The following is a 72,089-nucleotide window of genomic DNA, read 5'->3' as shown; positions in this document are numbered from 1 at the left end:
AGGTTTTTTCCTTTGCTGGTCACATGACCTTGTTGGCCTATTTAATCCTGCTCCGCCCTTCTGTCTTTGCTGGACTTCATTGTATAACTACTTTCTAGCTAGCCTGTGCTCTGTATCCAACTCTGTTAGTTTGCTTGGTCTACGGACCTCTATGTTCTATATATTTTGTTTGTTCGTCTGTCTGCTACTATTTCTGTTAGGAGGTGTCCATTTTCCTCCCAGTCCTTAGTACTTGTAGGGATTCCTTCCCCACATCTATAGGTCTCCGTACAGACTAGCTTAGGACTTTAGCAGGTCTGATCGCAGGATCAGGTCCCCTGTTACATCGTAGGGATTCAGCTGAGTTCTATCGTAGGGACAGATCTCCTCTCTTTCCTTAGCTCTGGTAGCAGAACATAACAGTATCCAGCAAGGCGCTCATGGGGATACCGTCCAGCACCACGAGTAAAACCGGGCGCCCCCCAACGTACTTATCACGCCAATTATAAGGGCCTGGTGATCTTATGCCTGGGGGTTGGCCCTCTGCCCCAGGTTGAACCCGTTTAAATTACAGTACCTGGAAATGTGTCCGGGCTGGTTGCATCGACGGCAAATGGGCTGTCCATCCTCTGCGTAGCGGTCTGTGGGCCTCCCTCGGAACGACGGGATCCTCCTCTGTCGACGCCACGGGACATCCTTCGGACTTGAAGCCGGCTCGATGGGTCTTGACGGGTCCACTTGCAACGCCTGGACGGTCCTGGTCAACGCCGTGATGCTCCTGGTCAGCTCCTGGACTTGGTGGTGCAGGTCTTTCGACGGGGCTTGGTTCAGGGCTTGTGCATCAGCCCCCACGGGGTCCATAGAGGAGGGCGCCGCCTCCTGGTGGTAGGTGAGAGCAGGGCGCCGGGGGTTTATAGCGCCACTGGTTGCAGATTCACGAGCACCCTTATGGCCCTGTCCTTAAATTGGGCAAAGGTCAGGTCAGGGTTCTGAAAGAACATGAGGCGCAGTTGGGCCCTGTGGGCGCTAGACAGCAGACCTTCTATGAATTGTTCTGTTAGCAGCTTATCCGTTCCCTGCACACTGCCAGGGTCAGTTTGTTGAATAGCCCTCAAGGCTTCCTGCAGATTTAGGGCATAGTCTCTGATGCTGTCCTGTGCCCGCTGCTTACATCCATAGAACCTCATTTTAATCTCAGCGGAGGTACGTGTGTCAAAGGTACCCCGCAGCCGGGCCAGAATACCCTTCACAGTCCTTTTCTCCTCAGTGGGCCATGATTTTACCTCCCTTTGGGCTGCGCCAGTTAACTGCCCTGTTAATATGCTGACCTTCTGTTCCTCTGTCAGGGGGTAAACGTGGAACAAACTGTACAGCCTTTCCTTGAAGTCAGTTAGGACATGGGGCTCCCCTGAGTACTTGGGCAGCCAGGCCGCTCCAGGGATGTAGGGCAGGGAAAAGGGCATCACCGCTGCTGCAGCTGCGTTGGTGGTAGTGGGCGCCTCTGTATCCGACATCTTCCTCCCCCCTAGTCAAGCGTGGCTTACCTTCCGACGATCCTCTTCTGTAGGCCGCGGCTCCGCTGCTGCTGCTCTGGACGAGGACCTTGCGTCGCGTCCTGATGACGTCAGCGTCGCTCTCTCTCCCTTCCAGGACCTTGCGCAGCGTCGGTGCGTGGGGCGGAGCTTCGGATCTCGCGCGCTTTCGGCGTCCACGCCCCTCTTCTTCCCGTGCGGCGTCCCAAAGATGGCGTCCGATGGCGGGAAGCGGCTGCGGATGGCGGGAAGACGGCAGAAGATGGCGGGAAACGACCCAAGATGGCGTCCGATGGCGGGAAACGACTCCGGACGGCGGGAAACTTCGCCACAGGTAAGTACAAAAGTCTCTTTCAGGCACGCAGTACCCGGTGGTTGCGGGCACGAAATCCTGCCGACTACGCCAAAGCTGACTCGCCCCCTGGGCCGTGGGGCACTCGGATCCAGACAATAGGGGGAACGATGAGAGTAGTAGTGGCAACCCGGTTCCGTGGCTCAGGGTGGTCAGGCCAGTGGTAGTCCGTTATGTGCTGTTGATTATGTCCGACTACGCCACCTGTGGATTTGCGGTCATTGGGTACCGCCGCTGCAAGGCAGACCGCTGGGGCTGATGATGTGTGCAGCTGGGATGGTGTGACTCCCCACGGGAAGAGTGCGGCCCCAGGGCAGTGTAGTGGATGTTGGGAGACATGGTAGTGAGAGTCCCAGTGCTGATAGTGCTGGAGGAGCAAGGAGCACGCAGACAACAGGTTGCAGTCCAGGGTCTTTACTGAAACAGGTAAACTGACCCATAAACAGTCCCAGCTAGGAGGGGACCTGGATGTCTGAGAGCAACGGGGAAATTGGCCCTGGTCAGGGTGAGGGTGTAGGCATACCGTGCTTTCTGCGCTCCCTCTGGCTATCTCCTCGTTATAGGGTAACAGCCCACGTTTCCGAGCTTTCCGTGTATTCTCGCCTGTATGGCCTGTGACGTGGGTTCCTTTCTGCTCCCAGCCTTGTACGGCTTTACTGGTCCCTTCGGTTGTGGCAGGGCCTCCAGGCTTCTTAGGCCAAGGAATATACAGTCCCCTGCGAACTGGTTCTCTGCTGGGGGATGTAGAATCCTCCCAGCTTCAGGCACCAAAGTCTGGTAGATTAAGTCTTTTATCTGCCAAGACAGGCTCTCTTCGCCTCTTGTCTCTGGCTTGTGGCTCTCCTCCTGCCACACTTCCTCTTAGGTGCAATACAAAACTGTCTGTCCCTGCTCTGCTCTGGGACAAGTCTCAGTCCTGAGACAGGCCTTCAAGTTCTCTCTAACCCTGCCCCCAGCACCAGCTTTTATAGGGGCAGCCTGCTCCCCCTACTGGCCTGAGACAGGAGGCATTGCATGCTAATGTTCCCCTGACCAGAGAACCTCCCCCCTGCTCTCAGACACAGCTTTAATTACACTGTGGCATCCAGGCCAGGGTGACACACCTCCATACATTAAAAAAAAAATCAAATACTCACCTCACTCCTCCTCACCTGCTGCAGCTGCTCGGGTCCAGACTCCAGCATCGCCGGTATCTTCTCGCTCTGCTCTCCCTGTGATGGCTCAGGGGAGCTCGCGGTGGAAAGACGTCACCGCACCCTCTGACCTGAGACGTCACAGGGAGCGCAGAGCAGGAAGACAGCGGATCTGCGGAGGCACGGGGAGAGGTAAGTATCCGGCTGCCAGGGCCCTGAGCAAGCGGGGGAGAAGGGCGGGCGCTGACACCGCTCTCCTCCGCCCATAGCCCAGCGGGGTGCGCGACCGCCAGTGGGCCCCTCTGCCTGCTTAGGGCCCCGGCACTTGCCCGGGTGCGCCGGGTGTTGACGCCGGCCCTGGAGCCATACGTACCAGGATATGGAAATTTAACAGTAGCTGCTGCATTTCCCACCCTAGGCTTATACTCAAGTCAATACATTTTCCCAGTTTTTTGTTGTAAAATTAGGGGTCTCGGCTTATACTCGGGTAACCGCGCACAGGCAGCATGTGACCCCCGGCTGCAGCCGGCTCTTGCTTCCGCTTATGTCACGACTATTTGCGGCTGCAGCCAGGGAGTCTCCTGTTTTGTGTTCCACGGTGAGTGATGGGCTGTGGGCGGGGTTATCCCCCATCCTGTCACACCCGGCATCCACAGCATGCGCATTCATTGACAGAGCGCGCGGTGGATGCTGGGTGTGACACGATGGGGGAAAACCCCTCCCACACCCCGTCATTCACCGAGATACGTGGAACAGGAGACCCATGGCTGCAGCTGCAAATAGTCGTGATGTAAGCGGAAGCAAGAGCCAGCTGCAGCCGGGGGAATTACGTGCTGGCTGTGCGTGGTCAGCGATGTTGTCACAAGCAGTATTGACAACATGACGTAATTACAAAATTCATTAGGGGCCCCGGGGGGATACATTGGGGGGTCAATTTAAAGTAGTGCACAACCCATTTAAACACTGCTTCGCTGATTAGTCGCGCCCGGTCGGCCGCATACATATTCTAGAATACCCGATGCGTTGGAATCGGGCCACCATCTAGTATATATATATATATATATATACTAGCTATTGAACCCGTTCTACGCCCGGGTGGCGAGCATTTTTATTGGTATATGGTCTCCCATGCTGGTATGTGCTGCCCCCCTCCTTGTATTTGTGCTGCCCCCATCCTGTCCCCACCATCCAATCCTGGTATGCGTGGTACCCCTCACCCCCAATCCTGGTATGCGTGGAACCCCTCACCCCCAATCCTGGTATGCGTGGCACCCCTCACCCCCAATCCTGGTATGCATGGCACCCCTCACCCCCAATCCTGGTATGCGTGGCACCCCTCATCCCTATCCTGGTGTGTATGGTATCCCTCATCCTGGTATGCATGGCACCCTATCCCTCACTCCCAATCCCGGTATGCGTGGCACCCCTCACCCCCAATCCCGGTATGCGTGGCACCCCTCATCCCGGTATGCGTGGCACCCCTCATCCTTATCCTGGTGTGTATGGTATCCATCATCCTGGTATGCATGGTACCCCATCCCTCATCCCTATCCTGGTGTGTATGGTATCCCTCATCCTGGTATGCATGGCACCCCATCCCTCATTCCCAATCCCGGTATGCGTGGCACCCCTCACCCCCAATCCCGGTATGCATGGCACTCCTCATCCCCAATCCCAGTATGCCTGGCACCCCTCACACTTTTTTGTTAAGTATATAATTCCACATGTGTTAATTCATAGTTTTGATGCCTTCAGTGTGAATGTACAATTTTCATAGTCATGAAAATACAGAAAAATCTTTAAATGAGAAGGTGTGTCCAAACTTTTGGTCTGTACTGTATATATATATATATATATATATATATATATATATATAGTCGTGCTCAAAAGTTTACATAAAACAGCAGAATTTTTCCTTTCTTGGCCTTGTTTCAGAGAATATGAATGAGAACAAAAAAACTTTTTCTCCACTCATGGTTATTGGTTGGGTGAAGTCATTTATTGTCAAACTACTGTGTTTTCTCTTTTTAAATCTTAATGACAACCGAAAACATCCAAATGACCCTAATCAAAGGTTCACATACCCTGGTGATTTTGGCCTGATAACATGCACAGAATTTGACACAAATGGGTTTGAATGGCTGCTAAAGGTAACATGCTCACCTGTGACCTGTTTGCTTGTAATCAGTGTGTGCATAAAAGCTGAGAGAGTTTCTGGCATCCAGACAGACTCTTCCTCTTTCATCCAGCCACTGACGTTTCTGGATTGTGAGTCATGGGGAAAGCAAAAGAATTGTCGAGTGGAGAAAATTTTTTTTTGTTATCATTCATATTCTCGGAAACAAGGCCAAGAAAGGAACAATTCTGCCGAGGTATGTAAACTTTTGAGCAGAACAGTATATACATACATATATATACATACAGAGGCAGGTAAAAGTTTGGACACCTCTGGTCAAAATTACTGTTATTGTGAACAGTTAAGCAAGCGGAAGGTGAAATTATCTCTAAAAGACCTAAATTTAAAGATGACACATTTACTTTGAATTTTAGGCAAAAATATATACAGTACAGACCAAAAGTTTGGACACACCTTCTCATTTAAAGATTTTTCTGTATTTTCATAACTATGAAAATTGTACATTCACACTGAAGGCATCAAAACTATGAATTAACACATGTGGAATTATATACTTAACAAAAAAGTGTGAAACAACTGAAAATATGTCATATTCTAGGTTCTTAAAAATAGCCATCTTTTGCTTTGATGACTGCTTTGCACACTCTTGGCATTCTCTTGATGAGCTTCAAGAGGTAGTCACCGGAAATGGTTTTCACTTCACAGGTGTGCCCTGTCAGGTTTAATAAGTGGGATTTCTTGCCTTATAAATGGGGTTGGGACCATCAGTTGTGTTGTGCAGAAGTCTGGTGGATACACAACTTATAGTCCTACTGAATAGACTGTTAGAATTTGTATTATGGCAAGAAAAAAGCAGCTAAGAAAAACGAGTGACCATCATTACTTTAAGAAATGACAATCAGTCAGTGCGAAAAATTGGGCAAACTTTGAAAGTGTCCCCAAGTGCAGTTGCAAAAACCCTCAAGCGCTACAAAGAAACTGGCTCACATGAGGACCGCCCCAGGAAAGGAAGACCAAGAGTCACCTCTGCTTCTGAGGATAGGTTTATCCCAGTCACCAGCCTCAGAAATCGCAGGTTAACAGCAGCTCAGATTAGAGACCAGGTCAATGCCACTCAGAGTTCTAGCAGCAGACACATCTCTTCAACAACTGTTAAGAGAAGACTTTGTGCAGCAGGCCTTCATGGTAAAATAGCTGCTAGGAAACCACTGCTAAGGACAGGCAACAAGCAGAAGAGACTTGTTTGGGCTAAAGAACACAAGGAATGGACATTGGACCAGTGGAAATCTGTGCTTTGGTCTGATGAGTCCAAATTTGAGATCTTTGGTTCCAACAACCGTGTCTTTGTGCGACGCAGAAAAGGTGAACGGATGAACTCTACATGCATGGTTCCCACAGTGAAGCATGAAGGAGGAGGTGTGATGGTGTGGGGGTGCTTTTCTGGTGACACTGTTGGGGATTTATTCAAAATTGAAGGCATACTGAACCAGCATGGCTACCATAGCATCTTGCAGCGGCATCCTATTCCATCCAGTTTGTGTTTAGTTGGACCATCATTTATTTTTCAACAGGACAATGATCCTAAACACACCTCCAGGCTGTGTAAGGGCTATTGGACCAAGAAGGAGAGTGATGGGGTGCTACGCCAGATGACCTGGCCTCCACAGTCACCAGACCTGAACCCAATTGAGATGGTTTGGGGTGAGCTGCACCGCAGAGTGAAGGCAAAAGGGCCAATAAATGCTAAGCATCTCTGGGAACTCCTTCAAGATTTTTGGAAGACCATTTCCGGTGACTACCACTTGAAGCTCATCAAGAGAATGCCAAGAGTGTGCAAAGCAGTCATCAAAGCAAAAGGTGGCTACTTTGAAGAACCTAGAATATAAGACATATTTTCAGTTGTTTCACACTTTTTTGTTAAGTATATAATTCCACATGTGTTAATTCATAGTTTTGATGCCTTCAGTGTGAATGTACAATTTTCATAGTCATGAAAATACAGAAAAATCTTTAAATGAGAAGGTGTGTCCAAACTTTTGGTCTGTACTGTATATACTGTTGTTTTTTACATTTTAAAAATTATAAAAATGAAAATGGGCCAATGCAAAAGTTTGGGCATCCTTGGAGATTTGTGTGCTCAGATAACTTTGACCAAGGTTTCAGACCTTAATTAGCCCATTAGGGTTATGGCTTGTTCACTATCATCGTTAGGAAAGGCCAGGTGATGCAAATTTCCCAACTTTAGAAAAACCCAGCCTCGTCTAACCTTGTGCTAAAAAAACAGCAGCCATGGGTTCTTCTAAGCAGCTGCCTAGCACTCTGAAAATGAAAATGGTGGAGGCCCACAAAGCCTAAAAAGGCTATGAGCAGATAGAAAAGCGTTTTTAAATTGCCCTTTCCCCAGTTCGAAATGTAATTAAGAAATGGTAGTTAACATGAACTGTGGAGGTCAAGATAAGGTCTGGATGACCAAGCAAGATTTCAGTGAGAGCTGCTCATAGGATTGCTAGAGAGGCAAATCATAACCCCCACTTGACTGCATAAGATCTTCAGAGACACCTGCACAAATATGGCCTTCATGGAAGAGTCATCAGAATGAAACCTCTCCTGCATCCTCACCATAAAATTCAGTGTCAGAAGTATGCAAAAGAACAGCTAAACAAGCTTCATGCACTTTGGAACTGATGAGGTTAAAATAGAACTCTTTGGCCACAATGATCTAAGGTATGTGTGGAGAAAAAGGACACAGAATTTCAGGAAAAGAAAATCTCACCAAACATTAAGCATGGGGGTGGGTCAATCATGCTTTGGGGTTGTGTTGCAGCCAATGGCACGGGGAACATTTCACAGGTAGAGGGAAGAATGGATTCAATGAGATTTCAACAAATTCTTGATGCAAACATAACACCATCTGTAGAAAACCTGAATTTGAAAAGGGGATGGCTTATACAAATGGATAATGATCCTAAATACAAGTCAAAATCGGCAGTACCTCAAAATGCGCTAGTTGAAGGTTTTACAATGGCACTCACACTGCCGATCGGAACATCATTGAAAATCTGTGGCTAGACCTCAAAATAGCAGTGCATGCAAGACGACCAAGGAATCTCACAGAACTGTAAGAATTTTCCAAGGAAGAATGGATGAAAATCCCTCAAGCGAGAATTGAAAGATTCTTTTCTGGCTACAAAAAGCGTTTACAAGCTGTGATACGTTCAAAAGGGGGCGCTACTAGGTACTAACCATGCAGGGTGCACAAACTTTTGCATTGGCACATTTTCCTTTTTGTAATTTTTAAAATGTAAAAGATGAAAAAATATAGATTTGTTTTTGCGTAACATACAAATTAAATGTGTCATCTTTAACTTTAGGCCTTTTAGAGATCATTTCATCTTCAACTTGCTTAACTGTTCACAATAACAGTAATTTTGACCAGGGGTGTATACATACAGGGTGGTCCAAAAGTAGGTGGCCAGAAAATAATAACATTTATTTTGATTTATATATAAAATTATATTTACTAACACAAGCATAACATTGACAATTACATTTTATTCTGAACAATAATACAAAAGCCCTTAAATTTTATCAGCGCAGGGGCTCAAACTGTTTTCCATTACAATTTGCACAGCTTTGAAGTCGCCTCTTACGCTTCGACAAACTTTTTTGCACAAGTCTCTTTGGGTATTAATTTCTTGAAATGCATCTCTTATGTAATTTTTCAAATCACTGACACTTTTTGGTTTTCGACTATAAACTTTGTCCTTGAGTACTCCCCAAAAGAAAAAATCCATTGGGGTCAAGTCTGGTGAACGTGCCGGCCAATCAAGTGGGCCTCTTCGGCCAATCCATTTATTAGGAAATGTTTCATCGAGATACTCGCGGGCTACTCTTGAATAATGTGGAGGGGCCCCATCTTGTTGGAAAAAAGGTCATTTGAATTAGGCTGTTTCTGTAACTGGGGAACAACTTGATTCATTAGAATTTCGAGATACTTATCTCCTGTGACTGTTCCATCAAAAAATATTGGTCCTAAAACACCAAAACTTGAAATACCCCCCAAACATTGACACCAGGCTCATTTAGTTGTTGCTCTAATGTTAAATGCATGTTCTCATTATACCAGTAAATACAATTATGTCTGTTAATATGGCCGGAGAATGTGAAAGAAGCTTTATGTCTCCACATAATGTTATCTAAAATTACTGGATTTTCTTCAGTTTCGTTAAGCATAATCTCACTAAATTGCAGCCGCCTGTCTGGATCATCCTCCAATAAACCATGAATTAGACGTGGACGATAAGCTTTCCACCCAATAGATTTCAGGATTCGCATGATAGAAGCTCGTGAAATTCCCAATTCCAGAGAGGCTCTTCTGGTGGACTTTTTTGGACTCTGAACAAATGTTTCAGCAACAAGTTGTTTATTATCTTCTGTACAGACGGTTTTGGGTCGAGCAGTTTTTGGAGCATTAAGGATTGAGCCAGTGGCATTGAATTTGTCACAAATGCGGTAAATGGTTTGTCTCTTTGGGGCTTGAGTACCAAATGTTTCAACCCAATTTGCTCTAACGGTTTCAGCATTTTGAGATTTCCAATACTCTTTTAAAATCCATTTTCTTTGATCTGTATGTAAATTATTTGCCATTATGTGTTATCTGAATTATCTGAAAAGAAAACAGATTTGGGGGAGATCTATCTGTGAAAACTAGATCTGTGAAACTGGCTCAGTTGCCCTTAGCAACCAATCAGATTCCACCTTTCATTTTCCAAAGAGTCTGTAAGGAATGAAAAGTGGAATCTGATTGGTTGCTAAGGGCAACTGAGCCAATTTCACTTTACACCATGTTTGATAAATCTCCCCCTTCATAACCTTATTACACTTTCTGTCCACCTACTTTTGGACCACCCTGTATATACATACACAATGTCCGGCCCATTTTTTGGAGTTTTGTTTGAAATTATGACCAATTTTCCCTTTTTTCTCTGTTTTTTTTGTGTTGTTCCAATACACTCAAAGGAAGTAAACGTGTGTATAAGAAAACATGTGTAATTGCAATAATTTTCTGGGAGAAATACTTCATTTTCTGGAACAATTTCAAGGGTACCAACACTTTCAACGATGACTGTATACAGTATGTGTTTTTATATACAGCATGTTTGTATTTACAGTGTGAGTGTGAACAGGTGCATCTCACTAAATTAGAATATCATCAAAAAGTTAAGTTACATCAGTTCTTCAATACAAAAAGTGAAACTCATATATTATATAGAGTCATTACAAACAGTGATCTATTTCAAGTGTTTATTTCTGTTGATGATTATGGCTTACAGCCAATGAAAACGCAAAAGTCATTATCTTAGTAAATTAGAATACTTTATAACAACAGCTTGAAAAATGTTTTCACAATCCGAAATGTCCTCCTGAAATGTCTGTTCAGTAAATGCCCTCAATACTTGGTCGGGGATCCTTTTGCATCAATTACTGCAGCAATGCGGCAATGTGGCATGGAGGCGATCAGCCTGTGGCACTGCTGAGGTGTTATGGAAGCCCAGGTGGCTTTGATAGCAGCCTTCAGCTCGTCTGCTTTGTTGGGTTTGGTGTCTCTCATCTTCCTCTTGACAATACCCCATAGATTCTCTATAATAGATTCTCTATGGGGTTAAGGTCAGGCGAGTTTGCTGCCAATCAAGCACAGTGATACTGTTGTGTAAACCAGGTATTGGTACTTTTGGCCGTGTGGACAGGGGCCAAGTCCTGCTGGAGAATGACATTTACATCTCTAAAAAAAGAGGGAAGCATGAAGTGCTCTAAAATGTCCCGGTAGATGGCTGCACTGACTTTGGTCTTGATAAACCACAGTGGACCTACACCAGCAGATGACATGGCCCCCCAAACCATCACTGATTGTGGAAACATCACAGTAGACCTCCAGCAGCTTGGATTGTGGCCTCTCCACTCTTCCTCCAGAGTCTGGGACCTTGTGGAGTGTGTCAAACTAAGGGACCTTTTTAAATGCTTAGGAAGCCTTTGCAGGTGTTTTTTGTTAATTATTCTAATTTACTGAGATAATGACTTTTGTGTTTTCATTGGCGGTAAACCATAGTCATCAACATTAACAGAAATAAACACTTGAAATAGATCACTCTGATTGTAATGACTCTATATAATAGATCCCTCTGTGTGTAATGACTATATAATAGATCACTCTGTGTGTAATGACTCTATATAATAGATCCCTCTGTGTGTAATGACTCTATATAATAGATCACTCTGTGTGTAATGACTCTATATAATAGATCCCTCTGTGTGTAATGACTCTATATAATAGATCCCTCTGCGTGTAATGACTCTATGTAATAGATCCCTCTGTGTGTAATGACTCTATGTAATAGATCACTCTGTGTGTAATGACTCTATATAATAGATCCCTCTGTGTGTAATGACTCTATATAATATATGAGTTTCACTTTTTGTATTGAAGAACTGAAATAAATTCACTTTTTGATGATATTCTAATTTAGTGAGATGCACCTGTATGTGAATACAGTGTGTATATTACAGTATGTTTGCAGGGCTGCTACCAGGAATTTCAGGGCCCCATACTGGCAACATTTTTGGGCCCCTTGATACTCCGCCCAGACTCCACCCCAGCTCCGCCTCCATCTCTCAAATCTTTCATAGTGCCACAGCCCACTTCTGCACCACGTCCTTCCCAATCCCACATTAACAGTTCTCATGGAACACCATATTAGATACATTGTTTTTTTGTTTTGGCCAAAAGATTTTTTAAGCCTGCCACCACGACAAGGTAGACTCTTTTGGCAGGGCCCTACTCTACTCTAACATTAAAAATTAGTTAAAATATCCAATACTCTTTTTAGGTATATTTGTATTTATTTTTCTTTAAGGGAATGTGTCACATACATTTTTTAAACTAATTGAAATCAGATTGTGATAATGTTTTTATAATCTGTATTTCTGATTTCAGGGTATTGTATTCTGTTTCCTGTACATTTATGGAAGGTGCTCTCTTGCCTGTTTGGAGATATGGACATTGGACATATGTCACAAGATACTGTATTATAGAGGACTCTATTTCCTTGAGAGAGCTTTCTATACATGTTCTCATGTTTAGTGACATGCAGATGTTATTGTGCAGGAAGGGGGGAGAGGTGAGCTGTGACACTACCTACTGTGAATGGTGGATTCTGTTATCTCTCATTGTAATCCTGCTTGTTATGATAATGAGCTGACTGCTGAAAAGGGATCTCTTCTGGACTTGTTAGTCTATTAGAAAAGCGGTTCTGGTTATTTATTATTTTATGATATAAGGGGTGACAAACTTTAAAGTAAATTATTCCAAGACTTTAAACTATGATTAAAAGGATTGGCCATTTTTTGCTTATTGTTGACCAATGTGTTTGAGAAGAAGGTAAGGCAATTACTAATATGGCCTTTCTTGAATTTCAGCACTAAATATCAGATATGGGAAACACAAATCTCGGCTCTGCTGAATTTCTGCACTGAATGCCTTTTATCATCTACAAACACATTGGTTAACAATAACCAGAGAGTGGTCAATGCCCTTAACATAAAAACTTCCTAACACATTCCCAGTAAACATTTCACTAACTAAATGTATTTTTCATAAGAGTCATTTAGTTAAATCCTTTGGCCAATTAAACATCATAAAAATGAAGGCATTGGCTCTTCTATCATCTCTATAGAAACAGTGGAGGGAGTGTAAAGTGCTGTAGTGCTGTAGTCGTGACCGAGCTGCAGTCCCTTTGGCACTTTACAGACAAGGGGCGTCCCAGTCCCAGTGTGCTATAAAGTGTGGGGGGCATCACACCCACTGGTGGGCCGTAGGCCTCCGCTGCCTCCAGGCTTCCATCCTCAGGAGCCGCCGTACACAATGCATGGAACAACATTCAAACAGTCAAACTTTCACTAACAAGTACAAGTTCATCATGTGGGTACAAGTGGGATCGGGCCCAGCAATGCAGACTTCCTTCCTCCTTAGCACAACTCCTCTTCTCTTCTGCCACACGTTCATTCTGGACTACCCCCAAGTCTGCTGACTCCATCAGCCCCAGGGATTCATTGTCCACTCCAGCAGTGCCCCCGGGACCTGCCACCTGCTCCTCATGTAACTCCATGTCGCAATGTCAGAAGACCAGCCCGCTCCATGGTACCTGGCCTGAGCCATAGGCTCCAGGTGCTGTTGGAATGGCCATCACGGATCTCCATTTGGCCTCCCACTGTACAGAACATTTGGCCCATGCTGCCCCAACAACCCACCACCCCACCTGAACTTGAATTCTCTTCTACCCTTCACTGGCTGACACTGAATCCCCTCTAACCAGGAAGTGCCCCCCCTTCTAATCAGCACTAGTGCCCTCCCACTGGGCTAAACCTAACCTTAACCATTTCCTATCTCACATGCTAATCTATTATCCTTATGCTATATTCTATGCTATGCTAAACCACAATATTGCAATATGTAGTAAAAATCACACTCAGGCTGATCTTCAATGGAGCGCCGTCAGAACAGGCTCCAGGGCCTTCAACAGGCCAGTGGCAGCCATGACAACCCATCGGCACCCTGCATTACTGGAGGAAGGGGCAAGGTGTGCCCCCCAGACTGCGCTTTAAAAATTAGATTGACAGCAGCATTTAAGGGATTAACAGCAGTGAGTGGAGCTTAGCTCTGCCTGCTGCTGTTAGAGTCAGATGCTGGCTGTATTAGGCCACGTACACACATTGAGTATTTGGTGAGTTTTTTACCTCAGTATTTGTAAGCCAAAACCAGGAGTGGGTGATAAATCTAGAGGTGGTGACATGGTCCTATTATACTTTTCCTCTGATTGTTCCACTCCTGGTTTTGGCTTACATATACTGATGTAAAGAACTCACCAAATACTCAACGTGTGCCCGTGACATAGGGGTATGTGCATGTGCAGTCTTTTATACATCGGCGTATCCACTTATTTTTTTTCTATAGAAAGACGCTTCTGGAAAACCCTGGCTGTGTGGGTAGATAAAATAGTGGAAGCTTAAGATTGGTCATTTCTTTTAGTTGCTTTCGAAGCCTGAAGTGCTTAACAGAAGAGACAAGAAATGAAATATATGCACAGCAAGTCGTTTTAACATTACTGTGCATATATTCATTCTTTTTTATGTTTTTTAAGTGTTTTTTCAGGTGGGTTCATGGCAGAATATGCCTGAAAATGAGGCGGTGTGCACATACCCTAACAGTCAACATCTCTGGGAAATGATGCAGACTACTACTATTGTAGGTTAGAGGAAAAGGAATCACTGGTTACAAATGCCTATAACAGGTATTCTTGTACTCCCATTTACCCACAGTGCATCTGCAGTAGTGATGGACAGTCTGGCTCTTTTTGGCGATCTGTCTCTCCTGGCTCTGCTCACCAAAAACAGCCAGCTCTTTTGGATCCTAAACCGATCCCTATTAAATATGTGTTTACAATAGGTGAACACATATTTAAGATGATGTTAATGAGGCTGAAACTCTGCCTACTTGCAGTTGACCAATTAAATTGATGAGTGGGCGGAATTTGGTCTGGGTGGGAGTTACGACCCCTGAACACTGGAATTTAACACCCAGTTAGAGCCATTCAGAGAATATAGTGGCCCTCACTGGGGCGCTGACCCCCATCATTCACAGCAGGAAGCCGTCAGTTTGTTTCAGGTCGTTTGTGAACGACCCATCACTAATCTGCGGGCTCCTTCATCTTTCAGCATCCATCTTCATTCTTCCCAAAGTCGGGGGGCGGGGTGTGTGTGTTATCCAGTATGGTGGTATTAGTGGTATTAAAAAAAAAAAATCCGGCCTCCTTCCACCCCTTAATAGCCGGCCATCTCACACCTTATTCCTCACAGCCTGTGTCATTGCTGTCACGAATATGAGGAATGTAAATTACCGGTATATTTAAAAATTGTCATAGGCATTAAAAAAAAAAAAAGTCCGGCCTCCTTCCACCCCTTAATAGCCGGCCTGTCTCGCACCTTTTATTTCCTCTCAGCTCAGGACAGCACCATAATCTGCTGCTATGATGGGTGAGAGGAAATGCAGTCACCGGTTATAAATGCCTATGACTGAGGGGAAGTGCAGGTGTTATTGCACTTCTACTTACCAAGCATCTCTTGGCTCCTCCATCTTGCTGGTTGCATCTTCACTCCTCCCGAGGTTAAGTGCCTGATGGATATTGGAGACATCTTCTTACTCCACGTCGCCCTGTAGCCAGTGCCAATCCTGGGATCCATACTTCAATCTTCCTATATTCTGATGATCTTCATTTCCTTCTGTTCTTCTTCCAGGGACTCAAGAGGGCACTATCTCTGATGACACCTGAGTCTTCAAGGGTTTTCTAGCTGACAAATGAAAACCCTCTGAATGCAGCCTGTTTTTCTGGGGGGATCGATGACATTGTGGCCTCTGCTGCCTCCAACTTGCCTAGATGGAACCTTTTGCGGCGGTGATGAGGTTCAGATGTCTGGATGAAACACAACAGAAGATTAGTATTTAAGGATGATGACTTATCACATTAAATAAAGTCACAATCTTTGCTCTTCATTTGTGTAGATTTTATTCCCAAGTAATCCTACATATTGGTTTTCTGGTCAATGTACTGCAATCAGCATGAGAATCAATACAGCAATTGACTATATTTGGTTTATTACCTAATCATGGGAGGTTCCATCGGTAATATACTGTAATAATTTCTGTCATGTGAGATTGGTGATCTTCAGGGGAAACATTTATGCCAGGTTCATTGGTGGCTGGCAAATTACCACCTTTTAGGCTGCTCACCCACTAATCCAGTGTGCCGTCATACAAAGCTCATGCTAGCAAACATTAATGTATGCAGGATGACGTCAAAGATTGTTGGTGTATGAACATAAGAGCTGAAGCTAGATGCATCAAACCCGGGTGCTCTGTACAGACCCTGTGCACAATCAATGATGGAGGGGCATTAAATTCAGAATCCGATGGCGCTTGGCATCATTTTTTTTCTTTCAGATTCCTACTAATTCGGACAGCAGAAGCCTCTATATGCCTCCTCGAGGTATATGAAGATTGAGATGACTGCTCATGCTGATATATAGACTTTTCTGGGAGACCTATTACAGTTTTGTACAAATTCGAGCTGTAATTCGACCTTATCCATGAGCACTTTCTCTTATGTACAATGGTTAAAGAAGAATATATTGGGCGTTGCATTCACTAGTCTTACTCTTCTTAAACATTAGATGGCTGTACAATTTCAGACTGCCAATCCTTTTGTTCTTACTGAGATAAGTTGCCACCAGATATTTGGCCAGCTACCATGTCGGCCCTCGCTCAACCGAGCTCTCCGGTGTTCCCTATGTGAGAGCTGCTGCCAGACATGCCTATAGGTGGTTTATCTCAATGAGAACAAAAGGATTGGCAACCCTGAATTGGACATGTCAGATACTTAACTCCCGCAAAAATCAATTGTCCGGGGGTTCCTATACAGATTAGACTGTTGGTAGAATCTATCGTTATCGGTGGGTTTGGCCAACAATAGTTTAATGTGTATTGGAGTAAAATGCACCAAATTTATGACAAGGTGCATGGCCTTTAGAAAAATCTGGTGCTTGAATAGTTTTACGGAGATAAATACATCTATGCTACCCTTGTATCATTTTCTATAATATGTAACAGTAAATCTATTAAAGGCAATATATCACCAGGTTTTTGCTACCTTATCTGAGAGCAGCATGATGTAGATAAAGAGACCCTGAATCCAACAATGTATCACTTAGTTTACTTTGTGCAGTGGTTCTGATACAGAGTTCTTAGATTTAGCAATGTAGCAGAGTTGAGAAAGCTAACCCTGCCCACACTAGGCTGTGCATGTAAACAGTCCATTGACATTGAGCTGCTTAACACAGGAGGAGGCGGAGTCGGACTAGCAAGCATGTGCTGTTGTAGTCCTGGCAATGATAATCACCAGGTGATAAAACTTTCAGTGTAAGTAAACAACAGCACACAGCATTACAGGTGACATATCATTGAAATCTGTGATTTAACCTCTTCCTCATGCTGTCCGCAGATTACATAGTAAAAAGTTCACCCTGACCTGGATACAATTTCTGTCCATTTACTTACTACAGAGATGTGTGGTGGGGGCATCTGAAGGGCTTCCACAGTCAATATGCTGGAAAAAGGGATGATCTCTGATGTTTCTGTGGACTCCTAAGCGCTTGGCGGGATCTCTCTGGAGGAGCTGGAAATGAAAAATATGCTTACTAGTCAATCAGTGCAGGTAAAAAATCTTATAACAGAACAATTCTACAGGACTTCTGTAGTGCAACGTTAGACCCTATGGCTCTTTCACACGTCTGTGTGTCCGGTATGTGTGGTGACAGTTTCCACACGTACCGGAGACACTGACACACGTAGACCCATTCAAATGAATGGGTCTGCGCACATGTCAGTGTGTTTCCACGGACCGTGTGTCTGTGTGATCCACATAGACATGCCTGTTTTTGCCAGCCGGCAGCACGGATCACACGGACCCATTCAAGTCAATGGATCTGTGTAAACATGTACCGCACATGGATGCCATCCGTGTGACATGTTCCGGGCTTGGGAATCAGCGGTACAGTTAGAGCTAATCCCAAACGCCGGGTGCTGAATGCTGTCCTCATCATAGTTCCCTGCCGGCGCAGCGATCAGCACCAGCAGGGGATAGTGATGAGAGTACAATTCTGCTCCCGGTGTCTCCACCTGTAAAAATAAGAATAAAATTTAAAAAATCCTTATACTCACCTGTCCTAAGTGTCCCCCGCTGTAATCCACACGACCGCTCAGCAGAGGAGCTGTGCTCAGTGAGCGGTGTCCTGTCAGTCACTGAGCTCAGCGCAGCTCCGGGGCCTGCTCGCTGCAGGAGTCATTCTCCCCTGCTCCTCTGCTACTACTCTCATCATTATCTCCTGCTGGTGCCGATCGCAGTGTCAGCAGGGGACTATGATGAGGGCAGTGTTCAGCGCCCGGTGCTTGGAAACAGTACTAACTGTACCGCTGATTCCCAAATTCCGGTGCGTGTGCTCCTGATGCGCCACACGGGTGGCACATGAGCGTCACACGTGTGCCACACAGGTGCACAAGGACACGCATATCTCCGGTACCAGAAATATCAGGACGTGTGAAAGAGCCCTTAGGTCCAACTGACTGTAGACTGCCAGTAGATCCATGACAGCAAGGCTCAGTGACTAAACACTTCTACCCAGCAAAACAAGTACTCATGTAGATCCTCAAATGGATTCATTGCTGGTTAGAAAGGGAAAAATTAAGAGTACATTGGCCTATTCAGTGCGGCTTCAGTACATTTACCATGGCAGTACATTACTAAGTAGTAAATCCAATATCCGTATCGTTCTCACCTCTCTAATGATGTCTTCAGCGCCGGAGGAAGATGTATCAAATAGTGCAGGATGGTAAGTGCACTCACCGGTAACCATCTCATTTATGATGAGGCCAAGCGCGTACCAGTCCACTCCGGCGCCATACTCCTCCCTAGCCAGCATCTGTCACAGAGGAGAGAACAGTTACTACATAGGTGACATGTCAGCACATGAATGTATCAGGCTTTGTATCACGTTTGTGTACTTCTGTGGTAAAATGACACAGAGTCAGTTGAAGTAAGAAGCGTCATTGATGTTTGCTGAAAGAGGCTTTTAAGTTTCCTGGAAGAGATGTGCCGACTGCCGACTACTTCATTGTAGTTTAGTGCATTATTTTTTAACCTTGCATTTTAGGCTGTCGGCCAAAGTTTAGTTTACTCTAGGGTAATGCACATGATGTATTTTTTGGGAAGGAGGGGCAAGTCCACCGAGTTTTTCAAGAGGAAGACGCTTCAGGAAAAGTCTGAGTTATTTTTATCCTGAAGCATCTTTTTTTTTTTTACCCTTCTTCGTCATTTCCATGCCCCTGACGCCCATCCCCCTGCTCCCTCTCTCTGGAGCACTCTGGAATGCCTGCTCTGTCTGCAACAAGCTCCATTTTGTCCATGACCTCTTTACCTATCACAATCTCTCCTTCCTGGGCATCACAGAGACATGGTTGACACCCTCTGACACTGCCTCCCCTGCTGCGCTGTGTTACGGTGGCCTCCACTTCACCCACACTCCTCGCCCTGGTAACAGACATGGTGGAGGAGTGGGTCTACTCCATTCTACCAACTGCACCTTTAGCCCTATCCCACCTCTACCCTCTCTTATTCTACCTTCTTTTGATGTCCACTCTGTCCGCATTTACTCTCCCTCCAACCTCCAAGTGGCTGTCATATACCGACCTCCAGGCCCGGTCACTGCCTTTATTGACCAATTCTCCACCTAGCTTCTTTACTTTATCTCTGCTGACATTCCCACAATCATCATGGACGATTTCAACATCCCCACTGAAACTCACCAGCCAGCAGCATCCAAACTCCTGTGGCTTACTTCATCCTTTGGAATTACTCAGTGGTCCTCCTCAGCCACCCACACAGACGGACACACACTAGACCTCATCTTCACCCGACTCTGCTCCCTATATATCCTTACAACCTCCCCACTACCCTTATCTGACCACCATCTACTCATGTTGTCATCCCTGTCCTCCTCACCTGTCACCCATGTCCAGCAACTAGCACACCCCCGCAGAGACCTTGCACATCTAGACACTCACACACTCTCTGACTCTATTCTACCACTGACATCCATATCTTCACTCCACGACACAGACAGCGCCACTGCTTTCTACAATGCCACTCTTGCATCAGCTATTGACTCGGTCGCCCCTCTTATGCATGGCAGAGCACGACGAGTCAATAGGCAACCCTGGCACAACAACCTCACTATACAGCTTCGACAAGCATCCAGGGTTGCAGAAAACACATTCTCAAGATGACTACATTCAAACAAGCAACACTTGCATTCAAATCAGCCCTCACCTCTGCTAAACATGCCTACTTCACAACCCTCATATCTTGCTTATCCTACAACCCCAAACAGCTATTCAACACTTTTAAATCTCTCCTCCACCCCCCACTGCCCCCTCCGACCGCCGTCATCTCTGTTGAGGAGTTTGCCACACACTTCAAAAACAAAATTGACCAAACAAGGCAAGTCTATACTGCCCAACCACCACAACCCCTTTGTTTTCCAGACCATTGCCCTTCCCCCATAACCTACCTTCACAACATCACGGAAGGAGACCTTACTCGTCTCCTCTCCAAATCACACCTCACCACTTGTGCACTCGACCCCATCCCATCCCACCTCCTCCCCAACCTCACCCCACCATTCATCCCATCCCTTACTCATCTCTTCAACCTATCACTAACTTCTGGCACCTTCCCTGCTGCCTTCAAACATGCCTAAATCACGCCCATCCTCAAAAAGCCATCCCTCGAGCCAACCGCCTTGTCCAGCTACCGCCCCATATCGCTGCTCCCATTTGCCTCCAAACTCCTTGAGCAACATGTTCACACTGAACTTTCCTCTTACTTCTCATCTAACTCTCTCTTCGACAATCCGGCTTCCGCCCCCATCATTCCACTGAAACTGCCCTTACCAAAATCACCAATGACTTACTTACAGCCAAAGCTAACAGACAATTCTCTGTACTCCTTCTTCTTGACCTGTCCTCTGCTTTCGACACAGTTGACCACTGACTCCTACTACAGATCCTCTCTTGCTTTGGCGTCAAAAATCTTGCCCCATCCTGGATGTCCTCATACCTTTCTAACCGCACATTTAGCGTCTCCCACTCCCACACTACTTCCTCACCCCGGTAATCTCCGGTCCTCCCAAGAACTCCTTCTCTCCTCCACACTTATTCGCTCCTCGCCCAATGGCCTCCAAGATTTCTCCCGAATATCCCCCATCCTATGGAATTCTGTGCTTCACCACATCTGATTATCCTCCACACTTGGATCCTTCAGACGGAACCTGAAAACCCATCTCTTCAAACAAGCTTAGAGCCTGCCATGACCTTGCCTGCTGCCACCTCAACAACACTGGAGCCACCACAACAACCCAACCTACTGTCTCCTTCCCCATTTCTGTAGAATGTAAGCCCGCAAGGGCAGGGTCCTCTTCCCTCTGTACCAGTCTATCATTGTTAGTTTGTTTACTGTAAGTGATATCTGTATTTGGTATGTAACCCCTCCTTATGTACAGCACCATGTACATCCTTATGTACAGTATCAATGGCGCTATATAAATAAATAATAATAATAATAATATTTTCATGAGTGCTTTTTCAACATTTTTGACCATTGGCATTTTTTTAGCATTTCTCCAGCATTTTTGTGGTATTTTTTTACTGCTGTTTTCCATTCCTTTTTTGTAAAAAAAACTATGTTCAATAATGAAGAAACCGTTAGTGTTAGCAAAAACAATAGCACAACGCTCAAAAAGATACTTGGACGTTTGCTGGAAAACACTTTAAGAATGGTAAGGTCACTTCTTTTAACCACTTTGCGTCTTTGGAAGCCTGAAGTGATTAAAAGCCTCTCAAAAGACAACATATGAACGGCAAGTCGTTTTTACACTGAAATGCATATGTCTGTTCGTTTGAGCGTTTAGTTTGTGCTTTTTCAGCCAATTTTTCAAACCTCTCTAAATACGTCTTTTTGCCGTCTATTTGTCCAGTATATGTTACTATTCTGAAAAAAAAGTATGGGATAGCTAGTAGAACACGCTATTCCATCATTTAATACAGTCTAAACATATATTTTAAATTTACACTTTTTTACCATGTAGGTCTGTGAGTTATGGATACCACTGTTTGCCATCCATCACACGCATTTGTTACAGGGATACATCCTGAACTTTTCAATAGGTTATACTGATATACAAGTGCTTCGCGCTAAATTAGAATATCATCAAAAAGTTAATTCATTTCAGTTCTTCAATACAAAAAGTGAAACTCATATATTATATAGAGTCATTACACACAGAGTGATCTATTATATAGAGTCATTACACACAGAGTGATCTATTTCACGTGTTTATTTCTGTTAATGTTGATGATTATGGCTTACAGCCAATGAAAACACAAAAGTCATTATCTCAGTAAAGAATACTTAACAAAAAACACCTGCAATGGCTTCCTAAGCGTTTAAAAAGGTCCCTTAGTCTGTTTCAGTAGGCTCCACAATCATGGGGAAGACTGCTGACTTGACAGATGTCCAGAAGGCAGTCATTGACACACTCCATAATGAGGGTAAGCCACAAAAGGTCATTGCTAACGAAGCTGGCTGTTCACAGAGTGCTGTGTCCAAGCATATTAATGGAAAGTTGAGTAGAAGGAAAAAATGGGGTAGAAAAAGGTGCAGAAGCAACCAGGATTGAAAGGATTGTTAAGAAAAGGCCATTAGAAAATTTGGGGGAGATTCACAAGGAGTGGACTGCTGCTGGAGTCATTGTTACAAGAGCCACCACACACAGACGTATCAAGGACATGGGCTACAAGTGTCGCATTCCTTGTGTCAAGCCACTCATGACCAATAGACAGCGCCAGAAGCGTCTTACCTGGGCCAAGGAGAAAAAGACCTGAACTGTTCTCAGTGGTCCAAGGTGTTGTTTTCAGATGAAAGTAAATTTTGCATTTCATTTGGAAATCAAGGACCCAGAGTCTGGAGGAAGAGTGGAGAGGCCACAATCCAAGCTGCTGGAGGTCTAGTGTGAAGTCTCCACAATCAGTGATGGTTTGGGGGGCCATGTCATCTGCTGGTGTAAGTCCACTGTGTTTTATCAAGACCAAAGTCAGCTCAGCCGTCTACCAGGAAATTTTAGAGCACTTCATGCTTCCCTCTGCCAACAAGCTTTTTGGAGATGGAAAGGTCATTCTCCAGCAGGACTTGGCCCCTGTCCACACTGCCAAAAGTACCAATACCTGGTTTACACACAACAGTATCACTGTGCTTGATTGGCAGCAAACTCGCCTGACCTTAAGAGAATCTATGGGGTATTGTCAAGAGGAAGATGAGAGACACCAGACCCAACAATGCAGACGAGCTGAAGGCTTCTATCAAAGCAACTGGTCTTCCAGAACACCTCAGCAGTGCCACAGGCTGATCGCCTCCATGCCACATTGCCGCATTGATGCAGTAATTGATGCAAAAGGAGTGTTAGCAGAGGATTAATCCGCATGACATCCAGAGTTTAGAACACAGAATGTAGGTTTATTCATATCCAGCATAGGCACAGCATGGAGTCTGGTGTTACTGCAGCATGAGGAAATCAAATACATATATAACAACAACACAGGAAGAGAAGGAGGGGGCATCCTGTCTGTGGGAGTTTTTTTTTTTTTTTAACTAAACTTTGTTAATAACCTCACAATATGCACAACATATGAAACAGCACAGTAGTTGTTGCAATACACATACAGATTAATATGTATTATTCCAACACCCCCACTCAACAACTACTTATCCTCTTAGTCCCATTATGGTTCTCAATTCTTGGAACCTAGCTCATGGCAATGGCTTTGTCATAATGTCAGCTACCATCTTATCAGTTTCGCAATAGACAAACTGAATTATCCCACGATCTATCAAATCACGTAGATGATGATGTCTGACGTCAATGTGCTTGGTTCTAGCACTGATCTTTTCACTGCATGCAAGTTTAATGCATCCTTGGTTGTCCTCATAAATCACCGTCGGCTGAGTTGTCGGTTTGCCAAGATCGTCCATCAATTGTCTTAGCCAAACAACCTCCTGGCTTGCATAGGCTGCGGACACATACTCCGCTTCTGTAGATGACAAGGCAACAGACATTTGTTTCCTACTAGACCAGGAGATTGAACTTTCTCCAACTCTAAACAAGTATCCACTTGTGGATTTACGATCACGCGAATCACCAGCCCAATCCGCATCTACATAGCCGGTAAGCTCTAGATCTCCTGCTGCAGATAGTTTTAAATTTACATCTTGCGTTTCTTTCAAATATCGGAGAAGTCTCTTAACAGCATTCCAGTCTCTTTGGCGCGGTTCTTCCACATATCTGCAAAGGATTCCAACTGTTGTTGTGATATCCGGTCGAGTCATAGTTGATATGTATAGAAGTGCCCCCACTGCCTGACGAAATTTCTCATTGTTAGGCAACAGGTCATCTTCTCCTTCCAGCTTCAGGTAGGATGGTTCCATTGGGGTTGATATACCTTTGGCCTCTGACATTTTAAACTGATTCAGAATCAAATTAATTTTTGCACTTTGGTTTAGAAGAAAACTTCCATCTTCCTCTCTCTGGATTTGGATTCCTAGATAATATGTCACACTTCCAAGGTCTTTTGTTTCAAAGTGCTGATTCAGAATTTCAGTCATTTTTCCAATTTCTGCGTCGTCTTGATGAACAACAATCACGTCGTCCACATATAAGAGAATATACATCCACTTTCCATCTGTATATTTTGTGTATAAGCATGGATCTGCTTGACCTCTTTTAAATCCTTCTTCCAACAAGACTTTATTCATCTTGGTGTTCCATGCTCTTGCTGATTGCTTAAGACCAGAGAGATTTTTGTAGTTTGCAAACAAGATTCTCTTCACCTCTTTTTACATAACGTTCAGGTTGAGTCATGTATAAGTCCTCCTCAATGTCACCATTTAAAAAGGCAGTTTTTATATCCAAATGTCTGACATAGCATAGCATAGCATAGTTTTAAAGCCGAATAAAGACTTGCGTCCATCAAGTTCGACCTGTTAGTTCTGTAATTGCTAAAGTTGATCCAGAGGAGGGCAAAAACCCCAAATGATTTGGCCAATCTTCACCTGAGGAAAAATTCCCTCCCGACTCTGAAACCAGCAGTCAGAATAAATCCCTGTATCAACCTACTATTTTATTTTATATTTTAAGTATCCGCTGAAATCTGCCTGGTATCTAGAAATGCATCCAGTCCCCGCTTGAACTGGTGTAGTGAATCCGACATCACCGTCTCCTCACTCAGTGAATTCCATATTCTCACTGCTCTTACCGTCAAGAATCCCTTCCTATGCTGGTGCTGAAACCTTTTCTCTTCCAGTCTTAGTGAGTGCCCTCTTGTTACCGTAATATCCCTCCTTTTGAACAAATCCCGGGCAAGATCTCTATACTGTCCCCTAACATATTTGTACACATTTATTATGTCCCCCCTCAACCTTCTCTTTTCCAGGCTGAATAGTCCTAGTTTTGCCAACCTCTCTGGGTATTGCAGTCCCTCCATTCCCTTTATTAATTTTGTTGCCCTCCTTTGTACCTTTTCAAGCTCATTTATATCCTTTCTATATATTGGGGCCCATAACTGAGCACAGTATTCCAAGTGTGGTCTGACCAGTGCTTTGTACAGTGGAAGAACAATGTTCTCATCCTTTGCAGCTATACCTCTTCTGATACATCCCATTACCCTGTTTGCCCTTACAGCAGCCGCCTGACTTTGGGCACTCCAATTTAGTTTGCCATCAATCAAGATGCCCAAGTCCTTCTCCATCTCTGAATTCCCCAATGATTTCCCATTCAGTGAGTACTGGTGACTTCCATTTTTCCTTCCCATATGTATGACCTTACATTTCTCCTCGTTAAACCTCATTTGCCATTTAATGCTCCACCTACCCAGCTTATCCAAATCCCTCTGTAGGTCTGCACTGTCCTCTTTTGTATTAATTGTTTTACATAACTTTGTGTAATTGTAAAATAATACTCTTTTCTGTATTATTTTTCTCTACTGAGGACTTCTCAAAGTATCAATATCACGATATTCTTATAAAAAAATGTATCTATTTATTCTTGGATTGTCCATTAAAAAGAATCAGATTGCAGCAGGTACATACAATAATGAGTTATAAAGTAATTGTCCATTTGTCCATAATTAGCTTAATTGTTGAGATTCACCCATCTTTCCTTGGATCCTGGCTGGTAAATCATGTCTTTGTCCAGCACGTGTCCAGGCCTACATGTCAGATACGTCTCAGCATGAAGATTGTATCTGACACAGTCTATCATCACTCAGCATTCACACCTGTTACCTTCTGAGACTTCCGGATATCGGTTGCTTCTTCTTGTAACTTTTGAGAGTCTCTTTGATTTATAAAAATTAAAAGTCTTTATTAAGATAGAATTCATAATTGTGTTGTCTTGATTGAAGTCTTCATTCCCTAATCTGATACCAAATCTGGCAACTTTCCTAACCTATAATATCACAGCGTACCATAGCAATCAATAATATCCATCTAATTATTATCAAAATATTAAAATAAATTATGTTTGGAATAATAAACAATAATAGATAATAATTCATTAGTAATCAAGTTCTCCATATGATAGAACATTTTTATGTCATAGGTGTAATTACCTTTTCCAACCCATAGGTGTCAGTGTGTTTTGAAACAACAAGTGTTTATATCTTTATTAAACCAATAATACCAAAGAATGTATATTCCTGAACTAAAATGAATAAATATATGTGAATTTATAAATGAATGAATGAATGAATTGTTGTGTTTACTCAGAAAATGTAAACATTTTTCTTATATTAATATATATCATCATTATATTTGATGAAGCAATATTCTTGTACTTGACATTACCCCATTAAATATTAATGTGTTTTCTCAATTGAAATCTTGAACTGAATTAAAATCAAAAATTGAGAATTAAAAATGAAAAATGGAAAAATAAGAAAATAAGTAAGAATACAATTTTAAAAATGAAAAATAAAATTAAGAGTAAAAATAAGAATAAAAATAAAAATAAGGCCTTTAAATTTTAATGACAAATGCAGAGTAATTATATTCTCCATAAAAAATACCCTTATATCTCCATTATCTGGATGATTTCATATTTGTCATAACCTTGTATCACCAAAAAATATTAAATTATTAAACTATGCAACTTTACATGTAACACCCTTCTTAATTATATAATTGTACCTTATTATTGTTTCTTCTTTATTAAAATGTGTAAAAAATAAGTATTGATCAAAAGTGATTATGTAATCAGGATCAAAAACACATTTTCCCCCTTAATACCAAAAAATATTATTTTATAAAATTTATGTATATATCAGAACCAAATTAAAAATAATTATTCTTCTAGAAATATTGTGCATAAATTTCATATCGATGAGTAGCATAGAATTGTCTACAGAGAGGTGTGTACCTATTTAGGTAACCATTAAAAATAATATCTTAGTTATTCAAGAATATTATCATGTGGAAAAATTATTCTAAATATAAATTTGCTTTGTAAACCATTTTGATGTGTGGTTGCCCTTATCCACTATTAGTTAAATCAAGAAATAATAATTATTAAAGAAATATAGAAGTATATATATGTAGATAATACCTAATTATGTATTATAATTTTTCTCAGAATTAAATATATTTTTGTACCTTCACATAAATAAACATTTTTTTTTCCAAACATACAAACATACGAGGCCTCTGTCACATCAATCACACTTAGCAGCTGCTGATTTACTCATCCGTCACCTTCACTCTGACATTCACAGATCTGTTCAACTCAAACATTCCACATATGAAGTTTTATATATATATATATATATTTAACCCAAAATTGTTGTATCCCAATTTATTAATGCGCATTGCCATATCAATTAAATATCTTAATATTCTTTGAATATTCCCCAAGTACATATTATATAATATGAGAGTAAGTCACTGGAATTTCAGACACTCTCTTGACTTAGATTCTTTTTTCACTGGCTGCCCGGTCTTAAGTTACATCAGCTGAAAATAGAATGAATGGGATCTATACTATTAGCTCAAAGTTCAGAGGCCGCAGCTGTCACACGTCATGCTGGAAAGCTACAGGTTAAAACGAACACTTCATGCACAGAAAATATTAATTCATAAGTGCTACACATAATAATTAATAAGTATTACATATATATTATAGTCCAACTAGATATATTGTTATTATTTTAAAATGTTATACACATAAAATCATGCAATTTTTTTCCACTTCCTGTGTGAATAAAGAAATAAATCCATTTTAGAGTTGTTTGATCAAATCCTGCTTTGGAATGAAACCTCTAAGGAAATATAAGAAAGTAAAATTAAATATCAAATTCATACAGAAACAGAATTATTTAAATATGTTATACATATATTGGTTGGTTCTAATGTAATTCAAAATATTGTTACTTAAATTTATATATATGAAGTTCTAATTTATTAATTAATATATATATATTTTTTATAAATATATATATATATATAAATACAATTATACACAATCTCTACTTAAACAAGTGTATATATATATATATATATATATATATATACGAACTATTAGAAACTATGTAGCTACAATTTTACTGTATAAGATTATAAATAAATATTGAGACATTGTATAACATTTTGATACAACATCATAATTACAGTTTTTCCTTAGCCACTCCCTAAACCAAATCTTCTGTCTCTCTCAAATATCTCCAGGAACGCCCTATTTAGGAAAGACATTTTTCTATCCTTCAAACCCTCAGAGAACTGCCTGTCCTTCTGTTCACATTCCATGACGTCACTGTGAGCTGGTCGTCTCACCTGTCTCTGTTTATCAGTTTCGGCCATTTTCCTTTCTAGGGAAAAGTCACAGCTTTGCATTTTTAACTCTTTGTGTGGAGATATGGAGTTTTGAATTATCTGATATGGCTTATAACAGATAGGAAATCTCCTGCGTATTTGATAGAGTTCACTATGGGGATGACTCAGTCTAGGAGAGTTTGATATTGGCTTTTGATAAGATTTTACCTTTCCTGGTTTTATAAAATTAACTTGATTTATTTTCTTTTCACGATTCTCATGTTTTCTAACAGAATCCAGCAACTGCACACATTTGAATAGGGATTCTTTTTGTGACACTATAACTCTAGATACTGGATCTAGGAATTTGAATTTTTGTACAAAAGTTTTTATCATATGTTGTACTTTTCCATTTTTGATAAGAGCTTTGTACAACCGTTCAAATATGGATATGAATGTATATGTACATTCCTTCCTACCAATCCTTAGTTTCTGCAGATCTTCTATGTTGGGAAAATCCTTTGTGACACAATAAATCAAATATCTTAACCTGTCCGAATCATTTTCCCATCCATTAGGAGAGTAACATCTGGACAATGTCACAGGAATCCATATTTTAAATAATTGATTCCTCTCCTCATGGGATAAATCAAACTTATCAGAGAAGCTCTCAAATGTCTCTGAATTTCTACAGGCATGGATTTTGACATCATATTTTGGCATGATTTTGTATAATTTCAGCAAATTTTTCCTCATTTTAATTTGCAGTTGAGCCTGGGTAATTCCTGAATTCTCTGATATTTTTAGTGGCTCTTGTACGTCCATGCCTCCTACGTCACTCACGTCTACTCCCACATCACCTAGTATGTCGGTTTCTCGTATGTCAGTCATGTCTCCTCCCATGTCAGGTTTCTGTATGTCCGTCTCTTGGTCAGACCCAAGGTCACCTTCAGTTACAGACACGTGTCTCAAATCTTGTTCATTTTCCACATTACAGTCAGAATCATTGTCACTATCTGACACTATTTCTACACAATTTTCCTGCTTAGAACTTTCAAGTACAAAATCATGAAATACCTGTACAAGATGTAGAATATTCCGCAATTTGTGTTTCTCTCTATTTACCAATTTAGAAGTTAACTGTAAATTCTGCAATTCACATTCTTTGTATAAACTGAGCCACAAAACGTCTAAGTCATCTCCTACATTAACTTTGAAATTAATATTACTTTGTTTAGCAAAAGAAGAAATTATATCCATATTTTGCTTACCTTAAGATTCCTTAACTTTTCTTTATCAGCACGTCCTGTCTTCAGTTCGTCTGATTCTGTTCCTTGTTAGTACCTCTGCTTCCCGTTAGTCCTCAGTCTGTAGGCTTCTTTCTGCTTCTCGTGACAAATTAGTGAATTTACTGACACGTGAACAACAGCTGTTCAGCTCGTCAGGACTCCCCCCCCCTTGTTCACGGGAAGAAATTCACTTACTTAATTTAAAAAAAAATGAAAAAACAGGGCTGGCTGGCTCACCATTGTAAAATAATACTCTTCTCTGTATTATTTTTTCTACTGAGGACTTCGCAAAGTATCAATATCACGATATTCTTATAAAAAAATGTATCTATTTATTCTTGGATTGTCCATTAAAAAGAATCAGATTGCAGCAGGTACATACAATAATTAGTTATAAAGTAATTGTCCATTTGTCCATAATTAGCTTAATTGTTGAGATTCACCCATCTTTCCTTGGATCCTGGCTGGTAAATCATGTCTTTGTCCAGCACGTGTCCAGGCCTACATGTCAGATACGTCTCAGCATGAAGATTCTTCTTGTGGGGTGGGCAGAACAAGAAAGCCCCCCCTTTCTGTAGCATGGGCTTTTATAGCCAGTCGTATGGCACACCTACCTGTTCTACATATGGTAGTGAACCAAAAATACACACACAAATAGCGTATGTCAACTAGACACGATGGCTGTTGCAATCCTTGTATAGAACTCAAATTTAAGAAAAATGATTATCGATTAACATTCCAAATGAATTTCCATAATTAACCATTTAACATGGCAGCATCATGGTTTGGGCCTGCTTTTCTTCAGCAGGGACAGAGAAGATGGTTAAAATTGATGGGAAGATGGATGGAGCCAAATACAGGACCATTCTGGAAGAAAACCTGTTGGAGTCTGCAAAAGACCTGAGACTGGGACGGAAATTTATCTTCCAACAAGACAATGATCCCAAACATAAAGCAAACTCTACAATGGAATGGTTCAAAAATAAACATATCCAGGTGTTAGAATGGCCAAGTCAAAGTCCAGACCTGAATCCAAACGAGAATCTTGGAAAGAGCTGAAAACTGCTGTTCACAAACGCCCTCCATCCAACCTCAATGAGCTCGAGCTGTTTTGCAAGGAAGTATGGGCAAGAATTTCAGCCACTCGATGTGCAAAACTGATAGAGACATACCCCAAGCGACTTGCAGCTGTAATCGCAGCAAAAGGTGGCGCTACAAAGTATTAACTCAAGGGGGCCGAATAATATTGCACGCCCCACTTTTCAGTTTTTAATTTGTTAAAAAAGTTTAAAATAGCAAATAAATTTCATTCCACTTCACGATTGTGTCCCACTTGTTGTTGATTCTTCCCCCAAAAAATAGAATTTTATATCTTTATGTTTAAAGCCAGAAATGTGGCAAAAGGTAGAAAAGTTCAAGGGGGCCAAATCCTTTCACAATGCAGTGTATAGGCGACGGCAGTGCTGTGTATCTGCAGGATTCCAGGCCAGTATCTGCCACCCGCTGTATTTCCCATGGGAGAAGCTCTGGGATTTTATTACAGGGAAACTGTCATCAGGTTTTTGCTATGTAATTTAAAAGCAACAAGTCGGGGCAGAGGACCTTATCCCAGCGATGTGTCACTTGCTGGTCTGCATGATGGCATTTTGATATAATCCCTCTTTTATCTGCCGCAGATCTAGCAGTTCCCTGAATTCACAGATTATGTAGAGACCAATGCGGGAAAGTTACCCCAAATGTTCTAGAAGTCAGCGTTGGATTTTCTGCTTTCAGATCACCTCACAGACCAATCTAAGTTAAGGGACAAGTTCAGATGACGGTTTATCCCACTGTTTTTTGAAAGAAATTCGCCATTAAAACTCATGCATACAGTACAAAAAGAAATAGATGCCACAACCAGGGCCGGCTCCAGGATTTCATGGGCCCCGGGCAAAAGTCTCAGTGGGATCCTTTCACACCTACCACGATTCATGATGCACAGAAATATAGGTATAGTACAATGCTAAAGATTTCACTTACTTCTCACATTACATGAGTGATATCTATTGTAAAGTCTACAACAGCTCAGAAACCGGCGAATCCTCCCAGCGCACAGTTCAGACCAGACAATATAGTCCTCTATACAGTATTATGGGCCCCACGTAGTCCTCCATATACAGTATTATGGGCACCACGTAGTCCTCCATATACAGTATTATGTGCACCACGTGGTCCTCCATATACAGTATTATGGGCACCACATGGTCCTGCATCCAGTACTATGGGCACCATATATTGCTCCATACAGAATAACGGACCGTATATAATGCTCCATACAGTATGATCCCCATATATTGCTCCATTCAGTATACTGGATCCCATATATTGCTCCATAAAGTAAAATGAGCCCCATATATTGCTCCATACATAATGGGTACCATATAATGCTCCATACAGAATAATGGAGCCCAAATATTGCTCCATACAGTATGGGCCCTATATATTAATCCATAAATAGTGGGACCAATATATTGCTCCATAAAGAATAGGCCCCATATAATACTCCATACATAATGGGCCCCATATATTGTTCAATAGATAATGAGCCCCATATAATACTACATACATAATGAGCCCCATATATTGTTCAATAGATAATAAGCCCTATATAATACTCCATACATAATGGGCCCCATATATTGTTCAATAGATAATGAGCCCCATATAATACTCATAACATAAAAAAAAAAAATCAAATACTCACCGCTCCTTGCTGGAAGCAGGCCTGTCTCATCAGCGTCTTCTGACTCTCTGCACTGGGACTGCTCAGCAGAGGGCGCTCTGTAGTGATGTCATCGCACCCTCTGCCCTGAGATGTCACAGAGTAAGAAGACGCAGAAGACAGAGGAGCAGCAGAGGAACAGGGAGAGGTAAGTATTGCAAACAGTTTAAAGCACTGGGGAAGGCCCAGTGCAAGTGCCCATTCGCTGGCATCAGGCCCCGCTGACTCATGGGCCCCATAGCGCGCTGGTGTCCCAGAGGGTGAGTGGGCCCCCTGCTCGCTCAGGGCCCAGGCACTTGCCCGGGTGGTGATGCCGGCCCTGGGTACAACACATACGGCACCTGTTTTTAACTGATCGGCTGCAATGATTATGTAGGAAACTGTATTCATTTACAATCATCCACAGCGTGAGAGCAAACAGCTACAACATTACTGAATAAACAGAAACCCTGCAAGTATAAGAAAATTATTTTATTAAAAATATTTTGCAAATCAATCCAGTTTGAAAAAAAATAACTCATTAAGCATTTTTTGCAACGTAGCAGTCCACATCTGACCGACTCCTGTAACTCTGGACACAGTATAATAGTGTGGCCGCTGTTCTCTAGCAGGACCCTCTAATGATAGAAGCAGGACGGCATACTGGATCTCGCACAACGCTACCTGCATGCCATCTGATTGGCTACTGTAAGTGCTCCAGCCGTATAAAGATCACTATGTATACAATATACTCCGAAAAGATGTCAGTGATTACTGTGAAGTCAAAATATTGTGGCCCCCATTGAGCAGGAATGATTAGAGATGGACAAGCTCCAGTTGGCAGACAGTCAGTGATGGCGGAGAGCTGATCATCTTTACTCGCTGCTCATTAGGAAAGTGGTCGCTTTCTGAAACCATTTGACTCTGAACTCGGCGTCAGACGGCATTATGTAAGAGGCCAATGTCTGAGCGGTTTTTGTGTCCATTTGTCCTTCCTCTGTTCTTTCTGCCAAAAGATCCTCACCCATAACCTAAGGATTAAAATAAAGTTGAATTGTTACTAATATTTTTTTAAATTTATCACATGAATTGAATTTCATAAATTAAAAGAAAACTTTCCCTCCGATGTCCACAAAACTGAGCGCCACTACATAAGCCACAAATAGTCTCCCCTCTCTCTCCCAGTCTGTGCAGCGGACGGGAACCATTTAAATGGATGCAGGGCCGATTTTAGATAAAGTGGGGCCCTGGGGAAAAGTTTAAAGTGGGGTCCCAAATGCTGACATACAGCACCACACAGACATTTAGCTTGTATGTACATGCGCTGAGATCAGGCCGCTAAACGAGCGCAATCCACAATACTGAAGCCGTTCAACGCTTGTTTCCTGACCTCTTTACACCAGCTGAGGAAGAATGATGGATACAGAACAATCACTAATAGATCAATCTGTCCCCATACAGCATCATGTTATCAGCAGCACATCTGCAGGTTACACCGGGCGATGTGCTGCTGAGAACAAGGATTTTTGTTCTGGCATAAACAATCCAATTACTCGATGAATAGGCAGCATTTTGCTTGTTTAGTATAATACATGCCATAGTCCTCCATATTTTATAATGTGCCCCACAGCCCCCCATATTGTATAATGAGGCCCACAGTCCTCCATATAGTATAATACACTCCCGATAGCCCTCCATATAGTATAATGCACTCCCCATAACCCTCTATATAGTATAATATACTCCCCATAGTCCTCCATATTGTATAATGTGCCCCACAGCCCTCCATATTGTATAATGCACTCCCCATAGCCCTCAATATTGTATAATGCACTCCCCATAGTCCTCCATATAGTATAATACACTCCCGATAGCCCTCCATATAGTATAATGCACTCCCCATAACCCTCTATATAGTATAATATACTCCCCATAGTCCTCCATATTGTATAATGCACTCCCCATAACCCTCTATATAGTATAATATACTCCCCATAGTCCTCCATATTGTATAATGTGCCCCACAGCCCTCCATATTGTATAATGCACTCCCCATAGTCCTCCATATTGTATAATGCACTCCCCATAGCCCTCCATATTGTATAATGTGGCCCATATTCCTCCAAATAGTATAATACACTCCCCATAGCTCTCTATATAGGTTAATGCACCTCATAGTTCTCCATATAGTATAATGCACCTCATAGTCCTCCATATAGTATAATGCACCTCATAGCCCTCCATATAGTATAATGCACCTCATAGCCCTCCATATAGTATAATATACTCCCCATAGTCCTTCATATAGCATAATGCACTCCCCATAGTCTTTCATATTGTATAATGTGCCCCACAGCCCTCCATATTGTATAATGTGGCCCATTTTCCTCAATATAGTAAATACATTCCCCATAGCCCTCCATATAGTATAATGCACCTCATAGTCCTCCATATAGTATAGTACACTCCCCATAGCCCTCCATATAGTATAATGCACTCCCCATAGCCCTCCATATAGTATAATACACTCCCCATAGCCCTCCATATAGTATAATGCACCTCATAGTCCTCCATATAGTATAATACACTCCCCATAGCCCTCCATATAGTATAATATACTCCCCATAGTCCTCCATATAATGGAATGCACCTCATAGTCCTCCATATAGTATAATGCACTCCCTATAGCCCTCCATATAGTATAATGCACTCCCTATAGCCCTCCCTATAGTATAATGCACTCCCCATAGCCCTCCCTATAGTATAATGCACTCTCCATAGTCCTTCATAGTGTATAATGCACTCCCCATAGTCCTTCATATAGTATAATGCATTCTCCTCAGTCCTTAATAGAGTATAATGCAGCCTCCCTATAGTATAATGCAGCCAAACATATAGTACATATAATATAATATAATGCAACCCATAGTCCTCGTAAAGTATAATTCGGCCCCAACCATAGAGTATAATTCAGCCACTCCATACAGTATAATGCAGCCCCCCAGTTCTGCAGTATTATGGTCACCACGTATAAAAAACAAATACATACAATACTCACCTCTCCTCGTTCTCCAGATGCTCCATGCTCTGCAGAGCGTCTCAGCAGCTCCACTCTGCAGGCACAGTCATTCCCCCGCTACCGATACAGTTCAATGCGCGATGCGGGGGGACGAACTCACGGACCCTATAGAGGCACGCCACGGGCTGGAGGCCCCAGGCAGATGCCTAGTCTGCTTGCCATTACGCCGGCCCTGAATGGGTGTCTCATGCTGGGGACATGTTTTTCTGCTTTTTTTCTTGCCATAGTACAAATTCTATTCAGTAGGACTATCAGCTGTGTATCCACCAGACTTTTTAAACCTGACAGGGCACACCTGTGAAGTGAAAACCATTTCCGGTGACTACCTCTTGAAGCTCATCAAGAGAATGTCAAGAGTGTGCAAAGCAATCATCAAAGCAAAAGGTGGCTACTTTGAAGAACCTAGAATATAAGACATATTTTCAGTTGTTTCACACTTTTTTGTTAAGTATATAATTCCACATGTGTTAATTCATAGTTTTGATGCCTTCAGTGTGAATGTACAATTTTCATTGTCATTGAAAATACAGAAAAATCTTTAAATGAGAAGGTGTGTCCAAAATTTTGGTCTGTTACTGTATATATCCAGGATGTGTGATCACGGGGTGCCATACATACCAGAAAGGGAGATCAAGGGGTGTCATGCATACCAGGATGGGTGATCAAGGGATGCCATGCATACCAGGATGGGGGATCAAGGGGTGCCATGAAAACTAGGATGGGGATCAGGGGGTGCCATGCATACCAGGATGGTTGATCGAAGGGGTGCCATGAATACCGGGGGCTCAAGGGGTGCCATGCATTTCAGGATGGGGATGAGGGTCACGTATACCAAGATGTGATGGGGGCCACATATACCAGGAAGGAGGGACCATACATACCAGGATGGAGGATAGTAACAGAATTGGGGGACATTACCCCAATACCAATGTCAGCAGCAGACTCCTATTAGACAAAGATAGCACAAGTATACACAAAATGCAGTTTTTAAAAGGAAGGTTTTTATGATTAAGGGAAAAGGAAATCCAAACCTAAAGGGCCCTGTGTGAAAAAGTGATGCCCCTCCCTCCTTAAAACATAAATTAACTGTGATTTGTCACATCTTTGGGAAGCTGAGTTCAATTTCCGTAGCCCCACACAGCCCTGTTTACTGCCACACGTGTTCTCAATCAAGAAATCACTTAAATAGGACATGCCTGACAAAGTGAAGTAGAACAAAAGATCCTCTAAAGCTAGACATCATGCTACGATCCAAAGAAATTCAGGACCAAATGAGAAACAAAGTAATTGAGATCTATCAGTCTGGAAAAAGTTCTAAACCCATTTCTAAAGATTTGGGACTCCAGCGAATCACAGTGGAAGTCATTATCCACAATAGGCAAAAATATGGAACAATGGTGAACTTTCCTAGGCGTGGCCGGCTGATCAAAATTACCCCAAGAGCGCAGCAACGACTCATCCAAGAGGTCACAAAAGACTCCACAACAACATCCAGAGAACTGCAGGTCTCACTTGCCTCAGTTAAGGACAGTGTTCATGACTACACCAAAAGAAAGAGACTGGGCAAAAATGACACGCATAGCAGAGTTCCAAGACGAAAACCATTGCTGAGCAATAAGAACAAAGGCTCATCTCAGTTTTGTCAGAAAACATCTTGATGATCGCCAAGACTTTTGGGAGAATACTCTGTGGACTGACAAGACAAAAGTTGAACTTTTTGGAAGGTGTGTGTCCCATTACATCTGGCGTAGAAGTAACACTGCATTTTAAAAAAGGAACATCATACCAACAGTAAAATATGGTGGCGGTAGCGTGATGGTCTGGGACTGTTATGCTGCTTCAGGACCTGGAAGACTTGCTGTGGAAATGGAACCAAGAATTCTGCTGGTTAACCAAAAAATCCTGAAAGAGAATGTCTGGCCTTCTGTTCATGACCTCAAGTTGAAGTGCACTTGGGTTATGCAGCAGGACAATGATCCAAAACACACCATTAAGTCCACCTCTGAATGGCTTAAGGAAAACAAAATTAAGACTTTGCAGTGGCTTAGTCAAAGTCCTGACCTTAAGAAAGCGGTTCATGCTCGGAAACCGTCCAATGTGGCTAAATTACAACAATTTTGCAAAGATGAGTGGGCAAAAATTCCTCCAGAGTGTTGTAAAAGACTCATTGCCAATTATCCCAAACACTTGATTGTAGTTGTTGTTGCTGAGGGTGCTTCAATCAGTTATTAGGTTTAGAGGGCAATCACTTTTTCACACAGGGCCCTGTAGGTTTGGATTTCTTTTTCCCTTAATAATTAGGATCTTCATTTAAAAACTGCATTTTGTGGTTACTTGTGTTATCTTTGTCTAATATTAAAATTTGTTTTGACATCTGAAATATTTAAGTATGACAAACATGCAAAAGAATGAGAAATCAGGAAGGGGCAAACAACTTTTCACACATACACATATACATATATATATATTCATCCCACAATGTCACATTCATGGTAGAAGAGAGGGATTGGTAAGATGGGACAACCATTACAAACCAGCCACCTGATCAGATGTTATTGAACACCTTTCCAGAAGCTTTAATCAATCTTATCTACTGTTATTTTCTGAAGAGAGGAAACAAATGTCCTAAAAATAAAAAAATATAAAAATGAAAGTTAAAAAAAATAAAATAAAAATAATAATAGTCTCACCTCCACTATGAGCATTTTTTGCTCTTCTAATAATCCAAGCTTTCCTAATTGTTCTTCTATTTGCTCCTGCGTCTTCATATTCCTCTCCAGCACAAATGATGCATGCTGGGGCTGTAAGAGCTGTAATAGAAGCCTAGAAGAACCATCAGAGGTCAGGCCCATCTGGTTACAGAAAGAACACAGATACACGCTGTATAAGACAATGGGATGGAAACAAGATTTTAAAAGGAGTTATCAAACACTTTTATACTCCACTGGATAGGTCATTAATATAAGATAGGTGGGGGTCCAACCATCGGCCCCCCGATGATCAGCTGTCATCACCTCTGGCAAGATGCAGGCAATGTTCAAAGTGGAACAAAACCGCTCCGTACACTGCGGCCGCTGCCGGGTGCAGACCAGCTATTGAGGAGTACCGGAGGTGATCTGCAGCACCAGGCAGTGGCCACTGGGGTGCGCTCTGTTCACAAGTTACATCCGGCCGTTGCCAGAACTATAAACAACTTATTGGTGGGGAGCCAAGAGTCGGACCTACAACGATCTGATATAGACCACCTATTTTATGCATAAATCATCTGCATTAAAGCATTAGAGAACGTCTTTAAGAGCCCTGCATTTTCAGAGCCAAACTTCAGTCAACATCTAATAACCAATTACAAGGTCTTTCTTAGGACTCGTTCACACGAATGTATTTTCAGTAGGAAAGTTGTCTGTGGAACAAATGGACGGCACTCAGACCAATGGGATTCAATGGGAAAGTGCAGAGGAGTCATTTTTCTTTTTTGTCACTGATCGAATCTGTGTGTGAGCAAAAAATAAAGAAAGAAAATGGCAGCATGTCCTCGTTTCATCCGTCAGCCAAGATTCACCCATTCAAGTCTATGGGTACAGAAAAAAATCTGCTTTTTACAGATACATTGCAATCCTGTAGCCCTGGAAACTGTAAATGGTTAAAAAGCCAGATTAGATCTGGACCGCACATGGACGACAAGTGAGGAAAGAATTCTCCCACTTTTCTGGATGAAACTCTGAATGATATTTTATCTGCTTGTGTGAACTGGCCCTTAGAGGTCTCGACAAGACGGAGGAGCTGATCCAGAGTGTCCAGGGAAAGCTAGCAGTCCAGGTAATGGCGGATACGGAGGCAACCATCCACATCGTGCTCCATGCCCTTCTAATCTGACCTCCGTGACAGTGATGCTCAGTGTAAAGCCTGAGCTCAGGAGATGTGGGCTCGGGCCCTGTTCAGACACACTGGAACTGATCAATCTCCATTCAACATTATGAACGTAAACCTGGAGCACTGGCCCCACTCAAATATATTGTATTATGGTCAAATCATTCCCTTTAGGAGCTGAGTGCTGTGTAATAGAGGAGGATAAGGCCCCCCGTATACAGTAATCTATTCTCTGATAGGCGAGAGGGCAGAGACGTCATCTCCTCCTTTCTGATAATGTCCCCTGTATCCTGCTGACAGTGATTGTGCCATCCCAGCAGGTGACACTAGAGCCGCTCCCCGCTCTTAGGCTATGTGCCCATGTAAAACCGTCTGCCATGCAAAGCAATGTGAATTGGGATGTGCTGTGCACATGATGCGCTAATTAGCACGCCGAATTCACATTGCGTTGCAAAACGCAGCATGACCAATTCTACCGCGATTACGCGGCCATTGAAAAGCAGCAAACCCGCAGGTATATGTGGATTTACTGCGTTTCAATTAAATTCAATGGCCGAGAATTTGCAGCGTAATCGGGGTGCGTGTGGTACCCAGGATGAAGAAGAGACTACAACTCCTCTTCATCCCGGCTACCAAGCGGTGAAAAAAAGAAATAAATAAGTTAAAAATAAAAAAACCCTGTATACTCCCCTCTCCGGTCTGCTCCCGGCGGCGTCCTCTCTCCTCGGCGTCCAGCGGTGTACTGGCAGGACCTGCGGTGACGTCATCTAGTCAGCTGATGGTCACCTGACCGCTGACGTCAGAGGTCAGGTGATGGTCGCGTGACCATCAGCTGACTAGATGACGTCACCGCAGGTCCTGCCAGTATACCGCGGGACGCTGAAGAGAGAGAACGCCGCCGGGAGGAGACTGGAGAGGTGAGTATACAGGGTTTATTTATTTTTAACTTTTTAATTATTTTTTTTTTTTTACTATAGATGCAGCATTTAAAGCATCTAAGTTGGTCACACAATATAAATCCATGCCGGTTGCATGGATTTATATTGTGTGACCAACTTGTCAAGCACTTTTGATGCTCAAAATCACTTGGAAAAGTGCTTGAAAAAATGCTGAAAAAACACTTCTCTCTGGTAGAAAAAATGCATGTAAATCTGCATGTAAATCTGCATGTAAATCTGCATGCGTTTTTTTCTGCCAGAGAGAGGCAAAAACGCTCTGCATCAAATCTGCTACGTGTGCACATAGCCTTAGCGTGTATGTGCTGTACTTATCATTCAGGACTGTGCAAAGACCTGCCTGTGACCAAAAGAACAACAAGGCTGTGTGCACACGCTGCAGATTTGGTGCGTTTTTCAATGGAACAGGCTGCCACGAGAGGTGGTGAATTCTCCTTCAATGGAAGTCTTCAAACAGAGGCTGGACAGACATTTGTCTGAGATGGTTTAGTGAATCCTGCATTGAGCAGGGGTTGGACACTAGGACCCTGGAGGTTCCTCCAATTCTAATGTTCTAGGATTCTATGTATAAACACCAGCTGCAATCTTCCATGGAGAAGTAACTGTGGTTTCAGGAGAACTTGCAGCAGAAGGTCTGTGCCTTCCGCTAGCTCCTCCCCCTTCCGCTAGCTCCTCCCCTTCCTTCTGTAAAGAGTATTAATAGCACTAACTGTCATCTATCTCACTAATAGGAAAGTTTCTCTTCACTGAATACAGATTTTACAGATGTTACCGCGAATTGAGACTGAAAGATCAATCCAGCAGGAAAAAGAAGACTTCTCTGATAAGATGATAAAATTACTTATTTTCATGTGTAATATTAATTTACAAAACAAAAATTAATTAATTATTCTTTAACTAATGAAGCACTTAGGACACGGATTCATTAAGACTGGCCATATTCAAGCTGCTCTTGATGAGGGAGCGTGCTGGAGTCAGACGGTCCACATTCATTAAGTGGCGCATGAATTATACGCTTCTGAAAAGTGGTGTGTGCACCTTGCCACAAATCTTACTCCAGTCACGGACTGGAGTAAGATTTCTGGTGTAAGGGAAGCCACAGTTCGCTATGAATTAGACAAGCTGTGGTGCCACACTTCCATCCTGCCCCAACTCTGCCCATTTTGGTGAAGCTGGGCAAAACTGACGTGAAAACACCAAACGACACAACATTTTTGATCAACTCAACAATGTACGAGGTGTATGAAGCGGAGCCGCGCGAGGACAAGGTGTGCGGAGCGGAGCCGCGCGTGTACGAGGTGTGTGGAGCAGAGCCCCGCGTGTACGAGGTGTACGGAGCGGAGCCGCGGGTGTACGAGGTGTATGAAGCGGAGCCGCGGGTGTACGAGGTGTGTGGAGCAGAGCCCCGCGTGTACTAGGTGTGCGGAGCGGAGCCGCGGGTGTACGAGGTGTATGAAGCGGAGCCGCGCGTGTACAAGGTGTGTGGAGCAGAGCCGCGTGTGTACGAGGTGTATGAAGCGGAGCCGCGCGTGGACAAGGTGTGCGGAGCGGAGCCGCGCGTGTACGAGGTGTGTGGAGCAGAGCCGCGCGTGTACGAGGTGTGCGGAGCAGAGCCCCGCGTGTATGAGGTGTGCGGAGCGGAGCCGCGCGTGTACTAGGTGTGCGGAGCGGAGCCGCGGGTGTACGAGGTGTACAGAGCAGAGCCGCGCATGTATGAGGTGTGCGGAGTGGAGTCGAGCGTGTACGAGGTGTGCGGAACCACGCGTATACGAGGTGTGCAGAGCAGCGCATGTACGACGTGTAAGGAGCGGAGACGCGCGTGTACGAGGTGTGCGGAGCAGAGTCGCGCGTTTACGAGGTGTGCAGAGCAGCGCATGTACGACGTGTAAGGAGCGGAGACGCACGTGTACGAGGTGTGCAGAGCAGAGCCGCGAATGTACGAGGTGTACGGAGCGGAGCCGCACGTGTCCGAGGTGTGCGGAGCGGAGTGGAGCCGCACGTGTACAATGTGTACGGAGCGAGGCCGCGCAAGTAAGAGGTGTACGGAGCGAAACTGCGCAAGTACGAGGTGTACGGAGCGGAGCCGCGTGTGTACAACGTGTACGGAGCAGAGCCGCGCGTGTACGAGGTGTGCGGAGAGGGGCCGCACGTGTACGAGTTTTACGGAATGGAGACGCGCGTGTACGAGTTGTACGGAGCGGAGCCGAGCGTGTATGATGTGTGCGAAACGGAGCCGCGCGTGTACGAGGTGTATGGAGCAGAGCTGCGCATTTACGAGTGTGCGGAGCGGATCCGCGCGTGTTCAAAGTGTACAGAGAAAAGCCGCGCGTGTATGAGCTGTACGGAGCGGGCCGCACGTGTACGAGGTGTACGGAGCCGAGCAGCGCGTGTACGAGTGTGCGGAGCGGAGCCGCGCGTGTAAGAGTGTGCGGAGCCGAGCATGTATGAGGTGTGCAGAGCGGAGCCGCGCGTGTATGAGGTGTGTGGAGCGGAGACACGCGTGTACAAGGTGTGCGGAGTGGAGCTGCGCGTGTACGAGGTGTGTGGAGCGGAGCCGCGCGTGTACGAGGTGTATGGAGTGGAGACAGGCGTGTACAAGGTGTGCAGAGCAGAGCCGTACGTGTACGAGGTGTGTGGAGCAGAGCCGCGCGTGTAAGAGGTGTGCGGAGCGGAGCCGAGCGTGTACAAGGTGTGCGGAGCAGAGCCGCACATGTACGAGTGTGCGGAGCGGAGCCAATCGTGTACAAGGTGTGCGGAGTGGAGCGGATCCACACGTGTACAAAGTGTACAGAGCGGAGCCGCGCGTGTATGAGCTGTACAGAGCGGAGCCGTGCATGTACGAGGTGTGCAGAGCGGAGCTGCACGTGTAGAAAGTGTATAGAGCGGAACCATGCGTGTACAAGGTGTACGGAGCAGAGCCAATCGTGTATGAGTTGTATGGAGCGGAGCCGCATGTGTACGAGGTGTGCGGAGCAGAGCAGCGCGTGTACGAGTGTGCGGAGCGGATCCACGCATGTACAGGGTGTACGGAGCGGAGCTTAGCGTGTACGAGGTGTGCAGAGCGGAGCCGTGCGTGTACGGGGTATGTGAAGCAGAGCCGCACAAGTACGAGGTGTGGAGAGGAGACACGCGTGTACGAGGTGTGTGGAGTACAGCCGCGCGTGTACGAAGTGTGCGGAGCGGAGTCGCGCGTGTACGAGGTGTGCAGAGCAGAGCCGCACATGTACGAGTGTGTGGAGCGGAGCCAATCGTGTACGAGGTGTGCGGAGCGGATCCGCGCGTGTACAAAGTGTATGGAGCGGAGCCGCACGTGTATGAGTTGTATGGAGCGGAGCCGTGCATGTACGAGGTGTGCAGAGCAGAGTTGCGCGTGTACAAAGTGTATGGAGCGGAACCGCGCGTGTACGGGGTGTGCGGAGCGGATCCGAGAGTGTACAAAGTGTACGGAGCGGAGCCGCGCGTGTGCGAGCTGTACGGAGCGGAGCCGCGCGTGTACGAGCTGTACGGAGCGGAGCCGCATGTGTACGAGCTGTACAGAGCGGAGCCATGCATGTACGAGGTGTGCAGAGCGCAGACATGCGTGTACGAGGTGTGCGGAGCGGACCCACGCGTGTACGAGGTGTGCGGAGCAGAGCCACAAGTGTACGAGTGTGCGGAGCTTAGCCGCTCGTGTACAAGGTGTACGGAGTGGAGCCGCGCGTGTACGAGGTGTATAGAGCGGAGACACGCGTGTATGAGGTGTGTGGAGCGGATCCGTGTGTGTACAAGGTGAACGGAGTGGAGCCGCGCGTGTACGAGCTGTACGGAGCGGAGCCGCGCGTGTACGAGCTGTACGGAGCGGAGCCGTGCGTGTACGATGTGCAGAACGGAGCTGCGCGTGTACAAAGTGTATGAAGCGGAACCGTGCGTGTACGAGATGTGCGGAGCAGAGCTGCGCATGTACGAGTGTGCGGAGTCACGCGTGTACGAGGTGTGCAAAGCGGAGTTGCGCGTGTACAAGGTGTGCGGAGCGGAGCCGCGCATGTACAAGGTGTGCGGAGCGGAGCCGCGCATGTACGAGGTGTGTGGAGCGGAGCCGTGTGTGTATGAGGTGTACACAGCATGGCAGCGCGTGTACGAGTGTGTGGAACGGATCCGCGCATGTACGAGTGTGCGCAGCAGAGCCGCGCGTGTACGAAATGTGCAGAGCGGAGCCGCGCATGTACGAGGTGTGTGGAGCGGAGACACGCGTGTACGAGGTGTGTGGAGCTGAGCCGCGCGTGTACGAGGTGTGCGGAGCGGAGCCGCACGTGTACGAGTTGTGGAGCACAGCCGCGCGTGTACGAGGTGTGCAGAGCGGAGACACGCGTGTATGAGGTGTGCGGAGCAGATCCGCACGTGTACAAGGTGTACGGAGCGGAGCCGCGCATGTACGAGCTGTACGGAGCGGAGCCACGCGTGTACGAGCTGTACGGAGCGGAACCTTGCATGTACGAGGTGTGCGGAGCGGAGCCGCCCGTGTACGAGTTGTGGAGCACAGCCGTGCGTGTACGAGGTGTGCAGAGCGGAGACACGCGTGTATGAGGTGTGCGGAGCAGATCCGCACGTGTACAAGGTGTGCGGAGCGGAGTCACGCGTGTACGAGGTGTACGGAGCAGAGCCACACGTGTACGCGGTGTACGGAGGGGTATTGCGCGTCTATGAGGTGTACGGAGCAGAGCCGCGCGTGTACGAGGTGTATAGAGCGGAGCCGCGCTTCTACGAGTTGTACGGAGTTGAGCCGCACATGTACAAGGCGTACGGAGCAGCATCGCGTGTGTACGATGTGTGCGGAGCAGAGCCACCCATGTACGAGGTGTACAGAGCAGAGCAGCATGTGTACGAGTGTGCAGAGCTGGAGCGGAGCCGCGTGTGTACGAGATGTACGGAGCGAAGCAACGCGTGTATGAGGTGTACGGAGCGGAGCCACATGTGTACTAGGTGTACGGAGCAGAGCCGCGCATGTACAAGGTGTGCGGAGCGGAGCCGCATGTGTACGAGGTGTACAGAGCAGAGCAGTGAGTGTACGAGTGTGCGGAGCAGATCCGCGCTTGTACTAGGTGTACGGCGTGGAGCCGCACGTGTACTAGCTGTACGGAGCATAGCTGTGCATGTACGAGGTGTACGGAGCAGAGCCGCACGTGTACGAGTGTGCAGAGCGGAGCCGCGCGTGTACGAGGTGTACAGAGCAGAGCAGCGTGTGTACGAGTTTGCGGAGCGGATCCGCACGTGTACAAGGTGTACGGAGCGGAGCCGCGCATGTACAAGCTGTACGGAGCGGAGCCACGCGTGTACGAGCCGTACGGATTGGAGCCGCGCGTGTACGAGGTGTACGGATCAGAGCAGCGCGTGTACGAGTGTGCGGAGCGGAGCCGCACGTGTATGAGGTGTACGGAGTGGAGCCGCGAGTTTACGAGGTGTACGGAGCGGAGCCACGCATTTACGGGGTTTACAGAGCGGAGCCGCGTGTGTACGAGGTGTGCGGAGCCGCACGTGTACGACATTTAAGGAGTGGAGCCGTACGTGTACGAGCTGTAGGGAGAGGAGCCGTGCGTGTACGAGGTGTGAAGAGCGGAGCCCAGCGTGTATGAGGTTGTGGAGCAGAAACACACGTGTACGAGGTGTGCGGAGCGGAGCCGCGCGTGGACGAGGTGTGCGGAGCGGAGCCGTGCGTGTGCGGGGTGTACGGAGCGGAGCCACGCGTGTATGAGGTGTACGGAGCGGAGCAGCAAGTGTACGAGCTGTACGGAGCGGAACCGTGCGTGTACGAGGTGTGCGGAGCGGAGCCGCACATGTACGAGGTGTGTGGAGCAGAGACACGCGTGTACGAGGTGTGTGGAGCAGAGCCGCAAGTGTACAAGGTGTGTGGAGCGGAGTCGAGCGTGTATGATGTGTGTGGAGCTGAGCCACGCGTGTATGAGGTGTGCCGAGCGGAGCCGCGCGTGTACGAGGTGTACGAAGCAGAGTCGGGCGTGTACGATATGTGCAGAGCGGAGCCACGCGTGTATGAAGTGTACGGAGAGAGCCGCGCTAGTACCAGTGTGCGGAGCGGATCCGCGCGTGTACAAGGTGTACGGAGCAAAGCCACGCGTTTACGAGGTGTGCGGAGCGGAGCCGCACGTGAACGACGTGCAAGGAGCAGAGCCGCGCGTGTACGAGGTGTACGGAGCGGAGCCACGCTTGTACGAGGTGTACGGAGCGGAGCCGCGCGTGTTCGAGGTGTTCAAAGCGGAGCCACGCGTGTAGGAGGTGTATGGAGCAGAGTCTCCAGTGTACGAGTGTGCGGAGCGGAGCCGCGTGTGTACGAGGTGTACAAAGCGGAGCCACGCGTGTAGGAGGTGTATGGAGCAGAGTCTCCAGTGTACGAGTGTGCGGAGTGGAGCCGCGTGCGTACGAGATGTAAGGAGCAGAGCCGCGCATGTACGAGTGTGCGGAGCGGAGCCACGCGAGTACGAGGTGTACAGAGCAGAGTCACGCGTGTATGAGGGGTACGGAGCAGAGCTGCGCATGTACGAGGTGTACGGAGCAGAGCCGCGCATGTACGAGTGTGCGGAGCGGAGCCACGCGTGTACGAGTGTGCGGAGCGGAGCTGCGAGTGTACGAGGTGTACGGAGCAGAGACGCGCGTGTACGAGGTGTACGGAGCAGAGCCGCGCGTATACGAGTGTGCGGAGCGGAGCCGCGTGTGTACGAGATGTAAGGTGCAGAGCTGCGCGTGTATGAGTGTGCGGAGCGGAGCCGCGAGTGTACGAGGTGTTCGGAGCAGTCACGCATGTGTGAGGTGTACGGTGCAGAGCCGCGCGTGTACGAGGTGTACGGAGCAGAGCCGCGTGTGTACGAGTGTGCGAAGCGGAGCCGCCCATGTACGAGTGTGCGGAGCGGAGCCGCGGGTGTACGAGATGTAAGGTGCAGAGCTGCGCGTGTATGAGTGTGCGGAGCGGAGCCGCGAGTGTACGAGGTGTTCGGAGCAGTCACGCATGTGTGAGGTGTACGGTGCAGAGCCGCGCGTGTACGAGGTGTACGGAGCAGAGCCGCGTGTGTACGAGTGTGCGAAGCGGAGCCGCCCATGTACGAGTGTGCGGAGCGGAGCCGCGCGTGTACGAGGTGTACAGAGCAGAGCCGCACGTGTACGAGGTGTACAGAGCAGAGCAGCGAGTGTACGATGTGTAAGGAGCGGAGCCACACGTGTATGAGGTGTATGGAGCGGAGCCGCACGTGTATGAGGTGTGCAAAGCGGAGCCGCGCATGTACGAGGTGTTCAGAGCAGAGCCGCACGTGTACGCGGTGTACAGAGCAGAGCAGCGAGTGTACGACGTGTAAGGAGCGGAGCCTCGCGTGTATGAGGTGTATGGAGCGGAGCCGCACGTGTATGAGGTGTGCGGAGCAGAGTCGCGCATTTACAAGGTGTGCAGAGCAGAGCAGCGCGTGTACGAGGTGTACGGAGCGGAACCGCACGTGTACGATGTGTGCGGAGCGGAGTGGAGCCGCACGTGTACAAGGTGTACGGAGAGACGCCGCCAAGTACGAGGTGTACGGAGCAAAGCTGCACAAGTACGAGGTGTACGGAGCGTAGACGCGCGTGTACAAGGTGTGCGGAGCAGAGCAGCGCGTGTACGAGTGTTCAGAGTGGAGCGGAGCCGCGCATGTACGAGGTGTACGGAGCGGAGCCACGCTTATATGAGGAGTACGGACCGGAGCCACGCGTTTACGAAGTGTACGGAGCAGAGCCGCGCGTGTACGAATGTGCGGAGCGGAGCCGCGTGTGTACGAGATGTAAGAGCAGAGCCTCGCGTGTAAGAGTTTGCGGAGCAGAGTCACGCGTGTACAAAACAGAGCTGCACGTGTATGAGGTGTACGAAGCAGAGCCGCGCGTGTACGAGTGTGTGGAGCGGAGCCGCCCGTGTACGAGGTGTACGGAGCGGAGCCGCACATGTACGAATTGTACGGAGCTGAGCCGCGCGTGTACAAGGCGTACGGAGCGGCGTCGCACGTGTACGATGTGTGCGGAGCAGAGCCGCCCGTGTACGAGATGTGCAGAGCGGAGCCGCGCATGTTCGAGGTGTACAGAGCAGAGCAGCATGTGTACGAGTGTGCCGAGCTGGAGAGGAGCCGCACGTGTACAAGGTGTACGGAGCGAGACCGCACAAGTACGAGGTGTGCGGAGCCGCCCGTGTTCGAGGTGTACAGAGCAGAGCGTGTACAAGTGTGCAGAGCTGGAGCGGAGCGTGGCGTGTACGAAATGTACAGAGTGAAGCCACATGTGTACGAGGTGTACGGAGCAGAGCCTCAGGTGTACGAGTGTGCGGAGCGGATCCGCTTGTGTACAAGGAGTACGAAGCGGATTCGCATGTGTACAAGGTGTACGGAGCGAAGCCACGTGTGTACGAGGTGTACGGAGTGGTGCCACATGTGTACGAGGTGTACGGAGCAGAGCCGCGAATGTACGAGTGTGCGGAGCGGATCATCATGTGTACAAGGTGTACGGAGTGGCGTCGCGCGTGTACGATGTGTGCGGAGCAGAGCAGCGCTTGTACGATGTGTGCGGAGCTGGAGCGGAGCCGAGCGTGTACAAGATGTATGGAGCAAAGCCACGCGTGTATGAGTTGTACAGAGCGGAGCCACAAGTGTACGAGGTGTACGGAGCAGAGCCGAGCGTGTACGAGGTGTTCGGAGCGGAGCCGCGCGTGTACGAGGTGTACAGAGCAGAGCAGCGCGTGTACGAGTGTGCGGAGCGGATCCGCACGTGTACAAGGTGTACGGAGCGGAGCCGCGCGTGGACGAGCTGTACGGGGAGGAGCCGCGCGTGTACGAGCTGTACGGAGCGGAGCCGAGCGTGTACGAGGTGTATGGAGCGGAGTCGCGCGTGTACGAGTGTGCGAAGCGGAGCCGCGTGTGTACGAGGTGTACAGAGTAGTTTGCACGAGTTGTACGGAGCGGAGTCGCGCTTGAATGATGTGTGCGGAGCGGAGTCGCGCGTGTGCGAGGTGTGCGGAGCCACGCGTGTACGAGGTGTACAGAGCAGAGCAGTGCATGTACGAGGTGTACGGAGCGGAGCCGCATGTGTACTAGGTGTACAGAGTGGAGCCGCACATGTACGAGTTGTATGGAGCTGAGTCGCGCGTGTACGATGTGTGCAGAGCAGAGCCACGCGTGTACAATGTGTGCAGAGCAGAGCCACGCGTGTACAATGTGTGCAGAGCAGAGCCACGCGTGTACAAGATGTGCAGAGCGGAGCCGCGGGTGTACGAAGTGTACTGAGCAGAGCAGCGCGTGTACGAGTGTGCGGAGCTGGAGCGGAGCCGCGCGTGTACGAGATGTACGGAGCGGAGCCACGCGTGTACAAGGTGTGCGGAGGAGAGCCGCATGTGTACGAGGTGTACAGAGCAGAGCAGCGCGTGTACGAGTGTGCAGAGCGGAGTTGCACATGTACGAGGTGTAAGGAGGGGAACCGCGCGTGTACAAGGTGTGCGGAGCCACGCGCGTACGAAGTGTACGGAGCAGAGCCACGCGAGTACGAGTGTGCAGAGCCGCGTGTGTACGAGGTGTGAGGAGCGGAGCCGCGCGTGTACGACGTGTAAGGAGCGAAGCCGCGCGTGTACGACGTGTATGGAACGGAGCCATGCGTGTACGAGGTGTGCGGAGCGGATCCACGCGTGTACAAGGTGTACGGAGCGGAGCCGCGCGTGTATGAGGTGTGCGGAGCGGAGCCACGCGTGGACGAGGTGTACGGAGCAGAGCTGCGTGTGTACGATGTGTGCGGAGCGGAGCCACGCGTGTACGAGGTGTACGGAGCAGAGCGGATCCACGCGTGTACAAGTTGTACGGAGCGGAGCCGCACATGTACGAGGTGTGCGGAGCAGAGCCGCGCGTATACGAGGTGTGCAGAGCGTAGCTGTGCGTTACGAGGCTTGTGGAGCGGAAACACGCATGTACGAGTTGTACGGAGCGGAGCTGCGCGTGTACGAGGTGTGCGGAGCGGAGCGGATCCGTGCGTGTACAAAGTGTACGGAGCGGAGCCGCGCGTGTACGAGCAGTACAGAGCGGAGCCGCGCGTGTACGAGCTGTATGGAGTGGAGCCGCGCGTGTACAAGCTGTACGGAGCAGAGCCGTGCATGTACGAGGTATGCAGAGCGGAGCTGCGCATGTACAAAGTGTATGGAGCGGAACCATACGTGTACGAGGTGTGCGGAGCAGAGCTGCGCGTGTACGAGCTGTGCGGAGCAGAGCCGCACGTGTACGAGTGTGCGGAGTGGAGCCGCTCATGTACGGAGCATAGCCGCGCGTGTACGAGGTGTATGGAGCAGAGAGACGCGTGTATGAGGTGTGCGGAGCGGATCCATGCGTGTACAAGGTGTACGGAGCGGAGCCGCGCGTGTACGAGCTGTACGGAACGGAGCCGCGCGTGTACGAGTTGTACGGAACGGAGCCTGCGTGTACGAGCTGTACGGAGCGGAGCCGTGCGTGTACGAGGTGTGCAGAGCGGAGCTGCGCGTGTACAAAGTGTATGGAGTGCAGCCGCGCGTGTACAAGCTGTACGGAGCAGAGCCGTGCATGTACGAGGTATGCAGAGCGGAGCTGCGCGTGTACAAAGTGTATGGAGCGGAACCATACGTGTACGAGGTGTGCGGAGCAGAGCTGCGCGTGTACGAGCTGTGCGGAGCAGAGCCGCACGTGTACGAGTGTGCGGAGTGGAGCCGCTCATGTACGGAGCATAGCCGCGCGTGTACGAGGTGTATGGAGCAGAGACACGCGTGTATGAGGTGTGCGGAGCGGAGCGGATCCATGCGTGTACAAGGTGTACGGAACGGAGCCGCGCGTGTACGAGTTGTACGGAACGGAGCCTGCGTGTACGAGCTGTACGGAGCGGAGCCGTGCGTGTACGAGGTGTGCAGAGCGGAGCTGCGCGTGTACAAAGTGTATGGAGCGGAGCCGTGCGCGCACGAGCTGTACGGAGTGGAGGAGTGCGTGTACGAGGTGTGCAGAGCGGAGCTGCGCGTGTACAAAGTGTATGGAGCGGAGCGGAGCAGTGCGTGTACGAGGTGTGCAGAGCGGAGCCGCGTGTGTACGAGGTGTGTGGAGCAGAGCCGCACGTGTACGAGGTGTCTCTGCATACAGCTGAATTTTACCACCACAAAAGGACTAGGTGGACTCTGGCTAGCAACACAAAAAAAATTATATTTTTTTTTACTGTGCATACAAATCAATTTCACCCCCAAAAACTGATAAGGTGGGCTACTATAGCTTGCGCTATCACACTGGCAAATTATAAAAATATATTTTTGTGTTCTGCACTCAGCTCTGTATAACAGCTGAATTTCAATCCCACAAAATGAAAAGGTGTGCTAGTCTTTATTAAAGCCATAAAAATAAAATAAAAAGTTGAATAAAATGTAACACTAAAGCCAAGTTCACACAACATGAAGACTGCATTTTTTTATGCAGGTGTCCGCACCATACAACAAAATAACAATCTTATTATTGTGTGTTTGCTGAGTTTCTTTTGAGTTTTCCCCCTTAAAATGTGTTTTGGTGAAGCTGTGAATCTACATTTTTAATACTACAGAAAAACTTAGATTTTTGAGCTTAAAAATGTTTTTTTTTTTACAGGCTCCACAGAGGCTTATATATAAAAAATAAAAAAAATGCATGAAATCCGCACAGTTCAGCAGCGTCTTTAGACTCACTGCAGGCGTAGATTTCATTAAATCACATCCACTGCACTTGCACATTTAGGCCGTGTTCAGATGTAGCATAAGTGCTGTGTTTTTTCAGCTGCTTTTTTGGAACAGTCATTTTGCAGCATTTAAATGGCCAAGAAAAGTGAATGTGATTTCATGAAAACGGCTCTGTGGTCTAAAGACGCTGCTGATCTGTACGGTTATGGTTTATTTTACGTCTGGAGGCTTCTATGTGGAGCCTAAAAAGAGAGAAAACGCAGGTAAAAAGACTGCAGTTACCTTAAGAGCAGAATCAAAGCCATTCTGTATTATAACAAAAAATGAACAATGCGGCTTCACATCTGCACCAAAAAACATCAAATAAGGGGGAAAAGGCATAAAAAATGCAGCAAGTACGCAATAATCAGAGAAGATTGTTATTGTGTAGTTTGGTGCGGACATCTGCAGAAAACAAAAAAAAAATACCGTATTTATTCAACATGTGAACACGGCCTTGCAGACACAAAAAAGCCAATGTCAAATAGTGAAGCTACATAAAGATGAGAAAGTGGAATGGACAGAAAATAAATCCATAGATCCCAAGAGAAAGAAGCACGACGCACAGATGACACCATGCCAGCCTCATCAAAAGTCACGCCGGATGAGGCAAGGTTAGTAGTGACGCATGAGCGTGTTCTCTTAACCCTCTCACAGAGCACGCTCAGGTGCTGCCTGAGTATTTTCGGCATCTATGCTCGAGCCGCCGCGGCTGCATGTGTCGCGGCTGTTAGACAGCTGTGACACATGCAGGGATTGCATGTTTGTTAGGCAATCCCTGCATGTGTCACAGCTGTCTAACAGCCCCAGCGGCCCGAGCATAGATACCGAGCACGCCGAAAATACTCGGGCAGCACCCGAGCGTGCTCGGTGAAAGGGTAAACTGAGCACGCTCGTGCAACACTATAGGTAAGAGATTCGTGGCCTCCTGTCCAGCGTCCCAAGAATTGATCCTCTCAGCTCTAGTTCCAACTGTCCCGGATACGGTGAACAGCCCCGTATAAATAAACTAGCTACTGTGAGCGAAATACGCTCTCTTCTACGCCTTCCGAACTCCAAATTAATATTTGTTTTACGAGCGCTCAGGAAATCAATACAGCACAGCCTTGTATGGTGACTAGAAAAGACTTCTGCTTTATTAGCACATGTGGCACTTTAAATAGGGTCAGAGACAAAGGAATAGTTCCCTCTGACCTATGAACCAATAGTAACCTTAAGGGAGTGAATAGTAATGTGAAACCTCACTGCCCATCAGTGTTACCTGATGACCATTACATAAGAGTGAAAACAAAATGGATACCACAGAGAAACAAGATGGATTCTTTTGTCTCACACTACTGAATCCGTTCTACACCCGGGTGGCGAGCATCTTTATTGGTATATGGACTCCCATGCTGGTATGTGCTGCCCCCCTTCTGGTATTTGTGCTGCCCCCATCATCCTATACTGGGATGCATGGCACCACTCATCCCCATTGCTGGTATGCGTGGCCCCCCTCATCCCCCAATGCTGGTATGTGTGGCCCCCTCATCCCTATTCTGGTATATATGGAGCCCCTCATCCCCCAATCCTGGTATGTATGACGCCCCTCATCCCCCAATCCTGGTATGTATGGGGCCCCTCATCCCCCAATGCTGGTATGTGTGGCCCCCTCATCCCTATTCTGGTATGTATGGAGCCCCTCATCCCCCAATCCTGGTATGTATGACGCCCCTCATCCCCCAATCCTGGTATGCATGGTACCCCTCATCCCCCAATCCTGGTATGCATGGCGTCCCTCATCCCCCAATCCTGGTATGCATGGCGTCCCTCATCCCCCAATCCTGGTATGCATGGCGTCCCTCATCCCCCAATCCTGGTATGCATGGCGTCCCTCATCCCCCAATCCTGGTATGCATGGCGTCCCTCACCCCCCAATCCTGGTATGTGTGGCCCCCTCATCCCTTTCACGCTGCACACACATACAAAAAAATAAACACTTATACTCACCTTTCTTCCCTGTGCTCCAGCGCTGCTCTGTCCTGTTCTGCCGGGGGAGGAGTGCGGTGCCGGAGTACGCGCGTGCTGTCCGGCGCCACTTTGCTGAAGAGACACTGCAAATGTGTCTTCAGTAAAATGGCGCCGGATAGCGCTATGCGCATGCGCCGAAACGACGCCTCACTCCTGTCCCGGTCTCCGGCGAAGAGAGAGGCGCCGCGGCAACGCTCCTCCCGGTCAGGTAAGTATATAAGTATGCATTCAGTGTCTAGGCATACCGCGATCTCCGGCGCCATACACTCCTCTTACCTGTAACGGCTCCATGCGTTCTTCTGTCTAGAGCCAGACTGCGCGTCGCACATGCGCAGTCTATCGAGGCTTCAGACAGAGGGACGCTTAGCCGATTATATTATAGATATAATTATAACACTGTTTATCAATGTACTATATTTTGTTGCTGTGGTGCTCTTTCAGTCATATTTTGATTTATTTTTTTATCTGCAGCATGTGGTCAGAAGAGCGGCAGGCACTATCTAGTACCGTCCTCTCGTGTGGTCAGAAGAGCGGCAGGCACTATCTAGTACCGTCCTCCCGTGCGGTCTGAAGAGCGGCAGGCACTATCTAGTACCGTCCTCCCGTGTGGTCTGAAGCACGGCAGGCACTATCTAGTACCGTCCTCCCGTGCGGTCTGAAGCACGGCAGGCACTATCTAGTACCGTCCTCCCGTGTGGTCTGAAGAGCGGCAGGCACAATCTAGTACCGTCCTACCGTGTGGTCTGAAGCACGGCAGGCACTATCTAGTACCGTCCTCTCATGTGGTCTGAGGCACGGCAGGCACTATCTAGTACCGTCCTCTCGTGTGGTCTGAAGCACGGCAGGCACTATCTAGTACCGTCCTCTCATGTGGTCTGAGGCACGGCAGGCACTATCTAGTACCGTCCTCTCGTGTGGTCTGAAGCACGGCAGGCACTATCTAGTACCGTCCTCCCGTGTGGTCTGAAGAGCGGCAGGCACTATCTAGTACCGTCCTCCCTTGTGGTCTGAAGCACGGCAGGCACTATCTAGTACCGTCCTCCCGTGTGGTCTGAAGAGCGGCAGGCACAATCTAGTACCGTCCTCTCGTGTGGTCTGAAGCACGGCAGGCACTATCTAGTACCGTCCTCCCGTGTGGTCTGAAGCACGGCAGGCAGAATCTAGCACCGTCCTCCCGTGTGGTCTGAAGAGCGGCAGGCACTATCTAGTACCGTCCTCCCGTGCGGTCTGAAGAGTGGCAGGCACTATCTAGTACCATCCTCTCGTGTGGTCTGAGGCACGGCAGGCACTATCTAGTACCGTCCTCCCGTGTGGTCTGAAGCACGGCAGGCACTATCTAGTACCGTCCTCCCGTGTGGTCTGAGGCACGGCAGGCACTATCTAGTACCGTCCTCCCGTGTGGTCTGAAGCACGGCAGGCACTATCTAGTACCGTCCTCCCGTGTGGTCTGAAGCACGGCAGGCACTATCTAGTACCGTCCTCCCGTGTGGTCTGAAGCACGGCAGGCACTATCTAGCACCGTCCTCCCGTGTGGTCTGAAGAGCGGCAGGCACTATCTAGTACCGTCCTCCCGTGTGGTCTGAAGCACGGCAGGCACTATCTAGTACCGTCCTCCCGTGTGGTCTGAAGCACGGCAGGCACTATCTAGTACCGTCCTCCCGTGTGGTCTGAAGCACGGCAGGCACTATCTAGTACCGTCCTCCCGTGTGGTCTGAAGCACGGCAGGCACTATCTAGTACCGTCCTCCCGTGTGGTCTGAAGCACGGCAGGCACTATCTAGTACCGTCCGACTGTGCACATGCGGAAATTTCCGCTGCGGATTATCATTGCGGAAAAAAACGCAGCACTACCAATTATTTTGCGGAAGTGCTGCATTTTCGCCGCCATTGACTTGCATTAGATCGCATGGATTACGCATCACTCTATATGTAGATGCGCATTCCATGCGTTCTAGTGTGCGGATGGTACCCAGGTCTAGAGAGAAGAATAAAATAAAAAATAAATATATACTTACCTTCTGGCGGCCACCCGCTGCACTCCTCCTCTCATGCCGGCAGTTCGCGATTTACTGAAGGACCTGCGCTGACGTTATAGTCATGTGACAGGTCACGCGACGCTGACGTCGGCAGGTCCTTCAGTGTATCGTTGCTGGCAAGGGAGAACGGAGGGAAAGCAGGACACCGGGGGTCATCAGAGGGTAAGTATATATTTATTTTTTACCATTCTTTCGGTCACACTATATAAATCCATGCTGGTGGACTTTTTGGAAGCTGAATACACGTTCCATGATTTCAGCTATGAGGCCATGGGGATGGTGATGTTGCCGGCTGCCAGGGCTGAATAGGGGGCTGCAGGGGGGCGGGCACACTCTCATTATGGGGTCTCTGGGGGGATATGTTTGCCTTATCCGCCCCCCCCTCACAAGCGTGCCTTATCCGCCCCCCCCTCACAAGCGTGCATCATCTGCGCCCCCCACAAGCGTGCATCATCTGCGCCCCCCACAAGCGTGCATCATCAAGCCCGCAGCATCCCCCCCAGAATACCTCCAGAGCCCGCAGCATGCCCTCAGCTTCCCCACAGAGCACCCAGAGCCCGCAGCATGCACCCAGAGCCCCCACAAGCCTGCAGCATCCCTCCAGAGCAACCACCAGCCCGCAGCATGCCCCCACCAGAGCCATAGACATGCCACCACAGCCCGCAGCATCCCCCCAGAGCCCCCACACGCGTGCATCATCAGCCCCCCCCAGAGCCCCCACAAGCCCGCAGCATTCCTCCAGAGCCACCACCACACCGCAGCATGCCCACACAGCCCCCACCAGAGCAATAGACATGCCACCACAGCCCGCAGCATGCCCCCAGCATCCCCACCAGCCCGCAGCATCCCCCCAGAGCCCCCACAAGCCCGCAGCATTCCTCCAGAGCCACCACCAGCCCGTAGCATGCCCACGGAGCTCCCAGAGCCCCCACACGCGTGCATCATCCCCCCCAGAGCCCCCACACGCGTGCATCTGCCCCCCCAAGCGTGCATCATCTGCCCCCCCAAGCGTGCATCATCTGCCCCCCCCAAGCGTGCATCATCTGCCCCCCCCAAGCGTGCATCATCTGCCCCCCCCAAGCGTGCATCATCTGCCCCCCCAAGCGTGCATCATCTGCCCCCCCCAAGCGTGCATCATCTGCCCCCCCCAAGCGTGCATCATCTGCCCCCCCCAAGCGTGCATCATCTGCCCCCCCCAAGCGTGCATCATCTGCCCCCCCCAAGCGTGCATCATCTGCCCCCCCCAAGCGTGCATCATCTGCCCCCCCAAGCGTGCATCATCTGCCCCCCCCAAGCGTGCATCATCTGCCCCCCCAAGCGTGCATCATCTGCCCCCCCCAAGCGTGCATCATCTGCCCCCCCCAAGCGTGCATCATCTGCCCCCCCCAAGCGTGCATCATCTGCCCCCCCAAGCGTGCATCATCTGCCCCCCCCAAGCGTGCATCATCTGCCCCCCCCAAGCGTGCATCATCTGCCCCCCCAAGCGTGCATCATCTGCCCCCCCAAGCGTGCATCATCTGCCCCCCCCAAGCGTGCATCATCTGCCCCCCCCAAGCGTGCATCATCTGCCCCCCCCAAGCGTGCATCATCTGCCCCCCCCAAGCGTGCATCATCTGCCCCCCCCAAGCGTGCATCATCTGCCCCCCCAAGCGTGCATCATCTGCCCCCCCCCAAGCGTGCATCATCTGCCCCCCCCCAAGCGTGCATCATCTGCCCCCCCCAAGCGTGCATCATCTGCCCCCCCCCAAGCGTGCATCATCTGCCCCCCCCAAGCGTGCATCATCTGCCCCCCCCAAGCGTGCATCATCCGCCCCCCCCAAGCGTGCATCATCCGCCCCCCCCAAGCGTGCATCATCCGCCCCCCCCAAGCGTGCATCATCCGCCCCCCCCACAAGCGTGCATCATCCGCCCACCCCCACAAGCGTGCATCACCAAGCCCGCAGCATCCCCCCCAGAATACCTCCAGAGCCCGCAGCATGCCCTCAGCATCCCCACAGAGAACTCAGAGCCCGCAGCATGCACCCAGAGCCCCCACAAGCCTGCAGCTTCCCTCCAGAGCAACCACCAGCCCGCAGCATGCCCCCACCAGAGCCATAGACATGCCACCACAGCCCGCAGCATCCCCCCCAGAGCCCCCACACGTGTGCATCATCCCCCCCCAGAGCCTCCACACGCGTGTATCATCCCCCCCAGAGCCCCCCCAAGCGTGCATCATCTGCCCCCCCCAAGCGTGCATCATCCGCCCCCCCCAAGCGTGCATCATCCGCCCCCCCCAAGCGTGCATCATCCGCCCCCCCACAAGCATGCATCATCCGCCCCCCCCACAAGCGTGCATCACCAAGCTCGCAGCATCCCCCCCGAGCTCGCAGCTTGCCCTCAGCATCCCCACAGAGCCCGCAGCATGCACCCAGGGCCCCCACAAGCCTGCAGCTTCCCTCCAGAGCAACCACCAGCCCGCAGCATGCCCCCACCAGAGCCATAGACATGCCACCACAGCCCGCAGCATCGCCACAGAGCCCCCACACGCGTGCATCATCCGACTCCCCCCCCCCCCCTAGAGCCCCCACACGGGTGCATCATCCCCCCCCAGATTACCTCCAAAGCCCACAGCATGCTCCCACAGAACCCGCACCAGCCCCATAGAGCACCCACGAGCCCGCAGCATGCCCCCAGAGCCACGAGCCCACAGCATGCCCCCACCATCCTCCACAGACCCGCAGCATCCCCCCAGAGCCACCACGAGCCTGCAGCATCCCTCGAGCCCCCGCTGTGTATAGATGGCTACGTGCGCCGCCCGCTGAGTATAGATGGTGCCGTGCGGCCTCCTGCTGTGTATAGATGGCTACGTGCGGCCTCCCGCTGAGTATAGATGGCGCTGTGCAGCCTCCTGCTGTGTATAGATGGCTACGTGCGGCCTCCCGCTGAGTATAGATGGCGCTGTGCAGCCTCCTGCTGTCTCTGGGGGGAGCGCCGTGCGGCATCTATACTCAGCAGGAGGCCGCACGTAGCCATCTATACACGTATACTCAGCAGGAGGCCGCACGTAGCCATCTATACGGCGCCATCTATACACAGCGGGAGGCCTCACGGCGCCATCTATACACAGCGGGAGTCTCAGTGCTTTGCAAGAGCAGTCAATAAATTCTGCTTGACTAATTCTGAGCACCATAAATTCTGGTTCGCTTCTAACCTGCTGTCTTCATTTTCAGCTTGCTGAATTCTAACTCATTTACTGTCATTCGAGACGATGCCTTTGCTGGTCTCTTTCACCTTGAATACCTGTAAGTGCTCCACTTAATGTCATATTTTTGATTCTGTTCTTCTTCATCTTTTGGCATGTGCAATTGTATGAGCAAGTATTCATATGAATTTATGACCTACTTAAACCTTCGAGGACCTTAAATTTTATTCAATCAAATTTTTTTCCAGTTTAAAACTATGGGACATATATGTGCCTTGGTCCTCAAAGGGTTTTTAAAGGGGCTGCAAACATAAATACGAAAAAAATAATTCAATTAGTGCTTTTTGTGTTCATTTAATTTTTATTTGAAGTCCCTTTTTTTTTATATACCTTGAAATTAAGCCCTACCCCATGGAATGAAGCCCTACCTACATGACATCTGAGAGCTACATGGATCTCCCAGAGCCCCCACACGCGTGCCTCATCCCTCCCCCCCCCCCAAGCGTGCATCATCAAGCCCGCAGCATCCCCCCCAGAATACCCACAGAGCACCCAGAGCCCCCACAAGCCTGCAGCATCCCTTCAGAGCAACCACCAGCCCGCAGCATACCCCCCACCAGAGCCATAGACATGCCACCCCAGCCCGCAGCATCCCCCACACAGCCCCCACACGGGTACATCATCCGACCCCCCCCCCCCACACGGGTGCATCATCCCCCTAGATTACCTCCAGAGCCCGCAGCATGCTCCCACAGAACCCGGACCAGCCCCATAGAGCACCCACGAGCCCGCAGCATGCCCCACCATCCCCCACAGACAAGCAGTATCCCCCCAGAGCCACCACGAGCCCGCAGCATCCCTCCAGAGCCCCCACCAGCCCGTAGCATGCCCACAGAGCCCCCACCAGAGCCATAGACATTCCACCACAGCCCGCAGCATCCCCACAGAGCTCCCAGAGCCCCCACACGTGTGCATCATCAGCGCCCCCACCAGCCCGCAGCATGCCCCCAGCGTCCCCACAAGCCCGCAGCATTCCTCTAGAGCCACCACCAGCCTGCCAACACAGCCCCCACCAGAGTAATAGACATGCCACCACAGCCCGCAGCATGCCCCCAGCGTCCCCACCAGCCCGCAGCATGCCACCAGCATCCCCACCAGCCCGCAGCATCCCCCCAGAGCCACCACCAGCCAGCAGCATGCCCCCAGCATCCCCACAAGCCCGCAGCATCCCTCCAGAGCCACCACCAGTCCGTAGCATGCCCAGAGCACCCACCAGAGCCATAGACATGCCACCACAGCACCCCCACAGAGCTCCCAGAGCCCCCACATGCGTGCATCATCAGCCCCCCCCGAGCCCCCACCAGCCAGCAGCATCCCCCCCAGAGCCCCCACACGCGTGCATCATCAGCCCCCCCCCAGAGCCCCCACCAGCCCACAGCATGCCCCGTGTCCCCACAAGCCCGCAGCATTCCTCCAGAGGCACCACCAGCCCGCAGCATGCCCACACAGCCCCCACCAGAGCAATAGACATGCCACCACAGCCTGCAGTATCCCCACAGAGCTCCCACATGCGTGCATCATCAGCATCCCTCCAGAGCCCCCACCAGCCAGCAGCATCCCTCCAGAGCCCCCACCAGCCAGCAGCATCCCTCCAGAGCCACCACCAGCCCGTAGCATGCCCAGAGCCCCCACCAGAGCCATAGACATGCCACCACAGCCTGCAGTATCCCCACAGAGCTCCCACATGCGTGCATCATCAGCCCCCCCCCCAGAGCCCCCACCGGCCCACAGCATCCCTCTAGAGCCCCCACAAGCCAGCAGCATGCCCCCAGCGTCCTCACAGAGCCCGCAGCATTCCTCCAGAGCCACCACCAGCCCGTAGCATGCCCACAGAGCCCCCACCAGAGCCATAGACATGCCACCACAGCCCGCAGCATCCCCCCAGAGCCCCCACACGGGTGCATCATCCGACACCCCCCCCCCGCCAGAGCCCCCACACGGGTGCATCATCCCCCTAGATTACCTCCAGAGCCCGCAGCATGCTCCCACAGAACCCGGACCAGCCCCATAGAGCACCCACGAGCCCGCAGCATGCCCCACCATCCCCCACAGACTAGCAGCATCCCCCCCAGAGCCACCACCAGCCCGCAGCATCCCTCCAGAGCCCCCACCAGCCCGTAGCATGCCCACAGAGCCCCCACCAGAGCCATAGACATTCCACCACAGCCCGCAGCATCCCCACAGAGCTCCCAGAGCCCCCACACGTGTGCATCATCAGCCCCTCCCAGAGCCCCCACCAGCCCCCAGCATCCCCACAAGCCCGCAGCATTCCTCCAGAGCCACCACCAGCCCGCAGCATGCCCACACAGCCCCCACCAGAGCAATAGACATGCCACCACAGCCCACAGCATGCCCCCAGCATCCCCACCAGCCCGCAGCATCCCTCCAGAGCCCCCACCAGCCAGCAGCATCCCTCCAGAGCCACCACCAGCCCGTAGCATGCCCAGAGCCCCCACCAGAGCCATAGACATGCCACCATAGCCCGCAGTATCCCCACAGAGCTCCCACATGCGTGCATCATCAGCCCCCCCCCCCCAGAGCCCCCACCGGCCCACAGCATCCCTCCAGAGCCCCCACCAGCCAGCAGCATCCCTCCAGAGCCCCCACCAGCCAGCAGCATCCCTCCAGAGCCACCACCAGCCCGTAGCATGCCCAGAGCCCCCACCAGAGCCATAGACATGCCACCATAGCCCGCAGTATCCCCACAGAGCTCCCACATGCGTGCATCATCAGCCCCCCCCCCCAGAGCCCCCACCGGCCCACAGCATCCCTCCAGAGCCCCCACCAGCCAGCAGCATCCCTCCAGAGCCCCCACCAGCCAGCAGCATCCCTCCAGAGCCACCACCAGCCCGTAGCATGCCCAGAGCCCCCACCAGAGCCATAGACATGCCACCACAGCCCGTAGCATCCCCACAGAGCTCCCACATGCGTGCATCATCAGCCCCCGCCCCCACCAGCCAGCAGCATCCCTCCAGAGCCCCCACCAGCCAGCAGCATCCCTCCAGAGCCCCCACCAGCCAGCAGCATCCCTCCAGAGCCACCACCAGCCCGTAGCATGCCCAGAGCCCCCACCAGAGCCATAGACATGCCACCACAGCCTGCAGTATCCCCACAGAGCTCCCACATGCGTGCATCATCAGCCCCCCCCCCCCCCAGAGCCCCCACCGGCCCACAGCATCCCTCCAGAGCCCCCACAAGCCAGCAGCATGCCCCCAGCGTCCCCACAGAGCCCGCAGCATTCCTCCAGAGCCGCCCCCACACGCGTGCATCATCATCACACACACATCATCCATCAATCATCCCCCCCAGAATACCCAGAACATGCCCCCACCAGCCCCACAGACCACCCAAAGCCCGCAGCATCCCCTCAGAGCCCAGCACTGACCTCCTCCTGAAGCTTCACCGTATCACTTTCTGCATGAATCTATGGCGTCTGGTGCTAAACACGCCCATAATGCAGTCAGGACACGCCCATGGAATCGACGTCATACCTGGAAGGAGCCCATACATTCTAGCGTTTACCAGGGAGGAGGCTGCAGAGCGAGTGGTTGGTGGTGAGGCTGCTGAGTATTGGGGAGACATGGCGGATGACTGCGCACCCCACACTGAGCTCCCGGGGGGGGCAGTCTCAGTCCGGGGGGGCACCCTGGCTTCCTGTGGATGTGGTTAGTCCCCTGCACTATAGAGAGCGGCTCATAGACTGCTGTAGAGCAGCAATGGTCGGTGACGGGTCAGAGCCAGGGATTACAGGGGGCCGCAGCCTCTCACCTGTCAGCAGTTGGACTATAAACCAGGTTTCCAGTCACTGACAGTATGGCTGGAGCTGCGCCCATTATGCACTGTTAGAACTTGGCGATGTCTGCCATGTTTGGAGGTTCCTGGATTCTGTATTTTTCTGCACAGGGTTTGTCCCACGAGAAAAAGTAACACAGAGCGCCAGTCCTGGCCACAGGTTGTGTCTGGTACTACAGCTCCGGTCTAGTGATGTGACAGGTGCTGTAATGCCACACACAGCCTGTGCCCAGGGGTGGCGCTGTAATCCAACAGCTCTGGCTTTCTACTCTGGGACAACTTCTGTAAGGCTGAATTCACACATCTGTGCTCCACGGAGCGAGCTCAGATCTGACAACCGCTGGGTCACCAGTGCTGATCTGTGATTACCTCCTAGGAATAGATGAGGCACTGATCAGGTCCGGAGAGCCGGGCCGGGTCCTCCGATCCCACCACGGATGTGTGAATTCCTCCTTAAGTTAATATCTTAGTGTTAGAGTTCTCCTTTAGAATTTGTGTTCACATGAGAGTAATTTATTATAGTTTATTGTGTAACTTTTGAAAAACGTATCGATTACTAATCCTGAGTTACAGCCAGTGATAATCTAGAGCTGCGTTCAGAGATCTGCAGGCTTCTGAGCTGAAATCTCCCAGCAGTCCTTGCTGAGATCACTATTGTTAGCGTTGCAATGTTAAGGCAGGTGCAGATAGCATTGTTTTCGGTCGGAGTGCGATCTGACAAAACATTGAATCGCACTGTGACTAGTGTTTGTCCAAGGAGAAAAATCGGACATGTGCACGGCCTGATAGACAGTCTGTCCGAGGACAAAAATCACTATGCTTGAGTTTCATCTAATATTCGGATCATTCTCGGCCATACAAGTTAATGAGTTCTTGGAAAAGATCGCACTGCACTCAGATGACATCTGAGTGCAGTTCCATTTTTCACGGATTGACGGAACGAAGAAGATGGAGAATTTTTTTTGACCTATGTCTTGTATCTTGTTTTGTGTCACTTTAAGTACAGTTCTGGCTAAAGTCTTGTGACTGATAGAAATTTTGGTGTTCACTTCAGTGTTTTTAGATCTTTTAGTCAGATGTTTCTGTGGTTACTGTAGTACAATTATCAGCATTTTATAAGTTTTACACTTTTATTGACAAATACATCAAGTTTATGGAAAGATTCAATATTCACAGTGTTGACCCTTATTTTTCAAGACTCGTTCCCTTCGCCTTGGCAGCTGGATATCGGCTGCTGGGCCAAATCCTGACTGACGACGGACAATTTTTGTCTAATCAGTGCTAGGAGCTCACTACATACATTTCTGTTTGTCCACCCGCTTTTTGAGGAGTGACCACAATCGAATTGAGATCTGGAGAGTTTACTGGCCATGAACCCAAAATGTCAATGTTACCCAGACACTTAGTTGTCACTTTTGCCTTGTGACATATTCTCCGTCATGCTGGTATATGCATTGTTAATCACCAAAAATGCTCCTGCAGTGTTCTTAGGTATAATTGTGAGTGAGCCCACTCCCTTTTGATGATGGATAACTCCACACATGACTCGTCTCGGGTGCTTTACGGTTGGCATAACACAGGACTCAAAGTAGCGCTCAGCTTTTCTTCTCCGGACATTCATTCTTCCATATGTCCCTAACAGTTTGAAGGGGCCTTCATCAGGGAAATAACTTTACCCCAGTCCTCTGTAATCCAATCACTGTAGTTTACTGCATTTTATAATCCTGTTCTTCATCTTTTTCATGGAGAAAAGTGGTTTCTTTGCTGCCCTACTTGACACCAGCACAGCCTCCAAAATCCTTCTCCTCACGGTGTGTACAGATGCACTGACGCCTGCCTGCTGCCATTCTTGAGCAAGCTCTGCACTGATGTTGAACCAATTCCATAGCTGAATCCTATGTAGGAGATGATACAGGGACTTGCTGGACTTTCTTCGGAGTCATGAAGTCTTCACAGCAAATTAACCTCCCCCTATTAAGTTATTATTTATTATAGTGGCATTTATTACATGGAGCTTTACATGTGAAAAGGGATATACATAGCAAAAAACAAGTACAATAATCTTGAACAAAAGCGAATCACCGACTGGTACAGGAGGAGCGAGGACCCTGCCCGCGAGGGCTTACAGTCTACAATGAATGGGTGAGGATACAGTAGGTGAGGGTAGAGCTGGTCGTGCAGTGGTATGATGGAGCGGTGGTTACTGCAGATTGTAGGCTTGTCAGAAGAGGTGGATCTTCAGCTTCCTTTTGAAGGTTTCCACGGTTGGCAACAGACTGATATATTGGGGTAGAGAGTTCTAGAGTAGGGGGATGCATGGGAGAAATCTTACGTGCAATTGTGGGAAGAGGAGATAAGAGGGGAGTAGAGAAGGAGATCTTGTGAGGATTGGAGGTTGCGTGCAGGTAAGTACCAGGACACTAAGTCACAGTTATATGGAGGAGACAGGTTGTGGATGGCTTGGTATGTCATGGTTAGGGTTTTCAAATGGAGTCTCTGGATAATGGGGAGCCAGCGAAGGGATTGACAGAGGGGAGAGGCCAGGGAATAGCGGGGGGGACAGGTGGATTAGTCGGGCAGCAGAGTACAGTTATCTGACAGGAGAAAACAAACTCCTTTGCCATGCTTGCCGATAAGGCGAGGGGTGTGGGAAAGGTGGAATCCAACGTATGAAAGTGCAGCTGGAGAGGCCATGTCAGAGGGGGTGAGTCAGGTACCATTGATGCCAAGGAAGGAAAGTTTGTTAGTAATGAAAAGGTCATGGATGTAGGAAAGTTTGTTGCAGATGGAGAGAGCGTTCCATAGAGCTCCTGTTAGTGGGATTGGGGAAGCGGGGGATGGGCAATGGGTATAGGGTTAGAAAGGTTGTGGAAATTTGATAGATTGTGGATGAGAGGTAGAAGTGACTGTGGGGATGTGGTGAGGAGGGCCATGATTTGGAGAGATATCGCCAGCTGTGAGGAGCAGCAGGAGAGAGCGTGAGGTGGCTGTCTGTGTTTGGAGACAGAGGATTGTATGTTGAGGAACAGATCTGAGGAGGAGGTGAGATGGAGGGAGAGATGACCAGTTCATTACTAGGTGTAGGGATGAGAAGGGTTAGTAGAACGTGTAGGACTATAGGGGTGAGAGTGAAAACAAAGAGAAACATTTTTTACTCTGGCTGTGCAGTTACCTTCAGTTATCTTCTGGTTCAATTCTGGTCTAACTCAGTGCAGCACACTGTAAGGTGGCTGCCAGACAGGTCGTGGATGGGAGGTATGTGTCCCCGAAGTACCAAACTTCGGTGATGTAGGACATGGAGAAGCAGGCTCCAGAACACATAGTGCTGGGAGGGAGTTAATGGGCCCGGATTAAAGGGCCGGGTTTCAAGAGCAGCTGAAAGAGTTGGGGGGAAACAGCTGCTCACTCACCTCCAGTCCAGGTCTTGGAAGGCCTGATTTAAGACAGCTGCGCCTGTCTCAGTGGTGCTGTGTGTTGTGCAAGGTGAGCAAACCTTGCATGTGCTGCTCAGTCTGCTGGAGGCCGAGAAAAGCACTACATTTAAACGGCTGATGCCGTGCTGTATGGACTGGTTATTTTTAGTTTTGTTCTGTTATAGCAGTGTTTCCCAAACCCCATCCTCACGGACCCCCATAGGTCATGTTTTCAGAATCTCCTTAGTATTACACAGGTGAGAGAATTCCTGATGCCTTGATGATACTTCAATCACCTGTGTAATACTAAGGAGATCCTGAAAATACGACCTGTGGGGTCTGTGAGGATGGGGTTTGGGAAACACTGCGTTATACCTTTTGTGTATCTATTGTATGGTGGCAGAAGGTGCCAAGCCCCCCCTGCTTTGGGCAGAGGGGGGGTATGTAAGATTGCTGCTGGACAGGTCGTGGACGGGAGGTATGTGTCCCCGAAGTGCCAAGCTTTGGTGATGTAGGACATGGAGAAGCAGGCTCCAGCACACATAGTGTAGGGAGTTAGTGGGCCCGGATTGAAGGGCCGAGTTTTACGAGCAGCTGAAAGAGCTGTTATGTTTTGCTTTCCTGGTTGGTTTATGGACCTTTAATAAACCACCAGTTTGTTTTGGAACCTGCGCCTACCCAAGAGCTGATCCATCACAGCACGTATATGATGCACCGCAGACTAAATTCTTAATGACCCGATAAATGGTTGATCTAGGGGCAATCTTACAAGCAGCAATGGCCTTGCCTGCAAAGCAATGATGACTGCACATGTTTTCTTGAAGGTAATCAGAAGACAATGATTTGAAGCACCAGCCTGCTCTTGTAATTCAGTAAGCATGACTGTGGAAACGGGGGTTTTGTGGTTAAGTAATTTCCTTGGGGAAAAAAAAAAAAATGCATATTAACAATTCATCTGATCATTCTTCATAACAATCTACAGTTAATGCAAATTGACACTATAAAAACTGAAGCAGCAAACTTTATGAAAGCCAGAATGTGTTTCAGTCTCCAAACTTGCCGACTGTGTATTATTGTGTTACCTCTTTTGTATATTATTGTGTCACCTCTTATCTTGTGTATCGCTTCTCTCTTCAGTTTGTTAGCCACATTCTGCCAGGCGAGAGCTTGTGGGCACAATCATGCGGCTGGTGATTCTTGATGACTATGCCCGGGCTGCGAATGGGCAGCAAAATACCTAAGTAATCGCATCGCCCAGTTCAATCCTGGACCTGACAATTACTTCACACTTGGGCTCCCCACAGGTAATGTGCCTTTTATCTATCTTTATCCAGTTTTCCACGAGTTGGTTCAAGCGTTTTAGTTGTGGATTGAACTATTTTTGCACATGTGAATTACGAGAAGTCCTCACGAGTAAGTCAGATGTGTACGGCAAAGCTTCATAGAGGAGGGAGACTCCAAGTTCACTGCTGAACATCTGCTCTATCCATGTTTCGTTGCGATCTACCAGTGTCTCCGTAAGATTTGGCCATTCTCTACTGTTATATGCAAGAGTGTGCCAATTTTCCAAAGGAACAAGGAGATTGAGTAGCTCAACAGCCTCTTGCCACTGATCGGCAAACAAATTTGGAGAAAATAATTGGACAAAGCCTGAAGGACGCGGTAATGCAGGGCTGTGTTCTGGGGGATCGATGAAGACATAAGAAGCATGATCTGTGCTGAACAGTATGGATGGTAATCCAAAGCCTCCATAACCAAGCTTGGCGTGGAAGGCACTCGGGAAATAGGAGTGTGAGTTGGGGGTCTCCCAGTGGTAATACAGTTGGAATCACTGCCTTGTTAATACAACTGGGAACTGTTTTGATTTCAATTAACATTAAAGGGGTTGTCCATACCCTACACTGATTTAATCCTAAATCTCTATTTAATTTAATAATCTACCGTATTTTTCGGACTATAAGACGCACTTTTTTTCCTCCAAAATTTTGGAGGAAAATGGGGGGTGCGTCTTATAGTCCGAATGGGGGGGGGGGGTATATGTGTATAATAAATATATATGCTATTGAACCCGTTCTACGCCCGGGTGGCGAGCATTTTTATTGGTATATGGTCTCCCATGTTGGTATGTGCTGCCCCCCTCCTGGTATTTGTGCTGCCCCCACCATCCTATCCTGGTATGCGTGGCTCCCCTCATCCCCAATCCTGGTATGCGTGGCTCCCCTCATCCCCAATCCTGGTATGCGTGGCTCCCCTCATCCCCAATGCCATTATGCGTGGCTCCCCTCATCCCCAATGCCAGTATGTGTGGCTCCCCTAATCCCCCCACTATACACACATCCCCAAAAAAATAAACAGTTATACTCACCTTTCTTCTCTGTACTTCAGCGCTGCAGCGTCCTGTTCTGCCGGAGGCCGGGGGAGGAGTGCGGCGACAGAGCACAGCGCCGTCCGGCGCCAATTTGCTGAAGACACACTGTAAATGTGTCTTCATAAAAATGGCGCCGGATAGTTCTATGCGCACGCGCCGATCCGACGTCTCACTCCGCCCCCGGTCTCCGCTGAAGAGAGGCGCCGCGGCAACGCTCCTCCCGGTCAGGTAAGTATGGCGCCGGAGATCACAGTGTGCGTTCAGTGCCTACACACACCGCGATCTCCGACGCCATACACCTCTTACCTGTAACGGCTGGATGCGGTCTTCTGTCTGGAGCCAGACTATGCGTCACGCATGCGCAGTCTATCGAGGCTTTGGACCGAGACCCGCATCCCCGGTTATATTATAGATGTGGGGTGTGAGGGAAGTGGTAGCAGTGGAGGAGCGGGGCACAGGAGGCAGCGGTGCAGCCTACACTGTCCCTGCTGCTAAAGAAAATGAATATTCACTGCTCCTTAATAGCAGCACACAGTGTAGCCGCGCTGCGGCTCCTGCTGCTGCCGGAATCGCCTGTGCCCGCTGTTAAAGGGCATGAATATTCAACCTCTCTCCCCGCCCATGGGCGTGGGGAGGGGGTGAATATTCATGCCTTTTAATAAGCGGGCACACGCTATAGCCCGGCAGCAGCAGGAGCCGCAGCGCGGCCAAGCTGTGTGCCGGCTATGAAGGAGAGTGAAGTCACTGCTCCCCGCGCACACAGACCCGGCGTGGGGAGCAGTGACTTCCGGCAGCTGATCTCTCCATGTGAGCCGCGCATGGCCGTGACGTGCGGCTCACATGGAGAGATCAGTGCGGGCGGACAGGAGGAGAGAGAAGAAAGGTGAGTATAAGTGTTTTTTTTTTTTGTTTTTTTTAAGTGCAGTCTGATGGGGATTAGGGGGACCATGCATATTAGGGTATGAATGAGGGGGCCATACAAAACAGGATAAAGATGAGAGGGCCATACATACCTGGACGGGGATGAGGGGTGCCGTGCGTACCTGGACGGGGATGATGGCCACCGTGCGTACCTGGACGGGGATGAGGGGTGCCGTGCGTACCTGGACGGGGATGATGGCCGTCATGCGTACCTGGACGGGGATGAGGGGTGCCGTGCGTACCTGGACGGGGATGATGGCCACCGTGCGTACCTGGACGGGGATGAGGGGTGTCGTGCGTACCTGGACGGGGATGATGGCCGTCGTGCGTACCTGGACGGGGATGATGGCCACGTATAAAAGGAAGGGGGTTGGGCATATATACCAGGATAGGGGATATTGTCAGAATTGGGTATTACCCCTATACCAGTGTCAGCAGAAGACCCCCTCCTCCTTAAAAGTGCATCATGAACAATTTTTTTGCTTAATTTTTTTTTTTATTTTCCTTCTTTAAAACCTAGTTGCGTCTTATGGTCCGGTGCGTCTTATAGTCCGAAAAATACGGTAATTGCTTTTCTAATATACTTTAATTAAAAGTTAATCTAAATTTATCTAACTGGGGTGTGTTTGTATGTGTGTATATATTTGTTTTTTTTACCAACTTCCTGTTTGATAACATTTAGTTTGAAAATCCCCAGTGCATCCTGGGATATGAAGACGGACGTGATCAGGAGCAGAGGCTGCGGTCCCTGCTGCTGCCTCTTTCCCCACCCTGAATGAAGCGTCATCAGTGATGCCTGTTTCAGGGGCTGGGCTAGTCCCTGCTACTCTGCGCATGTGTCGGTTGTCAATTCTAACTCTCAGTGGCTCAGCAGGATCTTGTCACTGTGCAATATTCTTTTTAATGCGCAGCGTCAGGGATTCCTCAGAGACGACACCGGGGAGATCACGCAATATCTCACCCCGCCATCACTGTGTCACGGATTTCGTCCGGAATCGCGAGCACACGATCCAGATTACTCGACAGTTCAGCAGTTTTTGGGGATTGCGAATCTCAAGAATGCCACCTCCCGGAAGCTAAAATACGATAAATGAGGGGCCCGGTGAAGAAAGCCATAGCAAATTCGGTCATGTCCCTTGGAGGTGCAATGTACCTGTTGGGTACCCTGATATCGTGGGTTCTGTGAGCACAATACCATTCCAGTGTTTTACAGTGGGATCTGCTACATAATGAAGTTTCTCTTAAGGGGCACTTGGAAGGGAAGATGTCCTTATCACCCCGGTCAGTAAAATCTTTATAGAGGTTAGGCTCATCCTGCCACCAATCTCGAGGGGTTCCCTGGGTACTTGGGGTCACTAGCACAATTACCACAGATGCGAGTCCCAGAGGGTGGGGAGCCCAGCGGACCTGGTCAGATATCGAAAAGGGTCTCTCCTCCAATGCAAAAGAACTTTTGTCGGTCCGAGCTCTGCTGTGCCTGTTTGGGGTGAAGTTCGGGTCCTAGGAGGCATCGACTATGCAGCCTGCACAGCAGATCACAGCCCGGGCACCGCGTCTCCGGGTAAGTCTCCACCTTGTGAGTTGCTTCTTGTGCAGCAGCCCCATGCAAGTTGCTCCTCTCTCCTCGGCCAGTTCATGCTGAAGACTGAGCTCCTCTGCCCAATCTAGGAGCTCAATAGCCCTGATCACGTCAGTGGTAGCCCAGCACTGCTGGATCAGATTTACAAATGGCAAACTAATCAGCCCTAGGCATTTCTAATATGTGCAGAGCAGGCGACATAAGTCTGACCGGTGTCCTCATAGACCTTTCCTCAGCCGGGGTCTAATAGGAGCAGTAAGATGGCCGTCATGGGGTCCATTGTTAGATCTCGGCTGCCATAGAAACTCATCAGCACCATGATCGCGCCTCCCTCTCCTGTCTAAAGTGCCTAAATGCTGTGGAAG

General features: G+C 48.4%; 1 long non-coding RNA gene across 1 annotated transcript; it reads right to left on the bottom strand.

The window, feature by feature from the left end:
- Positions 1-15,448: 15,448 nt before the first annotated feature.
- LOC141233367 (uncharacterized) lies at positions 15,449-18,714 on the bottom strand. The gene is made up of 3 exons (XR_012299475.1): positions 18,574-18,714; positions 17,297-17,414; positions 15,449-15,656 (listed from the first exon to the last, which is right to left on the bottom strand). It is a non-coding gene; the product is annotated as an uncharacterized lncRNA (long non-coding RNA).
- Positions 18,715-72,089: the final 53,375 nt, after the last annotated feature.

Source organism: Phyllobates terribilis, unplaced genomic scaffold (assembly GCF_046119375.1).
Source record: "Phyllobates terribilis strain yellow unplaced genomic scaffold, ASM4611937v1 Scaffold_583__1_contigs__length_1024312, whole genome shotgun sequence".
Classification (NCBI taxonomy): domain Eukaryota; kingdom Metazoa; phylum Chordata; class Amphibia; order Anura; family Dendrobatidae; genus Phyllobates; species Phyllobates terribilis.
This window is presented reverse-complemented; position numbering and strand designations above follow the sequence as displayed.